This window comes from Silene latifolia, chromosome X (assembly GCF_048544455.1).
Source record: "Silene latifolia isolate original U9 population chromosome X, ASM4854445v1, whole genome shotgun sequence".
Classification (NCBI taxonomy): Eukaryota; Viridiplantae; Streptophyta; class Magnoliopsida; order Caryophyllales; family Caryophyllaceae; genus Silene; species Silene latifolia.
In genome coordinates, this window is record NC_133537.1 from 330302502 (window position 1) to 330374590 (window position 72089).

The 72089-nt window shown below is 40.0% G+C and overlaps 4 protein-coding genes across 9 annotated transcripts; 3 read left to right on the plus strand and 1 right to left on the minus strand.

The window, feature by feature from the left end:
* Positions 1–1460: 1460 nt before the first annotated feature.
* LOC141622176 (ubiquitin-ribosomal protein eL40z fusion protein-like) lies at positions 1461–3031 on the minus strand. The gene is made up of 5 exons (XM_074438234.1): positions 2845–3031; positions 2220–2306; positions 1955–2057; positions 1800–1866; positions 1461–1668 (listed from the first exon to the last, which is right to left on the minus strand). The coding sequence occupies exons 1-5, from the start codon at positions 2945–2947 to the stop codon at positions 1639–1641; spliced, it is 390 nt and encodes a 129-aa protein (XP_074294335.1). The 5' UTR covers positions 2948–3031; the 3' UTR covers positions 1461–1638.
* A 9765-nt stretch (positions 3032–12796) lies between these two features.
* On the plus strand, positions 12797–20324 carry LOC141618587 (G-type lectin S-receptor-like serine/threonine-protein kinase At1g67520). Of its 6 annotated transcripts, none has more exons than XM_074435687.1 (10): positions 12819–13003; positions 13645–13768; positions 13918–15165; positions 16418–17615; positions 18024–18311; positions 18420–18631; positions 18768–18978; positions 19054–19291; positions 19405–19555; positions 19737–20324. In XM_074435687.1, exons 3-10 carry the CDS (start codon positions 15157–15159, stop codon positions 20046–20048), a joined length of 2619 nt encoding a protein of 872 aa, XP_074291788.1. In that variant the 5' UTR covers positions 12819–13003; positions 13645–13768; positions 13918–15156; the 3' UTR covers positions 20049–20324. The 6 variants fall into 6 exon arrangements, with proteins under 6 accessions (XP_074291791.1, XP_074291788.1, XP_074291787.1 ...); XM_074435686.1 differs by having other exon boundaries at positions 13650–13768; XM_074435688.1 differs by having other exon boundaries at positions 13650–13738; positions 13864–15165.
* A 3447-nt stretch (positions 20325–23771) lies between these two features.
* Positions 23772–26174, plus strand: LOC141618589 (uncharacterized). The gene is made up of 2 exons (XM_074435692.1): positions 23772–25557; positions 26078–26174. Exon 1 carries the CDS (start codon positions 24074–24076, stop codon positions 25262–25264), a length of 1191 nt encoding a protein of 396 aa, XP_074291793.1. The 5' UTR covers positions 23772–24073; the 3' UTR covers positions 25265–25557; positions 26078–26174.
* LOC141618588 (G-type lectin S-receptor-like serine/threonine-protein kinase CES101) lies at positions 25581–30084 on the plus strand. The gene is made up of 7 exons (XM_074435691.1): positions 25581–27275; positions 27661–27873; positions 27992–28203; positions 28330–28540; positions 28651–28888; positions 29100–29250; positions 29459–30084. Exons 1-7 carry the CDS (start codon positions 26045–26047, stop codon positions 29768–29770), a joined length of 2568 nt encoding a protein of 855 aa, XP_074291792.1. The 5' UTR covers positions 25581–26044; the 3' UTR covers positions 29771–30084.
* The last annotated feature ends 42005 nt before the right edge of the window (positions 30085–72089 follow it).

Consider the following 72089-nt stretch of genomic DNA (forward strand, 5'->3'; position numbering starts at 1 on the left):
ACTTATAATCAGTGTATATAATCTTCTATATCATGAATAACGTAATGACATGTGACATGAAATAATTTTTTTAAACTTTGATTTTGTTATATTTGAGAGTCAAAATTGTAATAATTAAATTGAAAATTTGAAACTTTTCCTCAATTTATATTGATTTTTTTATTTAAACCAACCGGTATGGTTAGTATAGATCTCTTATTTGAGATGTAGTTTAGTCAAATGATGAATTTTTTACCAAATTGGAATTGGATATGATAGACGAGATATTGTTAGCCCAGGATCCAATAAGATATGGAGTAGAATTTTTAATGCAACAAAATTCATTCAAAGCTGAAATTTAAATTAGTAAGTTACAACTAGGGATGGCAGTGGGTCGGGGACCCGACCCAGACCCTGAGGGTCGGACCCTAATGGGTCGGGTATGGGTCTCATTTTTTCAGACCCAATAGGTATGGGTCGGGTATGGGTCTTAAGAAAATATTTCGGGTCCGGGTCCGGGTCTAAGTTATGAGACCCATACCCGACCCTTAGACCCTTTATTAAAGAAAAAAAAATCAAAATTACAACTTTTTTGAATTCATACTGACAGACTGTAGAAACTCAACTAAAGTATATTTATCTTCCCTCATCCCATAAAGTGATAAAACCCAACCACTGACAATACCACCACTAACACAAGAAAACCAGCACCACAGCATTGATACGCGACTGGCAACCACCTCTCTAATAACCGGCGACCGACAACCACCATTAACGGCAGATTAATAAACTCATAATGTTAAAGTAGTATAATTTTTTTATTTAATATTATAGACCCATATACCGTTAATCTTGTTATTAAAGTCATTTAAAACTCGGACCATGGTAGACCCTGCAGACCCTACCCTTACCCATAGGGTCCGGGTATGGGTCCTCAAATTTTAGACCCTTGCGGGCCTGGGTCGGGTATGGGTCCAAAGGGAAAATCTCGGGTCGGGTCCGGGTCTAGGCGGACCCTACCCAGACCCTACCCATTGCCATCCCTAGTTACAACCCGATTCACCTCTAATAAAATTTGACTTTTTAGGAAGGCCCAAAAACAGCTCGGTCAATGTTTGCTAGAACTAAATCCGAGATAAGCTTAATAAAATTCAAGCAAATTTCATACTCCAACTTTTGAGGCTCAGTGATTTAAATTGAACACGAGCTCGGACTCAAATCTCATAGCATCATAGATTCAATCGCGCGCATACACCACATCCAGTACCGACACAACCCAGTACCTTGTCGTACTGGGTTGTCAATATTATTAAAGATGGCCTATACTATATGTCAATCTGTTCCCTCGCGTTGAGTTCAAGTTTTTATGAATTAAAGCTTAATTCTTTACTGATTTATTGTTAGTTAAAATGAGGTTAGGATTGTTATGACAAGACAACCAATAATTGTGATTATTCTTGTTAAATTTTCCGATAGAGAAATAGAGAAAGACAAGATATCACCACACATTAATAATTTATTACGAGTCACAAAATCTAAGTTCATCAAACCAATTCATACGTAAATAATGTTCCAAATAATAATAATGCAGAAAACAGTAAGCTAATAGGGACGCCGATGCATATCCCTGTAACAAGATCCAATTCCAGGACACTGGCTTTAGGCTTTAATCTTCTTCTTTGGCCTTACCTGCAAGACATTCAAGTTAAACAACAGCTTATTAGTACGTTACTATCTAAGACCGAAAGACAATCCAAGGTAAACATAATCGGGTTAATAATGAAAATTAAAAACGAGTGAACATATATATATATATATACCTGATTGCTGTGGCCACATTTCTTCTTTCTACAGTTTGTAGCGCGAACGTGGAGACGAGCATAGCACCTGAATACGATCAAGATGAGTAAATCTTATACACATGAATACTTTCAAACATCGACAGTTGTAAAATTGATAAAGGTGGGAGACTTACTTGCGGCAGACCAACTTGTCTTGGTTATACTTCCTAGCCAAGGCCTGGAGAGAGGGTTCGATAATTCCACCACGCAGCCTTAGAACTAGATGAAGCGTCGACTCTACAGTAAAAAAACGCATAACAATTTACAGTTCAGCATGGGTCGAAAAAGAGGAGTGGGATATATACCAGACATGAAATTAGGCCATAGAAATGCGATATAGGATCTCAAATCGATAATATACATGATAAATGAAATAAGCAGGATGTCGAAAGAACAAACCCTTCTGAATGTTGTAATCAGCAAGTGTGCGACCATCCTCGAGCTGCTTTCCGGCAAATATTAGCCTTTGCTGGTCTGGTGGAATTCCTATTTCAAAATTAACCCGTACAAAAGTCAGCTTTGCTTAAAGCGTGTAATGATGCCTCAACATAAAAAAATTGAAACTTATTGTAAGACCGTATATTTAAATGAGACCGTTTTAATTAATATGGGTCGAATAGAGGAGCAATTGGTAAGACCGTATTCTTATATGAGACGTTAAAAGTAATTATGTTCAAAACTTCATAGGTACAATTTAAGAAAAATGGTACTAAAGATAATAAAACAATACAAATCTTGATTAAAGATACATACGAAATTACTATATCACGATCAACAATAAAAGAGTCAGGAAATACAAATAAAAGGATACGGAAAACGGGTCTCTCAATAACTTATTGAAAGACCGTCTCTCCAAAGTTTTAGTGTAAAAATATTATACAGAGTAGTTACATTTCACGGTATAGAACAGTTATTTTTAACGATCTTATACGAATAGACTATCTTATCATACAATTTATTCGAATGAAAATTGTATTGCAACTAATATACGTAAATAACAGAGGAAAAAGAATTGAAGAAATACCTTCTTTGTCTTGAATCTTAGTCTTAACATTGTCAATGGTATCACTGGACTCGACTTCGAGAGTAATGGTCTTCCCGGTTAAGGTTTTCACGAATATCTGCATCTTCGTTCACGAATTAGGTTTTTCTCTCCTGCGAATTACGGCACAAACCAATGTAATTGTGATATTTCTCTTTTCCTATGTTTTTGGTTTATATTTATAACTTGGGTTATCGTATGCTTAGGGTTTCATGACCTTGTTAGAGAATATTCCTATTGGAATAAATAAATAATATGGTAATATTATTAAAATAAAATAATATCATGATAAAATATTTAGAGATATAAAATATAAAGAGGAAATATTACGAGATATTCGTAATAAATATGATTATGCTTTCTAGTTTAGTTGTTTAATTTAGGTAGAGGTAAACCTTTTGTATTAAGACTGAGCGTTTGTTTGGTGCACGGGTATGAGTTTGGAATCAGGAATCATACCCGGTGGTAGACCTGTATTCGGGCCGGGCTGGCCAGGGAGCGGGCCAGACTCTTCTGGTCAGACCCGGGCCAGGCCAGGGGAAAGAGCGGGCTTGACCGGACCGGGCCGGGTAGGGATATGCTTGACCTGGGCCAGGACCCGAGGCGGGTCAAGGGCGGGCCGGGCTGACGGGCCTTACTAATTTATTTATTTATTTTTATTATTTTTGCTAAAATGGCGGGCCAAGGGCGGGTCAGGCTGGAATTTTAAGACCCGGGCCAGGCCAGAGCCAACGGCGGGCCAAGGCCGGGTCAGGCCAGGTTGCATAAAATGACAGGCCAAGGCGGGCCGGGTCCGGGTCGGGGTCGGGCCAGCCCGTGCTGATGGCCAGCTCTACCCGGTGGTATGGGTTTGGAACTTTACTCATACCTTGTATTTGTTTCATTTTTTTAGTGGTATGGGTTTGAACCTCAATTAAGGTTAAAATGCGTAAATTAAAAACTTAAAGTATTGTAAATAATAATTTTCAATATTATAAAATCATGAAAATGATTATTTAATCAAATAAGTATATAAAAATTTAGATTTACAATATGCTATAATTTGTTTTTTCATATTTTTGTTCATTTTAGTTTGATACCCTTGGTATCAATCTCATACCCACCCCGTCCTTGGGTATGAGAAACCCATATCTAATGGGTTTGAGATATGGGTATGAAGCTCAAAAATTGTATAATAAATAGCAGCATGATGATTGACTGGTGATATAATCTACCTACGATCTATGTTTTTGTCATGATACGTATCATGTCCCTAAAACCCATCATTATGCCCTTAATGATGCTTAAAGTTTAGTCACCAAAAAACAAAAAATTCTTAAAGTTGTAGAATGTTGGTACACAATCACTCAATCAGAAGTTGTGATATACAGTATATTCAACGTGATGACTACTCTCGCTAATGCATGCATGTATGTATTAGAGTTTTACTAAAACTTGAAAAGATAGTCTTTTAGTAATAAATTATTAAGAGACTAGTTCTTCAGATTTAGAACAAGTTTTTCAGGATTATCTTTGGTTGTATGTTCTGCTTGAATCAAAATTGGATATTTTCATCTCATGATTACTCGAATTTGGCTTAGTTGTACTTTTGCCTTTGCAAGGAATTAAACGTATTGATATTATTTTGTCATAATCTATAAAAAAATACTTGGTGAAATTCTAAGGATCTCAGGTTTAAGAGCGATCATGCAGGGTTATATATATATGGCCTTGGATTATTTTTTCTAAATTTCAAGCATATCACCTCCTAAAAAGGATGGTTAACCTGATATGCATGATTTGCGACTATCACATATACTCGGGATTGACGCAGTGTACACTAAAAATACAGCTACATGTTCTCTTATCATCCCAAAAAAAGTTATACAATGTATGATGACTTAGCTCCGTACAACCGACATGTGTATTTAGAGACTTCTTCATTGTTTCAATGCCTAGAAATTGTGCATTCAACTGGATTAGCTATTGATATTAGTGCAAAAAAATAAGTCATACAAGCAATGGTGGATTTGGGGTTGTAGAAGCGTTCGTCTCTGCTGATAATTGAAAATTTTAGTCTTTTGTTATAAAAATTCAACTTTTTAAAATTTTCCTTAAATCGTTAAAGCTTTCGTTCCGCTGGATCAGTTTCTAGCTCCGCCCCTATATATACATAAAGTTCTCTTTTAAGTCTTAAATCAAAAGAAAATAGTGCAGTGGACTGTGAAACCACACCAAGGAAAACGTTGCCAATAATTTGTAGTGGAAATTAATTAGTGAGAGTACAATGGTAGTGGATAAAGTAATATGAAAGGCCTACCACAAATGTCAACTATCGATTGAGAAAATGGTGGACAGTTGACACACACAATAATCGAAATAACAATGGCCCGTTAAATAGTTGAGATAATCCTTCGCAATCTATTACTATATGTGGATGGTCCATAGCTAAATTGAGTGGAGGACTCAAGAAGTCAAAGTTCATAACCCATGGACATGGCTTATAAAACATGCTATGATAAAGATGGAAACTCTTAAGATAAACATAATCTAGAATTTTCCATGAATGAAGATGTTTGACTATGTTCGATTTCCGATTCATTTATGTAATATATATATAGGACCGTATTACAAAAAAAAATCTAATATAATGTAAAAGATATATTGTATTGATGATAATATAAGTCATCACGATAAATATGCAATTACGGTAATCATCACAATCAAATAAAACCATGAGCTCGATCTTCCCAAAATCTGTTTTAAACATTTGTGCATTTTCATAGTCAAATAAAACCAATTTTGATTTATCAGAATATAATTTTTCCATATAGAGTAAACTAAATTTGTCCTATGATACACTCTACGTCTCTACTCTGTCATCGATTTTAACTTATTTTACTTTGTTGACATGGCATTTGTGCTATTTGCCACATCTGTAACCATAAGATGAGTTTCTAAAGTTTTCGAAGAGCAAGTTGATAAATTTAAGGGCTGTATTAAGTTAAAAATTCAACTCAACAATTTAACATGCATCACATATGGAGCCTTCTAGGTATCCGCTCCTCTCATATCCCTTTTTATAATGTCCCTTTTTCGGATTGGCTAGTCAAGAATGCCGGGAATGATGCTGCAATTTCCGTCACCGATTGGCCGATTCATTTTACTATTACCTGTTGGTGGATATGGCGATGGAGAAACAACATCGTGTTTGGCCGAGCAAATGAAAACCCAATCAACCCTAAGGAGTTTCTTATCAGACAGTTTGAAGTAACGAAGCTAGCGTTTGATAAGTTCGACATATTCGTTCCCGCAGTAGGTCTAGCTAGTAAGGAGATATTTGTTCGTTGGTTACCACCACCGCATGGGTGGCTCCAATTAAATACCGATGGCGCCTCAAAGGGAAATCCAGGGATGGCAGGAGGTGGTGGCATCTTTCGAGACGAAACGGGTAATTTCCAACACGCATTTTATTTCTCCTGTGGATTTTGCACTGCACCTCCATAAAAGCAGAGCTCTTAGCTCTAATGAAGGGTTTGGAATGGGCGCGAAAATTGAGAATCACCAAGCTTATCATTCACATGGACAATAAGCCTTGTATTAAGCTTGTTTTGGAGGATCAATTGGTGAGCAATGGCCTCAAATTTATAGTGATGCGATGCAAAGAACTTATTGCCGCTACCTCTTGGACTGTCAGACTTGAGCATTGCTATCGTGAGGCGAATAGAGCCAGTGATTGGCTCGCAAATCAAGGCATCAACTCCAGCACTTCGGGCACATATCTCGATTCTCCACCTGATGCTCTGCGTTCTATCCTACGGGAGGACATTTTTGGGGTCGCTTTTCCCCGTGTAATAGTTTCTAGTTAGTTTCGGGGTTCGCCCCTCTTTAGCACCAAAAAAAAAAAAAAAACAATAATAACTCTAATAAGATATACAAGTGGAAATAACAAATCAAATTGAGCCTTGAAATTGCATTGATGACGAACAAAGGCACGACGTTAAAGCCACAATAATCATAAGATACGTATCCCTCAATCAAACAAATATTATTATTCAGTGGTCAACTCCCATAAACAAACAAACACATAATTTCTTCCTAAAGCTTCCATAAATTTTGAAGGGTGAAAGTGATTTTAATTTTTATTTTGGAACACTAGCCTTGATTCGTCCGTGATTCACAAGTAAATAAACCTAGACTAATCTAGTTTCATTTATCTATTATTGTTAGAATATTAGTTATAAAAAGTCAAATAGGACTTAAAATTGTATTGTTCGTGGACAATGTAAATAAAATGATGAGTATTTTATTAATATATTTCAACGAATTTTATCGTTCATTGATAATTGTAAAGCTGTTTATCTTATATTGAAATTAAAACATCTCATAATAAAAAGGAATAAAAGAGATAAATCAATAATTAGACACATAAATGATATAGAAATACTAGGACGGTAAAACTCTTTCTCATGAATTTTAACATTACTGCTTCTCTAAAGTTTTAACATTACCGTATCTCTAAAATTTGAACCTAAGACTTCTGATTTAGCTAGAAGTCTAGAACAGTTTAGCTCTTTTACTTAATCTAAGTGCTATGGTTGCGTCTTAATTTAGTTGATAAAATAAATTTTACTTTAATAATAAAATAAAATATTAAGAAGAACCTTAGAAAGTCACATGAAATCTACTCCTAGATTCCATAATAATAATATAATATTATTGTAATAAAAGCCGTATATACGAAATCATCTTTGTAGACGGCAAAAATATTTTACCCCTTCCAACTTTCCAAATTCCACACTCAACTAGAATTATAATACGCATAATACGCCCATTAATATTGATCCTACACGGGTTATTCTATTTCACCCAAACCACTTTTCACCTCCCCTAAGAGAACTTGACCTTTCCAAAACTTTAGTCAAACATACAATATTATATTATTAAACATTATTATTTAAAAACCCTAAAAAATATTATTTTTACTAAATTGCCCTTAAACGTCTAACATCTCAGTATAAATACCCAGCCTTAATCATCCTTCCCCTCTCAACCTCCACAAAAAATCACATACAATTTCACAAAAAGAATTATCATGAGCAATATACCAAGTTCATTAATCAATTTCTCTCTTACCCTATTTCGTCTCACCATCTCCTCATCCGACCCTTGGCCTTTTTCTTTCTTATAACACGAGCCTGAAATAACCCGTTAATTCAACAACCAATTACCAATCAAGAATTCTTTCAGTAAGTCTTTCAACAGTCTTTAACTTAAAACCTCTCACAATTCCCTTTTCCATCTTTAACCTTTTTTAGATCGGTTGTGAGTATACGTCTGAAATAAGAATTTGTGAATCGCAATGGGTAATGGTGAAAAGCACAACACGGTCAACTTATATCATCTCCTACATCACAAGAACAAGGATGAAACAAAGAACGTGCCAAAAGGGTGCATGGCAATTATGGTAGGACGTGAAGAAGAGGAGCAATTACAAAGATTTGTAATTCCAATTATGTATGTTAATCATCCTTTGTTCATTAATCTTTTGAAAGAAGCTGAAGAAGAGTATGGTTTTAAACACAAGGGGCCGATTACTATACCGTGCCACGTGGAGGAATTTAAGCATGTTCAAGGTTTGATTGATCAAGAACAAAACAATCATCATCATCATCTTAGGCATAATCATCATCAACATCATAATTTCTTGTGTTTTAAGGCTTGATTAATGAGGATTTATGTATATTTGTCGCTTGGGATTGTGAATGGCCTTAACCATCAGCGTTGAACTTTTGGTTGAGATGATGTTCTGAAGTATTCGTTTTTTTTGGTTGAGATGATGTTATGAAGTATTCGTTTGCAACTTGTAAATAGTCATTAGGGTTTTATTTCTTTGATTTTTGTGTTAAATTTTTTGGGTGGGTTTGTTATCTTTGTGAGGAGATAGTATACTTGCTATATTAGCTTGACAATGATGAAAAATTTGAGTTATTAATGAGATTTTCTTTTCTATTATTACTTGAAGATTGTTTCCGAATTTTTAGTTTTGTTATTCCTTTGCATTCGATCTTATTGTATGAATTAGTCAAATATTTTACTTTCAAATTAGTACGAATAAGATTTTTGCAGTCGCTCAAAAATATGGAACGATATTAATTTTCCGAATGAATTTCCATTATGTAGACCAACCGAAATATGTATGTATGATTCATCTTACAAATAATTTGGTTGGTTTCGGGGTTCGGATTGACTCATATTAACTTGTATATAAGGGTAAGAACTAAATCATACTCCCTCCTATTCACCATTTTCCTCCCGAAGGAAAGATCAATCAACCAAAACTGGAATAATTAGTCTTGCTTATAAACGTTGGGATGAATTTATACTCCGTTGTAAATTATTCTTGGATTTATACCTCCGTTGTAATTTATTCTTGTTTACAACGGATGTAAACAAGAAATTGTGAAATTGGAAAGAGAAAAGAAAATCCTGAATAAGAGGGACTCGAGGGAGTATTAACTAAGATTGATTAATCCTTGGCCTTTATTACTATCTCACAAGGGCATTATAACATACTATTCTAAACTTTTTTTTTTGTGTCAAATGAGCCACAAGGCAATACAATATCGAAAGTTGGGGATTTCGTCTTAACCACTTTGATTAAGATATCTTCGGGAGTCGGGACAATACTCTCAACTATAGAATATGGTTTTTGTCACTTGTGCTAATATCTTTGGCACATCAATTGATCTACATAATACTTGCTCAAAATTACTCACAAATAACTCGATAAGGAAAGGGAAATTATCAATAGACATGCATTGAATAAAGTTAAACGAGTATACAAATTGCTATTGCTAAAGTCAACAAAATTGAACTCCGGTTAAAGATCGAGAGCATGATGACCTTGTAAAACATTCAGAAGAATCTTTCAATATTTGTTCAAGTGGTTGATGTTTGGTGACATGTTGTAGTAATAGATTGCGTTCCACTATGAATATCGTGGGGTCGTGGCTTTGTGACTAATCGTTTGTAGTTTGGGACAGATTGGAGCTATCCTTGATGGATCCATACATCTTTGATTATCCTAGGCATCAAATTGGATAATGTATTGTTTTGTGTATGTTTTATGACGGATTTTTTTTGAAATTGTTATTTCGTATATTTTCGCAAATTGAATGTGATATGTGTAAATTTGTTTAGTTAATAAAGTCATGAGAGGTGGGGTTCTTGACTAATGTTTGAATTCTATTAACATGTTGAGTTAATCTCCCCAAACTCCTAAAATAAATGAGGAAATAAAGCTTGGATGTTTCAAATGCAAATTACGTAAATTGTCTACGTTTTTTGAGAGTGATAACATTCATCCCTAGGAAGTTATGTAATTGTTTTAATTAAAACAATTAATGGATTATTAGAAGTTTTTAGGAACTTCTTAGTATAAATAGGTGATGGTGCTAATTGTTTTAGTACACACAAAATATATAGAGACAAATTAATATAAGTTGGTGAGAATATTTCTTGTTCTAGAAGAGAGAAAAGAGAGTGTTCAACATCCTTTAAAAATAATAAGAGTGAGCCAAAGTTTGAGATAAAGTGACAATACTAGTGTGAGTGATTGTAATTTACTAACTTTGTAATATCTTATTAGTGAATTAATTTGTCGAGAGAGCCGTGATTTTTCCCTTAGTTGAGAAGGGTTTCCACGTGAGAAATTGTGTTGTCACTTTATTTGCTCTTACTTACGTTCGTTGTGTGTGTTCCGTCGTAGTATCGTTGTTGGGTGAGATTCTTCCCGCACCGGGTTTACAAGACGCTTCCCCAACACAACATTAGACCAAAACCTTACACAACCCGACGAATCTATTAAAATGACCTGACCGATAATGACTCAAATCTAAGCTAAAAATTGACCGGACTAATTCGACCAATAAACGACACAAATCCGACCAAAAACCGAATATGCCGTAGTCATGACCCGAATCAGACATGACTTGACCCAAACAAACCCAATCCGGATGGCCCGATTGTCACTTCTAGTCTCTAGGTATGCGGTATGCCATGCGCTGATGCACATGCACATACGGAAACGGGCCAAAAAAAACTTAGCTACACAAATAACACAGCCTAAACCAACAAAAGTCCACCTTACATGTTCAATGTTCTCCTAGTTCTTTGTCTAGTCCACCAACGGTTTGAGTTGGGCCTCCCATACGAATACTAGTCCAGACCCGTTTCCAGGATCATTAGCAAAAGGTCACGGGTTCAAATCCCACTCGCCTTATTTCTAAAGTGGAATAAAGAATATTAGCACCAGGTATAAGCAGGCCTGCAATTGCATCAACGCTTTAAGCCCAAAAGACATTTCTTACCATCAGCTTAACCTTTTGGTTGTGATGATTTCTTGACACCAACACCCTTTCGTGTCTAGTACACATGGCCGTCTATAAGGGAGTTCAACCCGTTCATTTGAACAGAGCCCCCGAATTTTTCGGCGCCAATTTTTTGGAAATCCAGTAGTTATATAACTTATATAAAAGTCAGCCCACCATAATATTATTTGATCCATTTATCTCAACCGGTAGCAGCGCTGGCTCATGACAATCTTCACTCTTGCGTAAGTTGATATTTTCTTCTTTCTCCTTTTGTTTAATTTATAGAATTGACATACTATACAAGGTTTTAACTTAATTAATTGGCCAATAGTATATTTATCATATCGATATTAACAAAAAAACAAAATTAAGACATCGTAGTGTGGGACAATCTTGCACGGTAACACGATCAATTTATATAAGAATCACTTTTTCTATTGATACAGCAAATGAATGGTTTTATTTTAAAAGTAATGGATTGTCACACGTTATAAGCGTTCCATAGTTTGTGAGGCGAATTAACATAAAGTAAGGCCCTCCAAATTTTGTTATCTTCTAAAATTTAGATTAATATAATGCATACAACAACTCTCCTATAGGACCGTCCTATAGCATAGGACTGACCCAAAAGGAGAGAAGCCCAAAGATAAAATTTAATTTAAATTATATTTTAACAACACGACATTTTATGATAAAAACTAACATATTTAAATATACAAGTTATTAATATAAAACTTTAGGTTATCAAATAAAATATTTTTTTTACAAGTTTATTAACTATTTTTTTTTTGGGCTTTTGGTTATTTGATTAAAAAGGTGAGTTATAAGTTAATTGTTTGGGCTTTTAGATTATGGGCTGGTCTTATCCTATAAGACAGTCCTATATAACAATTTATGTAATGCATATCAAATAAATTTTTTAAATAAATGTTACGAATTTAAAAATGAAAAATAAATATTTGATTCCAATTAGTAATACGGAGTTTGCATAATAGATAAAGACATGTTTTTTAAAACTTACTCCCTTTTATATACAACTTTTTATAAATTACTCCCTTTTATAAATATTTTTAAAACTTACTACCTTTAAGATGACAACTTTTAAATTTTGATACTAGCGACATTTTCTGGTGAAATATAATGTTAATGGACCGGTTTGCCCTTCAGTTATTATTTCCCCATATACTTACCTACCTACCCATTTAGCCCAATTTCTCACCATTTCCTAAAAAGAAATTGAGAGGCAAGTTCATATTAATGGTCCGGATCGCATTTTGGCAACATCTAACGGTTCTCAATTTACCCATAAAAGTAAAGGAAAAATAGGAGTGTAAGGGATAATTATTATTAAAAAAAATTGTGAGAGGAAATGGGGAGAAAGAAAATGGAGAGGATCCAAATCCCTACCCAATGTACAACTCACTCATCATTTACTGCGGAGTAAGGATCTTCTCCATTTATCAAAAAGAAATGGAGGTCCATTACTTTTCAATGGTCCGGATTAATTCTTGGCTCGATCGGATGGTTGTAGATTTATTTGAGAAAGAAAAAGTAAATGGATGGAATGGAATATATAATAGAATAATCTTTGTGAGGAAAAATGGACCAAAATGTAATGGAGAGGATCCTTCCATTTACTGCGTTACTTTCCAATATGAAACCCCCCTTTTTTTTCTTCCCCTTTTTACGTTTTACGCATAATTTTTTTTTTTAATTAAAATCTTTTCATAATCTTGTCTCATCCTCACCAAGTTCAACTCACTCATCAATGTCATCATCAATTGCAGGTTTGTATACTTTTCCCTAATTTTTCATTAATCTTACTATTAATTATCCATGTTTCCTTCAATTTATAGGGTTTCCTTCGTTTTACCCATAATTCGTTTGTGTACAGATTATTGCCAACTAGTTAATTGCCCATATCTGATTTGTTATTTGCATAATAATTAGAATTTATGGTTTATTTACATAATATTTGAGTATGAAATTTAAAATTTAAAATTGCATAATTTAACCCCTAATCTGTTGAAATTATAATCAATGAAAGTTTATTGTTTTCATTTTTAAACTGTAGGAATGTCATCTTCATGTTCATGTTCATCTTTTTTAGTTGATATTCGTGTAAATTATGGAGGTCAATTTGAGTTCAATAAAGGGAAAACAGAATTTGTCTTTTCTAAGAAAGATCATGGTGGAGTTCATTTGCTTTGTGGGATTTGGAGTGATAGTGTTACTGTGCCTTTCTTGAAGACTCTTGGAGAGAAACTAATGGGTCATGATAACTTTGAAATGTGGTTTAGGAGACCTGGTAGAAACCTCACTGTTGGGAAAGCTTTACTTGTCTCTGATTTTGATGTTGTGCAGTTAATAAAGGGTAGAGATGGAATGAATGTAGTAACCCTTTATCTAACTACTCCTCTTAATCTAGTGCAGGGGCGGAACCAGGAATTGTTTCCATCTAGAGCTAATTTTTTTACTTTCGAGATTTAAAATACGTCAAGAGGCTTTAGAAGTCAATAAGTGTACCTGCATTTACCCGATGTTATTATAGAGTATATTCCTTGTCACTTTCGTAATATTTTATTCAAACATGACAACTTAAGGTTTTTTTTTTTTTTTTTTTTTTTTTTTTTTTTTTTTTTTTTAGGAAAACACCCCGAAGGGTATTAATATATTAACGATAAATCATATGCCACCGCAGAGTTCGCAACAGGAGGTAAGCATGTCATTTTTGGGTTGCTTTGGAGGACCCTTCCTCTTCTTCTTTGCCTTTTTTTTCCCTTGGTTGTTCATCATTTTTCTCTTCGTGCACCTCTTCTTTAGTAGCAGGCTCTTCATCATTTTTCTCTTCTTGAACCTCTTCATTAGTAGCAGGCTCTTCATCAGTAGGCTTCGTAACCATCACATTTAACAAAGCCCAAGCCCAATCCTCATTTTCAATCTCGTCATTTCCTAGGAAATACTCTTTCATGGAATGCATAATTTCGTTTGTACTTTCTTTCAACCCCAACTCTTTCTTTCGTAGATTGCATGACATAATCCAAGCAAATCTCCAACATCTGAACACCAACGGTTCGGTGAACAACATGAGATTCATCCGGAAGAGAAAGTATGCGACTTGCATCCGTTTTTTTTTGTACAACCCCTCTTCTTTAGCTTTATTGGTCAAACTCTCTTCCTTATCTACGCAATGAAGGCACATGCTCTTCACTTCAGACATCATAGAGAGAGTTATTGATGAACTGATTTCGCAAAGTCCAGCTGTGGCGACATGTGAGTGAGGATTCGCTGTTCCATGGCGAATGTTCTATAATAAACCCATGCCTACATAGATCATTTGATTATAAAACCAACAAATTGCCTTGGGTTGACATTTAGTTTGTTTCTATAACTCTCTCCATGATGTCTTCAGTGAAGAGCATGTGCCCTCATTGCGTAGATAAGGAAGAGAGTTTGAACAATAAAGCTAAAGAAGAGGGGTTGTACAAAAAAACTGTTGCAAGTCGCATACTTTCTCTTCCGGATGAATCTCATGTTGTTCGCCGAACCGTTGGTGTTCAGATGTTGGAGATTTGCTTGGATTATGTCATGCAATCTACGAAAGAGTTGGGGTTGAAAGAAAGTACTGACGAAATTATGCATTCCATGAAAGAGTATTTCCTAGGAAGTGACGATATTGAAAATGAGGCTTGGGCTTTGTTAAATGTGTTGGCTACGAAGCCTACTGATTAAGAGCCTGCTACTAATGAAGAGGTCCAAGAAGAGAAAAATGATGAAGAGTCTGCTACTAATGAAGAGGTGCACGAAGAGAAAAATGAAGAAGAACCAAGGGGAAAAAAAGGCGGAGAAGAAGAGGAAGGGTCCTCCAAAGCAACCCAAAAATGACATGCTTCCGGGTAATATTCGATGAACAAGAACACGATCGAAGAGAGGCGTATAAATGAATAAGGTAAGATGTCTGATCATCTTTTTTCCCCGCTCATGAAAACAACATGCTTAGTATTAGCCTTAGCTAAAGACTCCATATAGACCTCATGCTCATGGATCGAATTTTCAGAAATTAGAGCAAGTTCACACAACTCCTCAAATGAACTAGTTTGCTCAATTTTAATTCAAGTCTGAATGCTGAGGATCTGGTCACGTATGATAGTCTATGTAAGAAAGCTGAATCGAGGCTACATGGGACGAGATTTTAAAAAGTTGAAGGGAGGTGGTGTTGGTGACAAAAGGCTACTCCTATGTTGATGTTGAACAATTGCTAATTCTATTGTACTGTTACTAGCGTATTTTGAATTTTCTTGTAGGGACTTGTTTTCCTTTTTCTAATGCAGCTGGTCTCTAAGAACTGTTTTTTCGAAATCTGGGGTGTTAGCTTTGAATGTTTGAACTTCCTTCTTTTTGTGTTGGTCAGTGTCAATTGTGGTATTATATCAATTATCAGTTACCAGTTACGTTTGTACTTTGGAATTATTCGGTCGTATTTTATCCAAATTCATTACAATATTTAGCATTTTATAACTGCAATTTGTTCCACTTCTAAAATTTTGTACAGGACCTCTAAAATAAAATGTCCAGACGGCCTGAAGTCGACTAAGAGTAACGTAGATTTATAAATAACTGCATTTTGTGCCGGTCTATTATCCATAATTCCATATATTCTTGTATTCAATCTAACCCAACTAAAATTTGATACATAGGTGACTATAAGATGGATAATCGTTATGAAAATCTACTTCACTTAAGTTACGTCATTATAAATGAAATTTATTTTGAGGCTGAAGTGGAAAAATCATGGGAGGGATTGCAGAAAATGATCAATCGTATTGTCGCAAAGAAGGTGTTCGATGAAATGTCAGAACCAATTGAGGAACATGTTGGGAAACTTCTTAACCTTACAATCCCTCTGCATAATTGTATTTTTCGTAGGATAAACAGTCTCGTTGTGTTGCTAACACAAGGGTAAGACCACCGAATTTATAATTTTCATTCAAAGAAGGCAGTAGGAAGGCATAACACACTTTCATGAAGTAGACTTTGACTAATAAGTCTTCTAACTACTAACTACGACTTTGAACTGTTCTTGCATGGATAAATGTGTATATCTTTCAGGCTTAATACATGAGGTTATATAGTACATGATAATTAAGACTTAATTTTGTCCACTAATAATGAAGCTAAGAAAACCAAACATCATCTTGCAGCTTTGTTTCTGCATAGTTTCGTGTTATTCAGAATCCGATACCTTGAAGCAAGGACAACAGCTACAGGATGGTGAGTTCTTAGTTTCAGCTGGCAAAGTCTTTACATTAGGATTCTTCAGTCTAGAAGAGGAAAAGAGTATTGGCTACTTCAACCCGGAAAGCGTTCAGAAACGCTTCATTGGCATCTGGTACACTGATGGTCCTGGTCGGAGACCTGTTTGGATAGCCAATCGGAACAATCCCGTCTACAGAGCCACTGGAGTCCTCGAAATTGATACAAGTGGTGATTTGAAGATATCAGATAGTAATGGTCAAACCTCAGTTATGCTGAGTTCAAAAACTCAAGGGACTGTCAGAACAGTTGCTGCTACTCTAACTGATGCAGGCAATTTTGTGTTACGAGAGGTGTTGTCGGATGGGCTGGCAGTGTCGAAAATTTTATGGCAGAGCTTTGATTATCCAACAGACACTCTTCTTCCAGGGATGAGACTCGGGTTCGACAATAAGACCGGGAAACACTGGTCTTTGACTTCATGGGTAAGTTCTAAAGTTCCTGCATTTGGGCCTTATACTCTCGGTTTAGACCGCAATGGTACTAATCAGCTGATTCTATGGAGAAGAGGTGAAATTCAGTGGAAAAGTGGATCATTGAATGACGGAAAATTCTTGAATCTTGAAGATTATCTTTACAGTTTCGAGTTTGTTTCAAATGAGAATGAGAGTTACTATTTGTTATCTGCAATGAACACTTGGTACGTTAATTTTCCAATGTATCAAATTAATCAATTGGGTTCAATCAATAGTGTAAACATTGCACAACCCGATTCATACCAAGAAAGTCAAAGAGACGGAGATAGTCCCTCTTTGTCCAAAGTTGTCAACTGTAAAAAAAGCAGGACAGCGCCAGGGTGCGTGGAGCACAAGTTGCCGGAGTGTAGAAACAAGGGTTGGTTCGATAGCACCAAGGGTTACGTGAAGTCTGACGGTTTTAGGTACGAGAAGAGTAGAGGTAGAGACATGTTGGGTTTGGATGATTGTGAAGCGATGTGTTTGAAAAATTGCTCTTGTGTTGCTTATGCCTCCATCTACCCGAATGGAACCGGGTGTGAGCTTTGGAGTAATACGACGCAGTTAGTAGAAGACGGGTACAATGGCTATCGGGACTTTTATCTTCAAAGGTATCAACCAACTATGTATGGTAAGTAAGCCTGTCGGTACCATGAAAATCTAATTTTTAATAATGCAATCTTAACTCTGCTGCAATTGTTTCTGAATGTATGGCTGTCAGCTATCGGAAGGACGAAAGTAATTTGTTTTGGGTTAATTCTTCCTAAATAGCAAACACATAAGACCTCTTGTTGTAAATACGAGCAAGTAGGAGTCTAGTATTTATTTCGGTTAGAAAATGAATGTTCATTGATTTTTGGTGACAAATACAAAAGGGTGATTTGGTCCAATCAACTCGAAACCGGTCTAGCTCAAAGGCGGTTCAAGCTACATCAACATTGTGGTGTTGATTGTTCTTCTAGTTTACTTGCACTTATAGTTACTTTGTTGGTGTCCCCCTATTTATTGTGGTTGTGTGTGTTGTTTTTGCTTGTTGTAGAGTATCTCGACGAGAAAGAACCCCCAGCAATTTGGATATGGGTTATAGTATCCACATCGATCTTTATAGTCGTTCTAGCACTAGCATGGTTAGGCTATCGGATGAAGAGTATGCTGCTGTCAGTAGGCTATGGGATGATGAGAATGCTGCTGTCAGTAGGCTATGGGATGATGAGGATGCTGCTGTCAGCAGCTCGATTCATTGGTTTGCTAGGTTGTTTCTTGCGACACAGAGTCGCATCAAAACTTTCGAGGTCTTATGATCACATCCGACAGAAAGTCGAGACAGGTAGAATTTAAAGTAAATGCATTGAATCTTTTAATCTCCAAACTGCATAGAAAGATTTTGTATGGAGTAGTATTTTGCTGACGCGGGTGTATTTGTTTTTCTGTGTAGTAAATATGCAAACAGGAGAGAAGACGCTCGCTGATCTGGAATCTAAAGCAGGATATTCAGGAAAGTCGCGGAAGAAAAGAACGCTCACGCTCGCCTTTGGAAAGAAGGGTCGAGGAATTCGAGTGTTTAGTTTTCAAAGTGTGGCTCGAGCAACAAATAACTTCAATCTCTCAAACGTGCTTGGACAAGGAGGATATGGGACGGTTTACAAGGTACTGTGTAAATCACCGCCACAATAATATTACTCCAGCAACTTAAATAGCAATAAAGCGGCTTTCAGCTGTAATTCACAATATATAAGAAGCAGAGATGGTTAATGAGCAATTTGTTTTCCTCCATCAAAATTAGGGGTTGCTAGAGGATGGACAGGAAATAGCGATAAAGCGGCTTTCAAAAACGTCAAAACAAGGCACGTCGGAGTTCATGAATGAGCTGAAGCTGGTTGCGACGCTGCAGCATACCAATCTAGTTAAGCTTATTGGATGTTGCATCGAGCTAGGAGAGAAAATAGTTGTGTATGAGTTCATGCCGAATAAAAGCCTGGATTTTTTCATTTTCGGTTAGTATTCTTCAACTAAATGTTCTGTATCCTTAGCAACTATTAAAGTATTTCATCGAAAATCCATAATTTCAGATGAAAGTAGAAGATTACTTCTTGATTGGACGCAACGGTTCAATATTATAGAAGGGATAGCTCAAGGACTCCTCTATCTTCACAAATACTCTAGGTTGAAGATAATTCACAGAGACTTGAAAAGCGGAAACATATTACTAGATGAAGAAATGAACCCCAAGATATCGGATTTTGGTATGGCTAAACTCTTTGAGCAAAATGAATCAAGAGCTAATACCAAGAGAGTTGCAGGCACGCCGTAAGTAAACTACTCCTTCTGTTTCTAATAGTGCACTGTTTCATACGAGTTCAAAAGGGAAGTGAAATATTTCATCTGATGATGAATTTACTGTCTGTAACTTCGTATTGCAGTGGTTATATGCCGCCAGAATATGCACTGGATGGATATTTTTCAGTCAAGACGGACGTCTTTAGCTTTGGTGTGTTACTGCTAGAGATTATCAGTAGCAAGAAAAACAATGGAACTTACAGCCCCGACCGACATCTTAACCTGATTGGATATGTAAGTTCACCGCAATGCTATGCATCTCGATTTGTTCTCATAATAACTTTTATCTCAATAAATTCTTAAATGAGACGGTTTCATGATATATAAAACAATCACGAGACTAATCCATATTACAAGGTATTATGAGACCGTATTTCAAGAGGCTGACTTTATATCAACCGGTCCTTGTTTTTAGGCATGGGAACTATGGAGAGAAAATAGAGGGTTGGAGTTTATCGACAATACCTTGATTCTAAATGACCGGGAACAACAGGATGCAATGAAGTGCATCAATTTGGGGCTCCTATGCGTGCAAGAGAATGCATCAGACAGGCCAACCATGTCGACAGTAGTAACCATGATCAATAATGAAGCTAGTCAACTGCCCATTCCTAAGAAACCGGCATTTTTCTTTGGGAATTACGCGTCTCAAGCTGAGCGTTTGCAATGTGATCTAGAGCAAGGCTCTTTGAATGAAGCATCAGTTACAGAAATGGAAGCCAGATGAAGCTGACTTCTCTTATTAGTCTTGGTTACACTCCTGTTTGAAAGGATACTCGCTATACAATACTTTAGGACGGTCGAGTACGGTTATACATAACTCTACTCGTGAAACGTTTGTGCCACTCTATTTCTTCCTCATATACATTGGGTGGCGTAATTGATTTTCGAGTGGCGTATCAGTCCACTAAAATAAAGTGGCAGCCTTTCGAACAAATTATACGGAGAAAGATTTTTTGGGCTCATGTCCTAGGTAAATGACTATATATGCTATGATATTCACTATGGTTTGATTTCTCCGAAACCATAAGATAAGAGGCCATGTCTTGTGGATTGACAGGATATACTCGTACCATCCAGGGATCGAGTATATGTATAATAGTTTTAACAACGGGTTTCTTAAGAAAATCAACCGTTGTTAAAACCTTTTACAACGGACGCTTTAACAACGTCCGTCTTTTTATAAAAACCGTTGTTATAGCCTGTATCTGTAGTAGTGTTGAGTATCATTAATATCGTTGCAATGGACTCGTCGCCTCCGTCATCGTACCACCATTACTCCTAGTTTTCTGGGACTAGTAAAAAATTGAATTTTGGAGGTTAGAGAAACCTTAAAATTTAATTAAGGGTTTAGATAATTTGGGTGATGTTAAAGCAATTGAATTAGGGATTTAGGGGTTTTGGATGATATGGGTGATGTTAAAACCATGGAAGTAAGATATGGAGGGATGAGGATGGTGGACAAGTGAGCGAAGAATCACAGTATTGAATATTGATGATGAAAGTGATACGATTCCGCATGATGACATATTTTAAAATTAATTAGTTTATTTTCTAATTTAGTTATCTCCTTATCTCAATTTTAGAAAGTTTAATTATCTATTATATCTTTTAGGTAATTTATTATTTAGCAAGAATAAGAAAGATCTCATCAGAGATACTAGGTCGTTATTAGGTTATTTTTGAAGCCTATATAAGGCGTGTAATTGCGGTCACAATAGATTATGATATTGAATTAAAATTAAAGCTGCTGCTTTGTTTGTGTTTGCAAGTTCTGTAAACATAGGATCGACACGTTTTCGTTCCGAATCTGTTATTGTTTGACGCGTTTCAAACTCTAACCCGATTGATAGCAATAGGTCTTGTGATTCAATCTCCATTGTTCGATCTATAGGTCTAGATCGCGCAAATATCCCATTGTTTCGATTTCAAGACAGATTTCGAAGCAAATATCCTTATTTCATTATTGTTCGCTTTCTGTTAAACCGCTTCCGCGCAATTTTCGTATCATAAGACTTATGATACGAAAGTTGAGCGGAAGCGGTTTAAAGAATAACGAACAATAATGAAAAAGAGATATTTGCTTCGAAAACCTGTCAAGATCTTGAAACAATGAGATATTTGTGCGATCTAAACCTATAGATCGAACAATGGTGACCGATGTAGCAAAGCGCGTGCTAGTCGATCTAGTTTAAGCCTGTAAACGCGTCAGACAGAAACCGTTTTGGAACGAAACGCGTCGATCGTATGTTTACAGAACTTGCAAACACAAACAAAGCAACATCTTTAATTTTAATTCTCAATTGATATCAAAAACGCAGCACACCTTATGCCTTATATAGGCTTACAATCATCTAACCCTAGTATCTTTAGGAGATATTATTCTTGTACAATAAGAAAACTAACTTTGGGAAAGAAATAACAGAAATAAGTAAACTTCCTAAAAACTGAGATAAAGAGATGACTAAACTAGGAAATAAACTAATGAATTTTTATCCACTTCCATTTTTGGATCAGAAAGCCAACAGAGTTAAACGAACAGCAAGAGAACATGGTGGAATGTACTCAATGTAGTATATAAAAACATAAAGAAGGGCAATTTCGTCATAAATTTTGGCTTTAAAACAGAAAAATTGAATTTTGACGGAATAAGTCACCGAAATATGAAAATGGGTGTAATTTTTTTATCTGAGAATATTTTATGAGAGTAAATTATTAAAAAGTTTTCATAAGTAAGTTATTTTAGAAAAGTGATTTATAAAAGGGAATAATTGTTAATTTACTCTAAGCTTTATTGTGAGTTAAATCAAAGTGCAAATTAATATGGAAAGATGACCTATAATTTGAATTATTCCTGTCAATTAACCCTTTATTGTTTTGTATTTTCGATTTATTTGCCATTGCATTATTTGGTAATCAGAACACTCGTTCCTCTCGACCTGTGACATCAAAAATGAAAAAAATGTAGGTTTTCTACCAGAATCTACGCCATGATGACCCAATTGTGTACATCAAATTCTCGAAGCACATAGGAGTGGTATAGTCAAATCCTATTTCTAATTTCCTTAGTCCTTAGTCCTTACCATAGGCAGATTCTCTTTCGGCGAAGACGATGGCAGTATGGCTTTCGTAAAAGTCACAAAAGAGGAACTCATCCCAATGCAGACAATACGCTTGACGTGACCATTCATATATTGACGACGATGTGCGGGGATTAGCAGACTTCATTTTAGAAATGGCTAAAGGTAGCAAAAACTACACAGGAAGAAAATGAAGACATGCCCACCAACTGTTCGATACAATTCCTGAACCAACTGAACAAGCTAATGCGAGGAGCCAAACCATATGTCAAGCTGAGGTGATCAACAACGAGGTAAACAAATCGGAACAAAACATGGGTCCGGTTAATAATATTTTTGATGAGTTTGAGTCTCATACTGAATGTGATTGGGTAAAAGAGTCTCAATTATCAACTGCACAAAAGGTGCTCGATGAATTCCCGCTTCCATTATGTTGGGAAATTAACGCCAATCTCCCACGTGCAACGGAAGCAACCAATCGACAAGTAAACCGTAAAAGTAAATAAATGTAAGCAATAATAAGATGAGACAGTATTTAGGGTCAAACCCAGGGCAAAACCTTCCAAACCGGAAGTAAAACCCACTAGCCAAATCGACTAGAATCCACTATAATAATATAGTACCAGTACAACGTAACCGTTCCGAATTAATACCAATTCGAAACCCACAATAAAATAAGATAACAACCTCTAGCCCTCCAGTAATATTAGTCAATGCCACTAATATCACCCCTAGAGTAACCTCCTAAATTATTGTATTATAACACCCGTTATACTGCCTCTCACCCTCAAACCCCGACTGTTATTTTATTTACTAGTCACCTTGTTTGATTATAATTTGTGAGATACTTTTCCAAAGGATTTCCCATCCTTTATATAGCATGTGAAAAGACGTTAGATTTTATAATAATAAAATCACTTCTCACGTTACCCATGAATAAATTAATCACATTCATATGTTTTTACGTAATTGTAAAAAACAAATGAATTCATATTCATTTAACTCCAAAATGTTAATTGTGCATCTTGAACGCATATAACATTTCTAATTAAAACCTTGTGTAACTTGTGTTGGATTATTAATTGGGTGTTACCCAACACATTATTTATTAAAGAGATAGCTCAAGTTGCTTCTGTTCAGGGGCGGCTATGACCAAGTGCGGGATGAGCGCGCGAACTGGGCCTCTAAATTTTTGGGCCTCATGTTCGTATAAATTATGAAAACATTAGTCATATATACATAATAATCTCCATGTATATTAACAGAAGTGTGATAGCACATTGGTGAAAACATGTTTTAATTGCTCTTTTTTCCATGTTCTGGTCATCATAGGGAATTTGTGCCTGGAATGCCCATATTTACAGGTAAGCATCGAGTCTTTTATCCTGCTGAATATTGTTGATATTGTTCAACCCGTGAACTTTACTAAATATGTATAGCGGGATGATGTTGATTGGTTCTTAGGCTCAAGGTTGTCAATGGTTTTAGATATCAAAATCTCCAAACCTAAGGTATTTGAGCTAGAAAATGATTGGAGACCCATTTTAAATTTCAAGGAGGCGGAGAGTTGGGGTATACGTTCATCTTACTGGGATCGTTCATTGTTGGGCTCATCGCTGGGCAAGCTAAATTCTGAAACTCGTCTTGAACATATACGTAATGATATGGCCGAATGTACTTGGTCACTGCAAACATGCTAAATAAGAGTTCATTACTTGCTTATTTTTTTTATTCGAGTGGTTCTTGCTGGGACTCTCAGAAGTCAGACGGATGTATGACTGAGTTTAATATTCTGAGTTCTGCATTACTAGTGGATAGCTTGTTACTACCCTTACTGGTTGTGCTAGTTAAATCATACACTACACCGTTGACACTAGTTCTCTTCAAACCATGCTCTGTACTTGCAAATTTGATCTTGGCCTCGATATCTTGTCTCGCCCTTGAGGAGAAGGGTGATATTGAGGAGGTGACAAATGACATGGGTTCAGCTCTATGGTGGAGAATGTCTGCTTTGATATGTATCAGGGATCATCTCGCGACTAATGGCAGCATCCTCATGACTATGACGTGTAGCTGTCTTTGTCTTTGTTTTGAACCGGGTGGGTTGTATAACAAATTTTGTGTTAAGATCTTAATTGGCCTGGTGAGAGTTGCTACTTGTATAGAATCTACTAGTGTTTGGATTTTCGACACGGGTGATATTGGCGATTTGTCAGGATCAACTAGTGTTATGAGCACATTATACCCGGTGTACGGTACAAGTATCCTTAGTTTCACAGCAACTAATGACAATGCAATTTGGCCAAAGGAGTATATGAAGACAAAGCGTCATATTAGGCTAGAAAAGAGCCCCTTATTGTGCAATGCCTTCTTCTCAGATTGCAAGTCACGACGAGGTGAGATCATACAAGTTTTCATTTGGGACGCTGGCAATATAATTATGATTGTATTAGAATTGTTAACAAAATCAAACAAAAATGTTGGATCACCAAGGTGTTGGGGTGCAAGCTCGGGGGCTAGAGCAAATGGATGTTTGCTTGCAATTGTTAAACAAATTGGGTGCTCCACTCCGCTGGTTTTGTTAGAGAATGCAAGTGAAGGGGCTGTAAAATTCACTTTTTATCAAAGATTATCCAATTATGTCAAGCTTGTTCTGATAACTTTTGACTTACGGAGGACAACCTGCTGTAATGAATATGGATGGAGATATTTTACTCTGAATAGCGACATGCCGATTATTGGACAAATTAGTTCCCTTGTTTTTGATCCGGGTGGGCAGAAATATAACCTTTCTCTTGTTGAGAGCTTTCGAGATTTGTGCAGACCACTGCAATTTCCCTGTCATGTTGTCTGGCACAATTGAACTTGCTGCAGTCCAGTGATTGTGCGGATCATGAGGGGGCTATCTTGGTCTTTGACCCTGGTGGTTGTGGTAATGGGCAGAAGGTGATGGAACAGCCTAAAGCATGTCAATATGGTGGTGGTAAGCTATTGAAAGACGAGACCATCAGATTTACGTGTTTGATCCAGGAGGGCCGTTTGGGAAGCTGGTAATTGATTCTTTGGTGACAAACAACAACTTGGAATGTGTTATGCTATGCCTTGCTTCAGGTATCACTTGTCTTTGATCCTTGAGGACAAGGATCATTTCAAAAGGTGGGTATTGATACTGATGATACACACCAAAAATATGAGAGAGGGTAGTTTAGTAATTTTCACTATTTATTGTACTTAAACCCATCCCTTAGTCACTATATAAATATGAACTTGTGAGATTTATCTCATTTATTATAATGGAATCTAGGTGATTAATTCACCACAATTCTATTGTTGGGGTAGCCTATCGATCCTTGCGGTCGAACAACTGAATTTTTATCCTTTTTAATTTCCGTCTTAATTTTGATCGCATCGGTAAGCGATTGAAAGACAAGCGGAGTGAAGGCCACAGGATTTATATCATCCCTTATTCCCTTTCAAAGAAGGCAGTAGGAAGATATAACAAACTTTTATCAAGTAGACTTTGACTAATAAGTCTACTAACTACGACTTTGAATTATTCTTGCTTAGTTAATGTGTATATCTTTCAGGCTTAATATATGAAATTATATACATGATAATTAAGAATTAATTTTGTCCACTAATAATGAAGCTAAGAAAACTAAACATCATCTTGCAGCTTTGTTTCGGCATAGTTTCGTGTTATTCAGATTCCGATACCTTGAAGCAAGGACAACAGCTACAGGATGGTGAGTTCTTAGTTTCAGCTGGCAAAGTCTTTACATTAGGATTCTTCAGTCTAGAAGAGGAAAGGACTATTGGCTACTTCAACCCGGAAAGCGCTCAGAAACGCTTCATTGGCATCTGGTACACTGATAGTCCTGGTCGGAGACCTGTTTGGATTGCCAATCGGAACAATCCCGTCTACAGAGCCACTGGAGTCCTCGAAATTGATAAAAGTGGTGATTTGAAGATATCAGATAGTAATGGTCAAACCTCAGTTATGCTGTGTTCGAAAACTCAAGGGACTGTCAGAACAGTTGCTGCTACTCTAACTGATGCAGGCAATTTTCTGTTACGAGAGGTGTTGTCGGATGGGCTGGCAGGGTCGAAAATTTTATGGCAGAGCTTTGATCATCCAACAGACACTCTTCTTCCTGGGATGAGACTCGGGTTCGACTTTAAGACCGGGAAAAATTGGTCTTTGACTTCATGGGTAAGTTCCAAAGTTCCTGCACTTGGGCCTTATACTCTCGGTTTAGACCGCAATGGTACTAATCAGCTGATTCTATGGAGAAGAGGTGAAATTCAGTGGAAAAGTGGATCATTGAATGAAGGGAAATTCTTGAATCTTGAAGATTATCTTTACAGTTTCGAGATTGTTTCAAATGAGAATGAGAGGTACTATGTGTTATCTGCAATGAAAACTTGGTACGTTAATTTTCCAATGTATCAAATCGGTGAATTGGGCTCAATTAATAGTGTGAACATTGCACAATCAGATCCATACCAAGAAAGTCAAAGAAGCAGGGGTAGTCCTTTATCCGGAGTTGTTGACTGTAAAAGAATCAGGACAGCGACAGGGTGCGTGGAGCACAAGTTGCCGGAGTGTAGAAGCAAGGTTTGGTTTGATAGCACCAAGGGTTATGTGAAGTCTGACGGTATTAGGTACGAGAAGGGTAGAGGTGGAGATATCTTGGGTTTGGATGATTGTGAAGCGATGTGTTTGAAAAAATGTTCTTGTGTTGCTTATGCCTCTATCTACTCGAATGGAACAGGGTGCGAGTTTTGGAGTAATATGACCCAGTTAGTAGAAGACAGGTACGACCATGACTATAGGGACTTTTATCTTCAAAGGAATAAACCAAGTATGACTGGTAAGTAACATTTATTGTTAAGAGGATAACGGTATATTATTAGACAATATACCGGCAATATCCTCTTACCATTTGTTCATTCATTTTGCTGCCCTAGCTGTTGGTAGAGTGTTGAAAAGAATAAACCTAAATACTAGGACCGAGAGTATAAATAAAACTTGTATAAGACGGTCTCATGATAAGGTTGTGGACTTGTGGTTAGATGTATGAGATTTTACAATCACGGGGTAAGTTATTAATATCAAAAGATGGGATTTTTCGACAACTCTTTTGTTGGAAGTACCACATGATAAGTATCAGAGTTGTGTTTATAATGAAAATCTAATGTTCTTTAATAATGTACTGGTAACACTGCTTTACGTGTTTCTGAATGTATGGTTGTCAGATATCAGAAGGAAGAATGTAATTTGGATATGGCTTATAGTATCAACATCGATCTTTATAGTCGTTCTAGTAGTAGCATGGTTAGGCTATCGGATGAAGAGGATGCTGCTGGCAGCAGCTCGATTCCTTGGTTTGCTAGGTTGTTTCTTACGACACAGACTCAGATCAAATCTTTCTAAGTATTATGATCACATTCAACAGAAAGTCGAGACAGGTAAAATTTAGAGAAAATGCATTGAATCTTTTAATCTCTGTTCTGCATAGATTTTTGTAATACCTTGCTAATGCAGTGTATTTGTTTTTCTGTATCTGTATCGTATTCTTCTGTGTAGTTAATATGCAAACAGGAGGGAAGACACACTCTGATATGGATTCTAGAGCGGGATATTCAGGAAAATCTCGGAAGAAAAGAACACTCACGCTTGCCTTTGGAAAGAAGACTCAAGGAATTCGAGTGTTTAGGTTTGAAAGTGTGGCTCGAGCAACCAATAACTTCGCTCTCTCAAACGTGCTTGGACAAGGAGGATATGGGACAGTTTACAAGGTAATTTTGTAAATCACTGCAACAATAATATTACTCCAGTGCCTTAAAGCGATAAAGCGGCTTTCAACTGTAATTCAAAGCAGAGACAGTTGCTAATGAGTAATATTTTATTCTCCATCATATTAGGGGTTGCTAGCGGATGGGCAAGAAATAGCAATAAAGCGGCTTTCAAAAACGTCAAAACAAGGCAAGTCGGAGTTCATGAATGAGTTGAAGCTGGTGGCGAAGCTACAGCATACCAATCTAGTTAAACTTATTGGATGTTGCATTGAGCAAGAAGAGAAGATAGTCGTGTATGAGTTCATGCCGAATAAAAGCCTGGATTTTTTCATTTTCGGTCAGTATTCTTCAACTAAATGTTTCATTTAAAAGTATTTCATTTAAAAGTATTTCATCTCCTTCAAAAAATAAAAAAATAAGTATTTCATCGAAAATCCATAATTTCAGATGAAAGTAGAAGATTACTTCTTGATTGGACGCAACGCGTCAATATTATAGAAGGGATAGCTCAAGGACTCCTTTATCTTCACAAATACTCAAGGTTGAAGATAATTCACAGAGACTTAAAAAGCGGAAACATATTACTAGATGAAGAAATGAACCCCAAGATATCGGATTTTGGTATGGCTAAACTCTTTGAGCAAAATGAATCAAGAGCTAATACCAAGATAGTTGTAGGCACACCGTAAGTAAACTACCCTCTCTGTTTCTAATATTTCTATTCTAGTGCAACGACGACTGTTCACATGTGAGAAAAAAACCAGTAATGTCTTTCTCACTTAGTTTTTTGGGTAGTGAGTTGGTCTTATAAACCGTCTCATACGAGTTTTAAAGGAAAGTGAAATATCTTATCTGATGACTGATGATGAATTTATTGTCTTTAACTTCTATTGTAGTGGTTATATGCCTCCGGAATATGCACTGGATGGATATTTTTCAGTCAAGACGGACGTCTTTAGCTTTGGAGTGTTACTGCTAGAGATTATCAGTAGCAAGAAAAACAACGGAACTTACAGCCCAGACCGACATCTTAACCTGATTGGATATGTAAGTTCACCGCAATGCTATGCATCTCGATTTCTTCTCATACTAACTTTTATCTCAACAAATTCTTGTACGAGATGGTTTCATGATAAAACAATCACGACACTGATCCATATTACAAGGTATTATGGGCTATACTTTAAGTTGAACTAGGTATTATGAGACCGTCTTTCAAGAGGCTGACTTTATATCAACTGGTCCTTGTTTTTAGGCATGGGAACTATGGAGAGAAAATAGAGGGTTGGAGTTTATCGACAATACCTTGATTCTAAATGACCGGGAACAACAGGACGCAATGAAGTGCATCAATTTGGGGCTCCTGTGCGTGCAAGAGAATGCATCAGACAGGCCAACCATGTCGACAGTAGTAACCATGATCAATAATGAAGCTAGTCAACTGCCTATTCCTAAGAAACCGGCATTTTTCTTTGGGAATTATGCGTCTCAAGCTGAGCGTTTGCAATGTGATCTAGAGCAAGGCTCTTTGAATGAAGCATCAGTTTCAGAAATGGAAGCCAGATGAAGCTGACTTCTCTTATTAGTCTTGGTTACACACCATTTGTTTGAAAGGATACTGGCTATACAATACTTTAGGACGGTCGAGTAAGGTTATACATTACTCTACTCGTGAAACGTTTGCGTCACTCTATTTCTTCCTCACAAATCTAAGTTATTATAATCCTTCTCTCATATACATTGGGTGGCGTAATTGATTTTCGAGTGGCGTATCAGTCCGCTAAAATAAAGTGGCAGCCTTTCGAACAAATTATAGGGAGTAAGATTTTTTGGGCTCGTGTCCTAGGTAAATGACTATATATGCTATGATATTCACTATGGTTTAATTTTTCCGGAACCATAAGATAAGAGGCCATGTCTTGTGGATTGACAGGATATACTCGTACCATCCAGGGATCGAGTATATCATACTTAAAAAGTTGCTCCCTAAAAGTATGGCTCTCAATCAAGACGAATAAGTTAGGGCGGGTCAAAGAGCGGGAGAGAGCAGGCCTGGTGGAGATGGATCTAGAACCGGTCAGGGGAAAAGTCCAGGGGCGGGCTTTGGATGGGTTGAGGGCGGGCCTAGTTTGGGTCAGATTTGGGGTGGGTTGAGGGCGCGGCGGGTAAGTGATTGATGGACCCGGGCACGGCCCAGGTGGGCGAGTCAGGTCGGACTGTGTAAGGGACAACTAGGCCGGGTGAAAAGTGGCCCGACTGACGGGCCAGGCCGGCGCTTATCTTTGACCACCTCTAGTTTGTAGTTGAATATTCAAAATGACTCGAGATATAGGTGAAAAGAATGATATAAATTTGTGCGAAATTCAAAATTAAATCATATTTAACCTAAGATATGTACTTACGTAGGAGGTGATAAGGAGACGAGACAAATTGCGAACAACTTGAGCTCAGCTTGTGTTTCAAACCGATTTATTTTACAAATAAACCAAAATCCAGAACCGATCTTATTATAACATATACTCCGTATGTTTCAAACCCGAATCCCATCATGTTCAAGGCGCTTGAGATATCTATTATATATCATAATAAAACGGAAAATTTTAGCCTTATACACTTAAATCAAATATTAAAAGTACAATTCGCTTGTATACTTTTTTCTTTTGAGGAAAAAGGGAGGCTGGAGCCAGGTTACATAGCTATACATCGAGCTATACTAAAAGCTTTGTGCATCATGGAACATTATAGGCTGAACTCTATGAGGAGGAGCATGAAGCTCATGGTCACCAAGAAGAAACTCAAGTGCTAAATTTGAGAACTTATCAGCACAAAAATTTGCTTCCCTATACACATGCCGAAGTACAAATTCCTCACCATCAACTAGTAATCACTTGCAATCTTTTATAAGGGACCCATAGGTAAGGTTGTCGTTAGTATTACCATTAACAAGTTTCCTACCAATCTTTGAATCCGACTCCACTATGAGTTGTCTTACTCTCACTCTTCTAGCCAATTTACAGCCAAACCATAAACCGCGAAACTTAGCGAGAGTCACGTGATTGAAAAACAAGGAGGAAAAGAAACAGGGTCCGGTACGACCTTCCGAACGGCTGAAATTGAAGTGTATAATACACGGTTTTTCGGGATTCCGGGGTCCCGGAACAAAATTCTCCGGAAATCACATAGAAAGTTCCTCTGGTCAGATAAAGCGGCCACGCAAAGTTTGAGCACCAACGGAAGACATTTGGGGGTGCAGGTGTGCCACAAACCAGCATTCGCTGAAACTCGGATTATCCTGAAAAATATGTTAAAGCTCGTTATTTGAGGCTGAAATCGAACAGGTTGATTCGTGAAATGAGCTCGGACGCGTGATTGAAAAACAGGGAGAAAAAGAAACAGGGTCCGGTACGACCTTCCGAACGGCTGAAATTGAAGTGTATAATACACGGTTTTTCGGGATTCCGGGGTTTCGGAAGAAAATTTTCCGGAAATCACATAGAAAGTTCCTCGGATCAGATAAAGCGGCCACGCAAAGTTTGAGCACCAACGAAAGACATTTGGGGGTGCCGGTGTGCCACAAACCAACATTCGTCGAAACTCGGATTATCGTGAAAAATGTGTAAAAGCTCGTTATTTGAGGCTGAAATCGAACAGGTTGATTCCTGAAATCGAACAGGTTAATTCCTGAAATAAGCTGGGACACGTGATTCAAAAACAGGGAGAAAAAGAAACAGAGTTCGGTACGACCTTCCGAACGGCTGAAATTGAAGTGTATAATACACGGTTTTTCGGGATTCTAGGTCCCAGAACAAAATTCTCCGGAAATCACATAGAATGTTCCTCGGGTTAGATAAAGCGGCCACGCAAAGTTTGAGCACCAACGGAAGACATTTGGGGGTGCCGATGTGCCACAAACAAGCATTCGCCGAAACTGGGATTATCGTGAAAAATGTGTTAAAGCTCGTTATTTGAGGCTGAAATCGAACAGATTGATTCCTGTAATCGAACAGGTTGATTCCTGAAATGAGCTCGGATACATGATTGAAAAACAAGGAGAAAAAGAAACAGGGTCCGGTACGACCTTCCGAACGGCTTAAATTGAAGTGTATAATACAAGGTTTTTCGGGATTCCGGGGTCCCGGAACAAAATTCTCCGGAAATCACATATAAAGTTCCTCGGGTCAGGTAAAGCGGCCACGCAAAGTTTGAGCACCAACGGAAGACATTTGGGGGTGCCGGTGTGCCAAAAACCAGCGTTCGCCGAAACTCGTATTATCGTGAAAAATGTGTTAAAGCTCGTTATTTGAGGCTGAAATCGAACAGGTTGATTCCTGAAACCAAACAGGTTGATTCCTGAAATTAGCTCGGACGCGTGATTGAAAAACAGGGAGAAAAAGACACAGGGTCCGGTACGACCTTCCGAACGGCTGAAATTGAAGTGTATAATACACGGGTTTTTTGGGATTCCGGGGTCCCGGAACAAAATTCTCCGGAAATCACATAGAAAGTTCCTCGGGTCAGATAAAGCGGCCACACAAAGTTTAAGCACCAACGGAAGACATTTGGGGGAGCTAGTGTGCCACAAACCAACATTCGCCGAAACTCGGATTATCGTGAAAAATGTGTTAAATCTCGTTATTTGAGGCTGAAATCGAACAGATTGATTCCTGAAATGAGATCGGACACGTGATTGAAAAACAGGGAGAAAAAGAAACAGGGTCGGTACGACCTTCCGAACGGCTAAAACTGAAGTGTATAATACACGGTTTTTCGGGATTCCGGGGTCCCGGATCAAAATTCTCCGGAAATCACATAAAACGTTCCTCGGCTTAGATAAAGCGGCCACGCAAAGTTTGAGCACCAACGGAAGACATTTGGGGGTGCCGGTGTGCCACAAACAAGCATTCGCCGAAACTCGGATTATCGTGAAAAATGTGTTAAAGCTCGTTATTTAATGCTGAAATCGAACAGGTTGATTCCTGAAATGAGCTCAGACGTGTGATTGAAAAACAGGGAAAAAAAGAAACAGGGTCGGTACGACCTTCCGAATGGCTGAAATTGAAGTGTATAATACACGGTTTTTCGGGATTAGGGGTCCGGATCAAAATTCTCCGGAAATCACATAGAAAGTTCCTCGGGTCAGATAAAGCGGCCACGCAAAGTTTGAGCACCAACGGAAGACATTTGGGGGTGCGGTGTGCACAAACCAAAGATTCGCCGAAACTCGATTATCGTGAAAAATGTGTTAAAGCTCGTTATTTGAGGTGAAATCGAACAGGTTGATTCCTGAAATGAGCTCGGACGCGTGATTGAAAAACAGGAGAAAAAGAAACAGTGGTCGATGCACGACCTTCCGAGCATTTGAAATTGAAGTGTATAATACACGGTTTTCGGGATCAGGGTCCGGAACAAAATTCTCCGGAAATCACATACAAAGTTCTCGGGTCAGATAAAGCGGCCACGCAAAGTTTGAGCATCAACGGAAGACATTTGGGGGTGCCGGTGTTGGAATATGTGTCCTCCGACAATAATGCGATCACGACTGTTGATCATGATGATCACATGTTTAAGTCTCATTAAAATGAATACAATTGGGAAGTAATTTTGTTACTGTCAACTGGTCAACATATATCGGTAATGATTGGTTGACTAGAGTTTGACATTACTGTCGTGTGACGGTGGTGATCAGTTGACCCCCTAGGTCATACCTAAAGGGCAATACTCTTAATTGATTATTTAATTAATCGTATAATGTTACGAGTTAATTAAATTACTAGAAAATTGACGGACGATTTTGGAAGTAAAATTTACGTATCATATTGAAATGTGATTAAATAAGATACGGTCTGAGTGATTAAATTGTATAATTACTCGGATGAAATAAATTGTTTAATGTAACAATTAAATTTGAATGAATTGTTATAAATACAATCTGTTGTGATTTATAAATGGTAAAATATTTTTGGTACAAGTAATTATGATATTACTAAGTCGATTTTGTATATGACGTGTTTTTATTAATACGTTGATTTTTAATAAGTTAAAAATACATAACAAATATATGTGACATGTGACATGTAACATATAGACAATTGACAAAAATAATATGGACACCATATTATGTAAAGTGCCGAAAATAAAGGGGAGGAATAGACTTAATATTGTGTTTGTATTTTAATAAGAAAACATAATGATTAACTAGAGGTCTAGCCATGCAAGCCTATGAACATTGTTAAGAGCAACAAGTCCATGCATTGGCTTCCCTTTCCTTCTCCTCTTACACGGTTTTGGGAAGAAAAATGTGATCATTGTTTTCTTTTATTTTGCCTAATAATATACTAAAGGTAGTGTATTATTTTCATTCTCAATCTATCATCCAAAATATTGTTTTAGAGAGAAGAAAAAACCTCCTAATTATCTCTCTAAAAACCGAAATACATAAGAAGTTTATAAATATTTTGGTTCCATTTTCTACCTTGATTAATATTATAACTAGTACTTGTAATATTAATTTTAATTAAGAGGAGCCTTGGGTATAATACATAGGGAGAGATCTTACACTTAGATCTTTGTTCTTCCATTGGAAAAGCTCAAGAACAAGAAGAGAAAGGAGATCTCTCTTGTGCCCTAATAGCCGAAATTTACAATGTATGGACATGATTTCTCCTCTATTTATATTATTGTTTGCATGCATAAGATCCGTAATTAATTTTATGACAAATTATTTAGACATATAAGAATATGTTAAACATGTATATGAATCTACATTTCCTTCAATCGGTATCAGAGCCACGGTTGTTTGCATGCAAATTGGTTAAAAGTTTTTCCGAGTTATATGAATAACAAAATAAAACTTGTAAAATTTGTATTATTATGATATATCACGAAATAATTACATGCATGTTAATATTTCTGGTCCAAAAGTGTTTTAGGATATTTTGGTTAATTTTTCGGATTTTTATTGTTCATATTTAATAATAATGACATTTAAATGTGATTTTATGAGTAAAAATGTCATTTTTGGTCGAAAATTAGCTATACTTCGAATTTTCACTTGGTTTTTGGATATGTTGTCACACATATTATTTTGAGATAACCTGTAATTTTTCATAATTTTTGCACTTGTTATGCTCGAAAAATGAATTTTTCATTATTAAATATGGATTTAAGATAAAAATAGGTTAATATGAGTTAAATTTCGAATCTGGTCATAGAAAATTTATATGTTGTCACATGCAATTTTACAAGATGTGTGTAAAATAATTGGCTATAAAGAAGTCTTTTAGCATGATTTATGAATTTTTGAAGAAAAATGACATAAATAGTGACATTATTAGTGAAAATTAATAAAATATATTCTATGACTTAGGAAAAACGTCTAATGTTGCATTTTAGTCACTTTTTTTCAGATCTAAAATTGAAAAGTTAGTGAAAATAATTTTTCCATGTTTTTATGATTATTTTATTAAATATCGATAAACCGCAACATTGTTTTTCCGGAAAATTTTCGAAATTTTTAACCTAAGATTTTGAACATTATGAGTGTCATGGAATTTTTCCAGAATGTTCATGAATTTAAATTTCAAATTTTGAATTTATTTGAAATTTTGTGATTTATTTGAAGTTTAATAGCTTATTTTTGTAATTTTGGTCCATTTATGAACAATTTTGTAAACAAAAGTTAATTATGGTCAAAATTATTAGTGAAGACTATATTTTGAGTCCTAAGAGGTTAGGGTAATTAACTTATGCATAAATATGAATTTATGTATTTTTGTGATTATAAAATGTTGAAATCACGCAAATCCGTAAAAACCGAGTAATATATGATATTGGCTAATTAAAGGCGATTTAGCATAAAAATTGAGCATGTTCATACATATTATAATGCTGCATTTTTCTTTATGATTGTCATAATTTTAATTTATGTAATTTTGAATTATGTAATTTTCTTAGTATGGCCTTAGATTTTTAATTGGTATTTCCCGAAATGTATGGGAATATCGATTCCGTTGTAATCTTTTATTGTGATCTCGTATCACCGTTTTGTAATTTAATAGATTTATTTTATTTTAGTTACAAATGTATAATAGGAAATTATGTAATTTATTATGTAATTTTATTCATTAGGAGTTCCAAAAGACGGATTTCTTCAAGAATGGCGATACATAAAGACGGTGTTACCTCGAGATGTGTGCCACAACCGAAGTTCAAGGGACCAATGGAGTTGGTTTCCGAATATGTAATAGATTAATAGTTTTTCTATTTTAGGAAAGGCCATACTAGGATTCATTTACTTTTATGCTTGCATTTTATTTTATGTCACATGCATCGCTAAATCGCCATAACTAAACATGCATTGTCTTTTTTATCGAGTTTATCGACCGTGTCAATTAGAATTATCGTAGTTCACCGCTTTAGTTCACTTAAAACGTGATAGATAATAAATTGACATGACCTCTCGCTAAAACTATCAATTGAGACATAGCCTTACCAAATAGTAGAAACCATGAAAACCTATTTCGCGAGGGAGTGCACTCGGCTACCCCGGGGTACAAACCTTGTTACGTAGGGGAAGTGGGTGATAAATGTCTAATCCACCGAATTCATGTTGATGAGGGTTTCATCGGCTACCCCGTGCCTAAGTTAATGTGGGTTTGGATAATGGACACATTTATTCGAAATTTGGATTGAACTCAACAAAAGTAATTGATAAGGGTTTCATCGGCTACCCCGTGCCCTTATTGATGTGTTTTGGGCTATAGATAAATATTAGAGTAATTTTATCGACCAAGAGTTCTAAAAGTAGAATCGATTAAAAGGTTAATCCACCGAGTTATATTGATGAGGGTTTCATCGGCTACCCCATGCCTAAGTCGATATGAATTTGGGTCTTGGAATCATTTATTCTAGTTGGGTAGAGGTCACTAGAAAAATGCATAAAACTTGTTTAAATCATTCATTTTTACGAGTATAATTAAAACGACAATTGTTTTACTCCTTATATTTTGTTTTGTAGACCACTTCTTATTCATAACAAATGGCAACACCAACTCCTAATGCTACACCACTCGCTACTTCATCTTGGCTCCGATCCTTTATGGATCGATGTAAACTTGAAAAGAATGGGTCAAATTTCTCCGAGTGGGATGCCCAACTCAAATTAGCCGAGGGTGACGACAAGCTTCGTTACCTTACCGAGGCCTCTCCACCCGAGCCCTCCACTAGGTCCACCGCGGCCACTAGGGAAGCCTATGAGGCTTACCAAAAGGAGTCCGCCGCAATGAAAAATGTCTTAATATTTGCGATGGAGGCGGAACTCCAAAGGAGAGCCTTCAAAATGGGTAATGCTAATGAGATTTACTCCAAACTTGTGACCATGTTTTCACAAACTCCGCGGATCGTCCAATATGAGGCGGCCGCGGCATTCTTTGATCTCGACTTCAAAGGGGCCAAAAGGTTAGCCCTCATGTGCTCAAACTCATGGAGCTTGTCGAGACCTTGAAAATTCAAAAGGTTGAAATCCCCAAAGAACTCATCGTAGATAGGATTCTACACTCCTTGTCTAAGGTCAAGGCATATGTGCAATTCCGGGTGAATTTCAATATGCAAGACAAGGATGTGTCTCTTGAGGAGTTGCACAAGTTACTTGTGCAAGCCGAAAGGGACATGGGGTTAAATGTGAACCCTCCCAAGGATGTGCTTAACATAAGCACAAAGAGTAAGGGAAGTTCAAGAAGAATGGGAGAAAGGGTAAAAAGCAAGCTCCCACATTCACCAAAGCTAAGTCTTGTGAAGCTAGCACCTCCAAAGTCAAGAAGGGTCCTCTTGACAAATGCCATTATTGTAATGGCATGGGACATTGGAAGAGGAATTGTTCCAAATACCTTGGTGATATCAAAGCTGGAAAGATCACTCCAGTAGGTAAATGACTAACCTTCTTTTATGTTTCTAAATTCAACTATGGTATTATGATGCAAAGTTGTGATAATGTATCTCCCTTTTTATTGTAAATAGGGCCTCCACCAAGCAAAGACAAAGGAAAAGAAAAACAAACATGATAAACCATGGAGAAGCTAAGGATAGCTCTTGTGGAGCTTTGTTTTTCATTGTCTTATTTTAAGTTATGCTTTGAATTTTTAGAACTTTAGTTTCCGTGTTCGACATGGAAAGGTATTTTGGATGATGATTTGTATTTTGGATGATAGTGACTTGGTTTGCAACCCAAGTCACCCGTTTTATCATTTATCCTTTTAATGTTCTAAATTTCATCTTTAAAATGCTTGCGTTTTGAAACATAAGATTATTCACTTAAAGTGATCTAATAGACAAATATAATGACCAGTTTCATTATATGTCCACATACTTAAGGCGTGTGTATGATCACTTATAAAGTGATTTTGAGTCTATGAACTCTCCTAAAGGTATGTCAATCACCAAGTATACATATGAATACAATAACTATTAGTCTAATCTATGAGATAGTTCTCCTTATACTTCAACATCATTAATTTGTGTCTCATATGCTATCTTTGAATGTTTAGTGTATTCATTCTAAAGATAGAGTGGGAGAAAAATGAGGACACAACACACAAGGCAAGATATAATTGTGTACTTGTGTAAAAGAGAATGATTTGAATGAAGATATATCTATTTACATAGTATACCAAATAGATGATTTGAATGAAGGTATATCTATTTACATAGTATACCAAATAGATGAGATCTATAGTCTCAAGTTAGTTCTAAATGACTTAAGAGACCAAGTGAAGTAATCATAAAAGTTTTTTCTCAAGATTACTACACGAGGAGACCAAAAGAAGTTTTGGAAGAAAAATGACTAATGTAAAGTCTTAACAAGCTTTTGACTTAGGTTATGAATCAATTGACCAATAGTTTCAATCATGAGTTTTACTTAAGAGCCTAAATGAATCATAGTAACATACTAGTTATGATCAAGTTGCAAAGATTGATATTCCGATATCTTCAATAGCCAACGTTTTAACCACGCAAATGTCATTGTTTAACCTCGCTATGAAATGGTTAAACCTCCTTCCGAAAGGGTATTCCAAAGGACCTATTCTAAATATTATTTGTATTTGAATAATGACATTGCTACACATCATTATGACATGAGTGAGTTAGAGATTTAAAATCTCTTTTCGTAAGGTTGAGATGAGACCACTTCAAAATAGGCATTTTGAAAGGATATGATGGGAACATATATGGTTTTATCCTAGTAACTTGGCAAAGCGATTTATATTTATATTCTTGACAAATTTCGATTGAGAAGTCAATTTTGAAATATGTAGAATTGAGTGGGAGTCAGGAAATTCTCATGTGAAGACATGGAATTTAGTGGGAGCTATCATCCTTGAATGTATAAAACTCATTACTCATTAAAGAATGACGAGCTAATACCTTCTTTCATAAAGAAGCTTTTGAGTTTTCAATTCTGGATGAAAATGGACAATGATGAATCCAATTACATCATGAGATGTTGGATTAGTATTAAAGAGATACACATCGTATCAACATTTACATAGGTTATTCATATGAATGAAAAATGGGATTACCATTAGCAGTCATGGTAGTTCATTGAACCTGAGAACGGTTGATCTCATGATTATTAGTAACTAATGTTTCCGCCATTAGAATAATCATGTACATGTCCAATTATGAATCATATGCATAAGAGCATGATGATTGACTTGGTGAGCCATAATAAAACGTCATGAATTCTCGAGTAGAATCCGATGAGCGATTTCGGTGTTTGACGGAATGTTCTATTATGTTTCAAGAAGTTGCACATATTATAGAAAATCCGAGAACAATATGAGGATTTATGAGAATCCCAATTCTTTCAAGCCTAGAAAGAGAAATGAGAAGTTTTGGAAAGATGCTTGGTTGAATAAGAGGTTATTCAATAACAATCTTTCCTAGTAAAAGCTAGGACTTATGAGAAGTGCTATGCTAAATAATCTTGTCAATTGTTACAAGATTCTACAAAACATATACCTAGTGCATTGTGTGTGGATGAAATACTTGATCGGTGCAAGTTGTATTATTCATAGCAAATTCGTTCGTTATGAGATGATCGATAAGAAAGTTCTTTCAAGTTAAAGAACCGAAACCAAGGTTGGGAACCTTGATGTGTGCTTGGTAAGATTCATGTTATGAGAGAGAACATGAATGTAAAGGAAGAAGCAAGTGTAAGAAGTTTGAACACATGGACACATGGGATGTTAAACTTCTATTGCAATCAATGAGTGTTTACACTTATGATAAACATCACAAGGTTGTAATATGATATTGACTACCCGACTGTGATGTCGACATTTGTCGTTTGAGTTATTATTAACTCACCTTGTACATTGTTACATCCAAACGGGTTGTGGAGACAATTGAACCCCGTTAAAGTGAACATGGATTAACATTGTTTTGCCCATAGTTACTTATATGAGGTGACGTCTCGAAGTGACTAGAGTGTGAGGCGATTGATGGCAAGTTCAAGTGCCATACAGTCATGTGAGATGACTAGTCGATCACATAGGCAGATTGTTAGGAACTTTCCGTCGGGCCTTATGACCGCTTATAGAGTTCTGGCAAATTTATATAGCCTGGTCGTGGCGAGAGCTACTATAGTATTCGAATGAGTCGATTCTTTTGACTAAAGACTATTCTCCTAAGATGGCACGATTTGATTAACTTTGATTTGTGTTACTACGACCTTCGTAAATGGGGTCAAATGGGCATATTTTGGGTTATGATGGCTGTGGCTAGTCGAAGGGAATGAGTGCGATAGGAATTGTCCACCCCTAGTCAGGGTTATAACAATATCTCAGGGCCACTCGAGGAGTAATAAACTGGAAATGCGTGGCCACGCTCGGAAGGTATCCAGAGTGGATAAATCCGGTCAATCGTTATTCTCCGGATCGAGGAAACCACTCGATATGATCACTTGCAAGTACGATCTGAAAGACACCTTGCATTGAGTGGGAGATAGTAATAGGACAAGAGAATTGGTGACGCACAATTGTCGAGGACAAGTGGGAGATTGTTGGAATATGTGTCCTCCGACAATAATGCGATCACGATTGTTGATCATGATGATCACATGTTTAAGTCTCATTAAAATGAATACAATTGGGAAGTAATTTTTTATTCGTCAACTGGTCAACATATATCGGTAATGATTGGTGACTAGAGTTTGACATTACTGTCGTGTGACGGTGGTGATGATCGATTGACCCCTAGGTCATACCTAAAGGGCAATACTCTTAATTGATTATTTAATTAATCGTATAATGTTACGAGTTAATTAAATTACTAGAAAATTGACGGACGATTTTGGAAGTAAAATTTACGTATCATATTGAAATGTGATTAAATAAGATACTGATCGAGTGATTAAATTGTATAATTACTCGGATGAAATAAATTGTTTAATGTAACAATTAAATTTGAATGAATTGTTATAAATACAATCTGTTGTGATTTATAAATGGTAAAATATTTTTGGTACAAGTAATTATGATATTACTAAGTCGATTTTGTATATGACGTGTTTTTATTAATACGTTGATTTTTAATAAGTTAAAAATACATAACAAATATATGTGACATGTGACATGTAACATATAGACAATTGACAAAAATAATATGGACACCATATTATGTAAAGTGCCGAAAATAAAGGGGAGGAATAGACTTAATATTGTGTTTGTATTTTAATAAGAAAACATAATGATTAACTAGAGGTCTAGCCATGCAAGCCTATGAACATTGTTAAGAGCAACAAGTCCATGCATTGGCTTCCCTTTCCTTCTCCTCTTACACGGTTTTGGGAAGAAAAATGTGATCATTGTTTTCTTTTATTTTGCCTAATAATATACTAAAGGTAGTGTATTAATTTCATTCTCAATCTATCATCCAAAATATTGTTTTAGAGAGAAGAAAAAACCTCCTAATTATCTCTCTAAAAACCGAAATACATAAGAAGTTTATAAATATTTTGGTTCCATTTTCTACCTTGATTAATATTATAACTAGTACTTGTAATATTAATTTTAATTAAGAGGAGCCTTGGGTATAATACATAGGGAGAGATCTTACACTTAGATCTTTGTTCTTCCATTGGAAAAGCTCAAGAACAAGAAGAGAAAGGAGATCTCTCTTGTGCCCTAATAGCCGAAATTTACAATGTATGGACATGATTTCTCCTCTATTTATATTATTGTTTGCATGCATAAGATCCGTAATTAATTTTATGACAAATTATTTAGACATATAAGAATATGTTAAACATGTATATGAATCTACATTTCCTTCAGCCGGTGTGCCACAAACCAGCATTCGCCGAAACTCCGATTATCGTGAAAAATGTATTAAAGCTCGTTATTTGAGGCTGAAATCGAACAGGTTGATTCCTGAAATGGAACAGGTTGATTCCTAAAATGAGCTCGGACGCGTGATTGAAAAACAGGAAGAAAAAGAAACAGAGTTCGGTACGACCTTCCGAACGGCTGAAATCGGGGTCCTGGAACAAAATTCTCCGGAAATCATATAGAAAGTTCCTCGGGTCAGATAAAGCGGCCACGCAAAGTTTGAGCACCAACGGAAGACATTTGGGGGTGTCGGTGTGCCACAAACCAGCATTCGCCGAAACTCGGATTATCGGGAAAAATGTGTTAAAGCTCGTTATTTGAGGTGAAATCGAAACAGTTGATTTTCGAAATCGCACAGTTGATTCCGAAATGAGCTCGGACGCGTGATTGAAAAACAGGGAGAAAAATAAACAGGGTCCGGTACGACCTTCCGAACGGGTGATATTGAAGTGTATAATACACGGTTTTTCGGGATTCCGGGGTCCCGGAACAAAATTCTCCGGAAATCACATAGAATGTTTCACGGGTAAGATAAAGAGGGCACGCAAAGTTTGAGCACCAACGGAAGACATTTGGGGGTGCCGGTGTGCCACAAACCAGCATTCGCCGAAACTCGGATTATCGTGAAAAATGTGTTAAAACTCGTTATTTGAGGCTGAAATCGAAAAGGTTGATTTCTGAAATGAGCTCGGACGCGTGATTGAAAAACAGGAAGAAAAAGAAACAGGGTCCGGTACGACATTCCGAACGGCTGAAATTGAAGTGTATAATACAAGGTTTTTCGGGATTCCGGGGTCTCGGAACAAAATTCTCCGGAAGTCACATAGAAAGTTTCTCGGGTCAGATAAAGCGGCCACGCAAAGTTTGAGCACCAACGGAAGACATTTTGGGGTGCCGGTGTGCCACAAACCAGCATTCGCCGAAACTCGGATTATCGTGAAAAATGTGTTAAAGCTCGTTATTTGAGGCTGAAATCGAACAGGTTGATTCCTGAAATCGAACTGGTTGATTCCTAAAATGAGCTCGGACGCGTGATTGAAAAACAGGGAGAAAAATAAACAGGGTCCTGTACGACCTTCCGAACGGGTGAAATTGAAGTGTATAATACACGGTTTTTCGGGATTCCGGGGTCCCGGAACAAAATTCTCCGGAAGTCACATAGAAAGTTTCACGGGTCAGATAAATCGGGCACGCAAAGTTTGAGCACCAACGGAAGACATTTGGGGGTGCCGGTGTGCTACAAACCAGCATTCGCCGAAACTCGGATTATCGTGAAAAATGTGTTAAAACTCGTTATTTGGTGAAATCGCACAAAGTTGATTTCGAAATGAGCTTGGACGCGTGATTGAAAAACAGGGAGAAAAAAAACAGGGTCGGCACGACCTTCCGGTTTTTCGGGATTCGGGGTCCCGGATCAAAATTCTCGAAAATCACATAGAAATTGAAGTGTATAATACACGGTTTTTCGGGATTCGGGGTCCCGGAACAAAATTCTCCGAAAATCACATAGAAAGTTCCTCGGGTCGATAAAGCGGCCACGCAAAGTTTGAGCACCAACGGAAGACATTTGGGGGTGCCGGTGTGCCACAAACCAAAATTCGCCGAAACTCGGATTATCGTGAAAAATGTGTTAAAGCTCGTTATTTGAGGTGAAATCGAACAGGTTGATTCCTGAAATGAGCTCGGACGCGTGATTGAAAAACAGGGAGAAAAAGAAACAGGGTCCGCACGACCTTCCGAACGGTGAAATTGAAGTGTATAATACACGGTTTTTCGGGATTCCGGGGTTCCGGATCAAAATTCTCCGAAAATCACATAGAAAATTCCTCGAGTCAGATAAAGCGGCCACGCAAAATTTGAGCACCAACGGAAGACATTTGGGGGTGCCGGTGTGCCACAAACCAGTATTCGCCGAAACTCGGATTATCGTGAAAAATGAGTTAAAGCTTGTTATTTGAGGCTGAAATCGAACAGGTTGATTTCTGAAATCGAACAGATTGATTCATGAAATGAGCTCGGACGCGTGATTGAAAAACAGGAGAAAAATAAAAGGGTCCGCATACGACCTTCCGAACGGGTGAAATTGAAGTGTATAATACACGGTTTTTCGGGATTCTGGGGTCCGGAACAAAATTCTCCGGAAATCACATAGAAAGTTTCACGGGTCAGATAAAGCGGGCACGCAAAGTTTGAGCACCAACGAAAGACATTTGGGGGTGCCGATGTGCCCAAACCAAAGATTCGCCGAAACTCGGATTATCGTGAAAAATGTGTTAAAACTCGTTATTTGAGGTGAAATCGCACGGGTTGATTTCGAAATGAGCTCGGACGCATGATTGAAAAACAGGAGAAAAAGAAACAGGGTCGGTACGACCTTCCGAACGGTTGAAATTGAAGTGTATAATACAAGGTTTTTCGGGATTCAGGGGTCCCGGAACAAAATTCTCCTAAGTCACATAGAAAGTTTCTCGGGTCGATAAAGCGGCCACGCAAAGTTTGAGCACCAACGGAAGACATTTGGGGGTGCGGTGTGCCACAAACCGAAGTCGCGAAACTCGGATTATCGTCAAAAATGTGTTAAAGCTCGTTATTTGAGGCTGAAATCGAACAGGTTGATTCGAAATCGCACGGGTTGATTCTGAAATGAGCTCGGACGCGTGATTTAAAAACAGGAGAAAAATAAACTCGGGTCCGCATTTACGACCTTCCGAACGGGTGAAATTGAAGTGTATAATAAACGGTTTTTCGGGATTCCGCGGTCCCGGAACAAAATTCTCCGGAAATCACATAGAAAGTTTCACGGGTCAGATAAAGCGGGCACGCAAAGTTTGAGCACCAACGGAAGACATTTGGGGGTGCCGGTGTGCCACAAACCAGCATTCGCCGAAACTCGGATTATCGTGAAAATTGTGTTAAAACTCGTTATTTGAGGCTGAAATCGCACAGGTTGATTTTTGAAATGAGCTCGGACGCATGATTGAAAAACAGGAGAAAAAGAAAGGGGTCGGTACGACCTTCCGAACGGTGAAATTGAAGTGTATAATACACGGTTTTTGAGATTAAGGGTCCGGATCAAAATTCTCGAAAAACACATAGAAAGTTCCTCGAGTCGGATAAAGCGGCCACGCAAAGTTTGAGCACCAACGGAAGACATTTGGGGGTGCCGGTGTGCCTACAAACCAAAGATTCGCCGAAACTAGGATTATCGTGAAAAATGAGTTAAAGCTCGTTATTTGAGGTGAAATCGAACAGTTGATTTACGAAATCGAACAGATTGATTCATGAAATGAGCTCGGACGCGTGATTGAAAAACAAGGAGAAAAAGAAACAGAGTCCGATACGACCTTCCGAACGGCTGAAATTGAAGTGTATAATACACGGTTTTTCGGGATTAAGGGTCCGGAACAAAATTCTCGGAACTCACATAGAAAGTTTCTCGGGTCGATAAAGCGGCCACGAATAGTTTGAGCACCAACGGAAGACATTTGGGGTTGCCGGTGTGCCACAAACCAAAGATTCGCGAAACTCGGATTATCGTGAAAAATGTGTTAAAGCTCGTTATTTGAGGCTGAAATCGAACAGGTTGATTCCTGAAATGAGCTCGGATGCGTGATTGAAAAACAGGGAGAAAAAGAAACAGGGTCCGGTACGACCTTCCGAACGGCTGAAATTGAAGTTGTATAATACACGGTTTTTCGGGATTCCGGGGTCCCGGAACAAAATTCTCCGGAAATCACATACAAAGTTCCTCGGGTTAGATAAAGCGGCCACGCAAAGTTTGAGCAGCAACGGAAGACATTTGGGGGTGCCGGTGTGCCACAAACCAGCATTCGCCGAAACTCGGATTATCGTGAAAAATGTGTTAAAGCTCGTTATTTGAGGCTGAAATCGAACCGGTTGATTCCTGAAATCGAACAGGTTGATTCCTAAAATGAGCTCGGACGCGTGATTGAAAAACAGGGAGAAAAAGAAACAGGGTTCGGTACGACCTTCCGAACGGCTGAAATCGGGGTCCCGGAACATAATTCTCCGGAAGTCACATAGAAAGTTTCTCGGGTCAGATAAAGCGGCCGCGCAAAGTTTGAGCACCAACGGAAGACATTTGGGGTGCCGGTGTGCCACAAACCAGTATTCGCCGAAACTCGGATTATCGTGAAAAATGAGTTAAAGCTCGTTATTTGATTTGAAATCGAACAGGTTGATTTCGAAATGAGCTCGGACGCGTGATTGAAAAACGGGGAGAAAAAGAAACAGGGTCCGTACGACCTTCCGGTTTTTCGGGATTCGGGGTCCGGATCAAAATTCTCGAAAATCACATAGAAATTGAAGTGTATAATACACGGTTTTCGGGATTCCGGGGTCCCGGATCAAAATTCTCCGAAAATCACATAGAAAGTTCCTCGGGTCAGATAAAGCGGCCACGCAAAGTTTGAGCACCAACGGAAGACATTTGAGGGTGTCGGTGTGCCACAAACCAGCATTCGCCGAAACTCGGATTTTCGTGAAAAATGTGTTAAAGCTCGTTATTTGAGGCTGAAATCGAATAGGTTGATTTCTGAAATGAGCTCGGACGCGTGATTGAAAAACAGGAAGAAAAAGAAACAGGGTCCGGTACGACCTTCCGAACGGCTGAAATTGAAGTGTATAATACACGGTTTTTCGGGATTCCGGGGTCCCGGATCAAAATTCTCCGAAAATCACATAGAAAATTCCTCGAGTCAGATAAAGCGGCCACGCAAAATTTGAGCACCAACGGAAGACATTTGGGGTGCCGGTGTGCCACAAACCAGTATTCGCCGAAACTCGGATTATCGTGAAAAATGAGTTAAAGCTCGTTATTTGAGGCTGAAATCGAACAGGTTGATTTCTGAAATGAGCTCGGACGCGTGATTGAAAAACAGGGAGAAAAAGAAACAGGGTCCGGTACGACCTTCCGGTTTTTCGGGATTCCGGGGTCCCGGATCAAAATTCTCCGAAAATCACATAGAAATTGAAGTGTATAATACACGGTTTTTCGGGATTCCAGGGTCCCGGATCAAAATTCTCCGAAAATCACATAGAAAGTTCCTCGGGTCAGATAAAGCGGCCACGCAAAGTTTGAGCACCAACGGAAGACATTTGGGGGTGTCGGTGTGCCACAAACCAGCATTCGCCGAAACTCGGATTATCGTGAAAAATGTGTTAAAGCTCGTTATTTGAGGCTGAAATCGAACAGGTTGATTTCTGAAATGAGCTCGGACGCGTGATTGAAAAACAGGAAGAAAAAGAAACAGGGTCCGGTACGACCTTCCGAACGGCTGAAATTGAAGTGTATAATACACGGTTTTTCGGGATTCCGGGGTCCCGGATCAAAATTCTCCGAAAATCACATAGAAAATTCCTCGAGTCAGATAAAGCGGCCACGCAAAGTTTGAGCACCAACGGAAGACATTTGGGGGTGTCGGTGTGCCACAAACCAGCATTCGCCGAAACTCGGATTTTCGTGAAAAATGTGTTAAAGCTCGTTATTTGAGGCTGAAATCGAACAGGTTGATTTCCGAAATGAGTTCGGACGCGTGATTGAAAAACAGGAAGAAAAAGAAACAGGGTCCGGTACGACATTCCGAACGGCTGAAATTGAAGTGTATAATACAAGGTTTTTCGGGATTCCGGGGTCCAGGAACAAAATTCTCCGGAAGTCACATAGAAAGTTTCTCGGGTCAGATAAAGCGGCCTTGCAAAGTTTGAGCACCAACGGAAGACATTTTGGGGTGCCGGTGTGCCACAAACCAGAATTCGCCGAAACTCGGATTATCGTCAAAAATGTGTTAAAACTCGTTATTTGAGGCTGAAATCGAACAGGTTGATTCCTCAAATCGCACAGGTTGATTCCTGAAATGAGCTCGGACGCGTGATTGAAAAACAGGGAGAAAAATAAACAGGGTCCGGTACGACCTTCCGAACGGGTGAAATTGAAGTGTATAATACACGGTTTTTCGGGATTCCGGGGTCCCGGAACAAAATTCTCCGGAAATCACATAGAAAGTTTCACGGGTCAGATAAAGCGGGCACGCAAAGTTTGAGCACCAACGGAAGACATTTGGGGTGCCGGTGTGCCACAAACCAGCATTCGCCGAAACTCTGATTATCGTGAAAAATGTGTTAAAGCTCGTTATTTGAGGCTGAAATCGAACAGGTTGATTCCTGAAATGAGCTCGGACGCGTGATTGAAAAACAGGGAGAAAAAGAAACAGGGTCGGTACGACCTTCCGAACGGCTGAAATTGAAGTGTATAATACACGGTTTTTCGGGATTCCGGGGTCCCGGATCAAAATTCTCCGGAAATCAAATAGAAAGTTCCTCGTGTCAGATAAAGCGGCCACGCAAAGTTTGAGCACCAACGGAAGACATTTGGGGGTGTCGGTGTGCCACAAACCAGCATTCGCCGAAACTCGGATTTTCGTAAAAAATGTGTTAAAGCTCGTTATTTGAGGCTGAAATCGAATAGGTTGATTTCTGAAATGAGCTCGGACGCGTGATTGAAAAACAGGAAGAAAAAGAAACAGGTCCGAGACGACCTTCCGAACTATTTGAAATTGAAGTGTATAATACACGGTTTTTCGGGATTCCGGGGTTCCGGATCAAAATTCTCCGAAAATCACATAGAAAATTCCTCGAGTCAGATAAAGCGGCCACGCAAAATTTGAGCACCAACGGAAGACATTTGGGGGTGCCGGTGTGCCACAAACCAGTATTCGCCGAAACTCGGATTATCGTGAAAAATGAGTTAAAGCTCGTTATTTGAGGTGAAATCGCACAGTTGATTTCTCGAAATGAGCTCGGACGCGTGATTGAAAAACAGGGAGAAAAAGAAACAGGGTCCGTACGACCTTCCGGTTTCGGGATTCGGGGTCCCGGATCAAAATTCTCGAAAATCACATAGAAATTGAAGTGTATAATACACGGTTTTTCGGGATTCCGGGGTCCCGGATCAAAATTCTCCGAAAATCACATAGAAAGTTACTCGGGTCAGATAAAGCGGCCACGCAAAGTTTGAGCACCAACGGAAGACATTTGGGGGTGTCGGTGTGCCACAAACCAGCATTCGCCGAAACTCGGATTATCGTGAAAAATGAGTTAAAGCTCGTTATTTGAGGCTGAAATCGAACAGGTTGATTTCTGAAATCGAACAGATTGATTCATGAAATGAGCTCGGACGCGTGATTGAAAAACAGGGAGAAAAATAAACAGGGTCCGGTACGACTTTCCGAACGGGTGAAATTGAAGTGTATAATACACGGTTTTTCGGGATTCCGGGGTCCCGGAACAAATTCTCCGGAAATCACATAGAAAGTTTCACGGGTCAGATAAAGCGGGCACGCAAAGTTTGAGCACCAACAGAAGACATTTGGGGGTGCCGGTGTGCCACAAACCAGCATTCGCCGAAACTCGGATTATCGTGAAAAATGTGTTAAAACTCGTTATTTGAGGCTGAAATCGCACAGGTTGATTTCTGAAATGAGCTCGGACGCATGATTGAAAAACAGGGAGAAAAAGAAACAGGGTCGGTACGACCTTCCGAACGGCTGAAATTGAAGTGTATAATACACGGTTTTTCGGGATTCCGGGGTCCCGGATCAAAATTCTCCGAAAATCACATAGAAAGTTCCTCGAGTCAGATAAAGCGGCCACGCAAAGTTTGAGCACCAACGGAAGACATTTGGGGGTGTCGGTGTGCCACAAACCAGCATTCGCCGAAACTCGGATTTTCGTGAAAAATGTGTTAAAGCTCGTTATTTGAGGCTGAAATCGAACAGGTTGATTTCCGAAATGAGTTCGGACGCGTGATTGAAAAACAGGAAGAAAAAGAAACAGTGGTCCGTACGACATTCGAACGGTGAAATTGAAGTGTATAATACAAGGTTTTTCGGGATTCGGGGTCCGGAACAAAATTCTCCGGAAGTCACATAGAAAGTTTCTCGGGTCGATAAAGCGGCGCGCAAAGTTTGAGCACCAACGGAAGACATTTTGGGGTGCCGGTGTGCCCACAAACTAAGTCGCGAAACTCGGATTATCGTCAAAAATGTGTTAAAGCTCGTTATTTGAGGTTGAAATCGAACAGTTGATTCTGAAATCGCACAGGTTGATTCTGAAATGAGCTCGGACGCGTGATTGAAAAACAGGGAGAAAAATAAAAGGTCCGTGACGACCTTCCGAACGGGTGAAATTGAAGTGTATAATACACGGTTTTTCGGGATTCCGGGGTCCCGGAACAAAATTCTCCGGAAATCACATAGAAAGTTTCACGGGTCAGATAAAGCGGGCACGCAAAGTTTGAGCACCAACGGAAGACATTTGGGGGTGCTGGTGTGCTACAAACCAAAGATTCGCGAAACTCGGATTATCGTGAAAAATGTGTTAAAACTCGTTATTTGAGGCTGAAATCGCACAGGTTGATTTCTGAAATGAGCTCGGACGCATGATTGAAAAACAGGGAGAAAAAGAAACAGGGTCGGTACGACCTTCCGAACGGCTGAAATTGAAGTGTATAATACACGGTTTTTCGGGATTAGGGGTCCGGATCAAAATTCTCCGAAAATCACATAGAAAGTTCCTCGAGTCAGATAAAGCGGCCACGCAAAGTTTGAGCACCAACGGAAGACATTTGGGGGTGCCGGTGTGCCACAAACCAGCATTCGCCGAAACTCGGATTATCGTGAAAAATGAGTTAAAGCTCGTTATTTGAGGCTGAAATCGAACAGGTTGATTTCTGAAATCGAACAGATTGATTCATGAAATGAGCTCGGATGCGTGATTTAAAAACAGGGAGAAAAAGAAACAGAGTCCGGTACGACCTTCCGAACGGCTGAAATTGAAGTGTATAATACACGGTTTTTCGGGATTTTGGGGTCCCAGAACAAAATTCTCCGGAAATCACATAGAAAGTTTCTCGGGTCAGATAAAGCGGCCACGAATAGTTTGAGCACCAACGGAAGACATTTGGGGGTGCCGGTGTGCCACAAACCAGCATTCGCCGAAACTCGGATTATCGTGAAAAATGTGTTAAAGCTCGTTATTTGAGGCTGAAATCGAACAGGTTGATTCCTGAAATAAGCTCGGATGCGTGATTGAAAAACAGGAGAAAAAGAAACAGTGGTCCGAGATTACCTTCCGAACGGCTGAAATTGAAGTGTATAATACACGGTTTTTCGGGATTCCGGGGTCCCGGAACAAAATTCTCCGGAAATCACATACAAAGTTCCTCGGGTCAGATAAAGCGGCCACGCAAAGTTTGAGCATCAACGGAAGACATTTGGGGGTGCCGGTGTGCCACAAACCAGCATTCGCCGAAACTCGGATTATCGTGAAAAATGTGTTAAAGCTCGTTATTTGAGGCTGAAATCGAACAGGTTGATTCCTGAAATCGAACAGGTTGATTCCTAAAATGAGCTCGGACGCGTGATTGAAAAACAGGGAGAAAAAGAAACAAGGTTCGGTACGACCTTCCGAACGGCTGAAATCGGGGTCCTGGAACAAAATTCTCTGAAAATCACATAGAAAGTTCCTCGGGTCAGATAAAGCGGCCACGCAAAGTTTGAGCACCAACGGAAGACATTTGGGGGTGTCGGTGTGCCACAAACCAGCATTCGCCGAAACTCGGATTATCGTGAAAAATGTGTTAAAGCTCGTTTTTTGAGGCTGAAATCGAACAGGTTGATTCCTGAAATAAGCTCGGACGCGTGATTGAAAAAAAGGGAAAAAAAAAAACAGGGTCCGGTACGACCTTCCGAACGGCTGAAATTGAAGTGTATATAATACACGGTTTTTCGGGATTCCGGGGTCCCGGAACAAAATTCTCCGGAAATCACATAGAAAGTTCCTCGGGTCGATAAAGCGGCCACGCAAAGTTTGAGCACCAACGGAAGACATTTGGGGGTGCGGTGTGCCACAAACCAAAGATTCGCCGAAACTCGATTATCGTGAAAAATGTGTTAAAGCTCGTTATTTGAGGCTGAAATCGAACAGGTTGATTCCAGAAATGAGCTCGGACGCGTGATTGAAAAACAGGGAGAAAAAGAAACAGGGTCGGTACGACCTTCCGAACGGCTGAAACTGGCGAAGTGTATAATACACGGTTTTCGAGATTCCGGGTCCGGATCAAAATTCTCCGAAAAACACATAGAAAGTTCCTCGAGTCAGATAAAGCGGCCACGCAAAGTTTGAGCACCAACGGAAGACATTTGGGGGTGCCGGTGTGCCACAAACCAGCATTCGCCGAAACTAGGATTATCGTGAAAAATGAGTTAAAGCTCGTTATTTGAGGCTGAAATCGAACAGGTTGATTTCTGAAATCGAACAGATTGATTCATGAAATGAGCTCGGACGCGTGATTGAAAAACAGGGAGAAAAAGAAACAGAGTCCGGTACGACCTTCCGAACGGCTGAAATTGAAATGTATAATACACGGTTTTTCGGGATTCTGGGGTCCCGGAACAAAATTCTCCGGAACTCACATAGAAAGTTTCTCGGGTCAGATAAAGCGGCCACGAATAGTTTGAGCACCAACGGAAGACATTTGGGGTTGCCGGTGTGCCACAAACCAGCATTCGCCGAAACTCGGATTATCGTGAAAAATGTGTTAAAGCTCGTTATTTGAGGCTGAAATCGAACAGGTTGATTCCTGAAATGAGCTCGGATGCGTGATTGAAAAACAGGAGAAAAAAAACAGTGGTCATACGACCTTCCGAACGGCTGAAATTGAAGTTGTATAATACACGGTTTTTCGGGATTCCGGAGTCCCGGAACAAAATTCTCCGGAAATCACATACAAAGTTCCTCGGGTTAGATAAAGCGGCCACGCAAAGTTTGAGCAGCAACGGAAGACATTTGGGGGTGCCGGTGTGCCACAAACCAGCATTCGCCGAAACTCGGATTATCGTGAAAAATGTGTTAAAGCTCGTTATTTGAGGCTGAAATCGAACCGGTTGATTCCTGAAATCGAACAGGTTGATTCCTAAAATGAGCTCGGACGCGTGATTGAAAAACAGGGAGAAAAAGAAACAGGGTTCGGTACGACCTTCCGAACGGCTGAAATCGGGGTCCCGGAACATAATTCTCCGGAAGTCACATCGAAAGTTTCTCGGGTCAGATAAAGCGGCCGCGCAAAGTTTGAGCACCAACGGAAGACATTTGGGGTGCCGGTGTGCCACAAACCAGTATTCGCCGAAACTCGGATTATCGTGAAAAATGAGTTAAAGCTCGTTATTTGAGGCTGAAATCGAACAGTTGATTTCGAAATGAGCTCGGACGCGTGATTGAAAAACAGGAGAAAAAGAAACAGGGTCCGGTACGACCTTCCGGTTTTTCGGGATTCGGGTCCGGATCAAAATTCTCCGAAAATCACATAGAAATTGAAGTGTATAATACACGGTTTTTCGGGATTCCGGGGTCCCGGATCAAAATTCTCCGAAAATCACATAGAAAGTTCCTCGGGTCAGATAAAGCGGCCACGCAAAGTTTGAGCACCAACGGAAGACATTTGGGGGTGTCGGTGTGCCACAAACCAGCATTCGCCGAAACTCGGATTTTCGTGAAAAATGTGTTAAAGCTCGTTATTTGAGGTTTAAATCGAATAGGTTGATTCTTGAAATGAGCTCGGACGCGTGATTGAAAAACAGGAAGAAAAAGAAACAGGGTCCGGTACGACCTTCCGAACGGCTGAAATTGAAGTGTATAATACACGGTTTTTCGGGATTCCGGGGTTCCGGATCAAAATTCTCCGAAAATCACATAGAAAATTCCTCGAGTCAGATAAAGCGGCCACGCAAAATTTGAGCACCAACGGAAGACATTTGGGGTGCCGGTGTGCCACAAACCAGTATTCGCCGAAACTCGGATTATCGTGAAAAATGAGTTAAAGCTCGTTATTTGAGGCTGAAATCGAACAGGTTGATTTCTGAAATGAGCTCGGACGCGTGATTGAAAAACAGGGAGAAAAAGAAACAGGGTCCGGTACGACCTTCCGGTTTTTCGGGATTCCGGGGTCCCGGATCAAAATTCTCCGAAAATCACATAGAAATTGAAGTGTATAATACACGGTTTTTCGGGATTCCGGGGTCCCGGATCAAAATTCTCCGAAAATCACATAGAAAGTTCCTCGGGTCAGATAAAGCGGCCACGCAAAGTTTGAGCACCAACGGAAGACATTTGGGGGTGTCGGTGTGCCACAAACCAGCATTCGCCGAAACTCGGATTTTCGTGAAAAATGTGTTAAAGCTCGTTATTTGAGGCTGAAATCGAATAGGTTGATTTCTGAAATGAGCTCGGACGCGTGATTGAAAAACAGGAAGAAAAAGAAACAGGGTCCGGTACGACCTTCCGAACGGCTGAAATTGAAGTGTATAATACACGGTTTTTCGGGATTCCGGGTCCGGATCAAAATTCTCCGAAAATCAAATAGAAAATTCCTCGAGTCAGATAAAGCGGCCACGCAAAGTTTGAGCACCAACGGAAGACATTTGGGGGTGTCGGTGTGCCACAAACCAGCATTCGCCGAAACTCGGATTTTCGTGAAAAATGTGTTAAAGCTCGTTATTTGAGGTTGAAATCGAACAGTTGATTTCGAAATGAGTTCGGACGCGTGATTGAAAAACAGGGAGAAAAAGAAACAGGTCCGTACGACATTCGAACGGTGAAATTGAAGTGTATAATACAAGGTTTTTCGGGATTAGGGGTCCGGGAACAAAATTCTCCGGAAGTCACATAGAAAGTTTCTCGGGTCAGATAAAGCGGCCTTGCAAAGTTTGAGCACCAACGGAAGACATTTTGGGGTGCCGGTGTGCCACAAACTGAGTCGCGAAACTCGGATTATCGTCAAAAATGTGTTAAAGCTCGTTATTTGAGGTTGAAATCGAACAAGGTTGATTCCTCAAATCGCAAGTTGATTCCGAAATGAGCTCGGACGCGTGATTGAAAAACAGGGAGAAAAATAAACAGGGTCCGGTACGACCTTCCGAACGGGTGAAATTGAAGTGTATAATACACGGTTTTTCGGGATTCCGGGGTCCCGGAACAAAATTCTCCGGAAATCACATAGAAAGTTTCACGGGTCAGATAAAGCGGGCACGCAAAGTTTGAGCACCAACGGAAGACATTTGGGGGTGCCGGTGTGCCACAAACCAGCATTCGCCGAAACTCGGATTATCGTGAAAAATGTGTTAAAGCTCGTTATTTGAGGCTGAAATCGAACAGGTTGATTCTGAAATGAGCTCGGACGCGTGATTGAAAAACAGGGAGAAAAAGAAACAGGGTTCGGTACGACCTTCCGAACGGCTGAAATTGAAGTGTATAATACACGGTTTTCGGGATTCGGGGTCCCGGATCAAAATTCTCGGAAATCAAATAGAAAGTTCCTCGTGTCGAGATAAAGCGGCCACGCAAAGTTTGAGCACCAACGGAAGACATTTGGGGGTGTCGGTGTGTACAAACCAAAGATTCGCCGAAACCTCGGATTTTCGTAAAAAATGTGTTAAAGCTCGTTATTTGAGGCTGAAATCGAATAGGTTGATTTCTGAAATGAGCTCGGACGCGTGATTGAAAAACAGGAAGAAAAAGAAACATGGTCCGTGACGACCTTCCGAAACTTGAAATTGAAGTGTATAATACACGGTTTTTCGGGATTAGGGGTTAGGATCAAAATTCTCCGAAAATCACATAGAAAATTCCTCGAGTCAGATAAAGCGGCCACGCAAAATTTGAGCACCAACGGAAGACATTTGGGGGTGCCGGTGTGCCACAAACCAGTATTCGCCGAAACTCGGATTATCGTGAAAAATGAGTTAAAGCTCGTTATTTGAGGCTGAAATCGCACAGGTTGATTTCTGAAATGAGCTCGGACGCGTGATTGAAAAACAGGGAGAAAAAGAAACAGGGTCCGGTACGACCTTCCGGTTTTTCGGGATTCCGGGGTCCCGGATCAAAATTCTCCGAAAATCACATAGAAATTGAAGTGTATAATACACGGTTTTTCGGGATTCCGGGGTCCCGGATCAAAATTCTCCGAAAATCACATAGAAAGTTACTCGGGTCAGATAAAGCGGCCACGCAAAGTTTGAGCACCAACGGAAGACATTTGGGGGTGTCGGTGTGCCACAAACCAGCATTCGCCGAAACTCGGATTATCGTGAAAAATGAGTTAAAGCTCGTTATTTGAGGCTGAAATCGAACAGGTTGATTTCTGAAATCGAACAGATTGATTCATGAAATGAGCTCGGACGCGTGATTGAAAAACAGGGAGAAAAATAAACAGGGTCCGGTACGACTTTCCGAACGGGTGAAATTGAAGTGTATAATACACGGTTTTTCGGGATTCCGGGGTCCCGGAACAAATTCTCCGGAAATCACATAGAAAGTTTCACGGGTCAGATAAAGCGGGCACGCAAAGTTTGAGCACCAACAGAAGACATTTGGGGGTGCCGGTGTGCCACAAACCAGCATTCGCCGAAACTCGGATTATCGTGAAAAATGTGTTAAAACTCGTTATTTGAGGTTGAAATCGCACAAAGTTGATTTGAAATGAGCTCGGACGCGTGATTGAAAAACAGGAGAAAAAGAAACAGGTCGGTACGACCTTCCGAACGGCTGAAATTGAAGTGTATAATACACGGTTTTTCGGGATTCCGGGGTCCCGGATCAAAATTCTCCGAAAATCACATAGAAAGTTCCTCGAGTCAGATAAAGCGGCCACGCAAAGTTTGAGCACCAACGGAAGACATTTGGGGGTGTCGGTGTGCCACAAACCAAAGATTCGCCTAAAACTCGGATTTTCGTGAAAAATGTGTTAAAGCTCGTTATTTGAGGTTTAAATCGAACAGGTTGATTTCGAAATGAGTTCGGACGCGTGATTGAAAAACAGGGAGAAAAAGAAACAGTGGTCGGTCGACGACATTCCGAACGGCTGAAATTGAAGTGTATAATACAAGGTTTTTCGGGATTCCGGGGTCCCGGAACAAAATTCTCCGGAAGTCACATAGAAAGTTTCTCGGGTCAGATAAAGCGGCCGCGCAAAGTTTGAGCACCAACGGAAGACATTTTGGGGTGCGGTGTGCCCAAACCGAGTCGCCGAAACTCGGATTATCGTCAAAAATGTGTTAAAGCTCGTTATTTGAGGCTGAAATCGAACAGGTTGATTCCTGAAATCGCACAGGTTGATTCCTGAAATGAGCTCGGACGCGTGATTGAAAAACAGGGAGAAAAATAAACAGTGGTCCGTACGACCTTCCGAACAGGTGAAATTGAAGTGTATAATACACGGTTTTTCGGGATTCGGGGTCCCGGAACAAAATTCTCCGGAAATCACATAGAAAGTTTCACGGGTCAGATAAAGCGGGCACGCAAAGTTTGAGCACCAACGGAAGACATTTGGGGTGCCGGTTTGCCACAAACCAAAGATTCGCCGAAACTCGGATTATCGTGAAAAATGTGTTAAAACTCGTTATTTGAGGTGAAATCGCACAAAGGTTGATTTTCGAAATGAGCTCGGACGCATGATTGAAAAACAGGGAGAAAAAGAAACAGGGTCGGTACGACCTTCCGAACAGTTGAAATTGAAGTGTATAATACACGGTTTTTCGGGATTCCGGTCCGGATCAAAATTCTCGAAAATCACATAGAAAGTTCCTCGAGTCGGATAAAGCGGCCACGCAAAGTTTGAGCACCAACGGAAGACATTTGGGGGTGCCGGTGTGCCACAAACCAAAATTCGCCGAAACTCGGATTATCGTGAAAAATGTGTTAAAGCTCGTTATTTGAGGTGAAATCGAACAGTTGATTTCGAAATCGACAGATTGATTCATGAAATGAGCTCGGATGCGTGATTTAAAAACAGGGAGAAAAAGAAAAGAGTCCTGACGACCTTCCGAACTACCGAAATTGAAGTGTATAATACACGGTTTTTTGGGATTTCGGGGTCCCGGAACAAAATTCTCGGGAAATCACATAGAAAGTTTCTCGGGTCAGATAAAGCGGCCACGAATAGTTTGAGCACCAACGGAAGACATTTGGGGTTGCCGGTGTGCCACAAACCAAAGATTCGCCGAAACTCAGATTATCGTGAAAAATGTGTTAAAGCTCGTTATTTGAGGTGGAAATCGAACAGGTTGATTCCTGAAATCAGCTCGGATGTGTGATTGAAAAACAGGGAGAAAAAGAAACAGGTCCGGTACGACCTTCCGAACTACGAAATTGAAGTGTATAATACACGGTTTTTCGGGATTCCGGTCCCGGAACAAAATTCTCCGGAAATCACATAGAAAGTTCCTCGGGTCGAATAAAGCGGCCACGCAAAGTTTGAGCATCAACGGAAGACATTTGGGGGTGCCGGTGTGCCACAAACCAAAATTCGCCGAAACTCGGATTATCGTGAAAAATGTGTTAAAGCTCGTTATTTGAGGTGAAATCGAACAGGTTGATTCCTGAAATCGAACAGGTTGATTCCTAAAATGAGCTCGGACGCGTGATTGAAAAACAGGGAGAAAAAGAAACAAGGTTCGGTACGACCTTCCGAACATTTGAAATCGGGGTCCTGGAACAAAATTCTCTGAAAATCACATAGAAAGTTCCTCGGGTCAGATAAAGCGGCCACGCAAAGTTTGAGCACCAACGGAAGACATTTGGGGGTGCCGGTGTGCCACAAACCAAAATTCGCCGAAACTCGGATTATCGTGAAAAATGTGTTAAAGCTCGTTATTTGAGGTGAAATCGAACAGTTGATTCTGAAATAAGCTCGGACGCGTGATTGAAAAAAAGGGAAAAAAAAACAGGTCCGTGCACGACCTTCCGAACGGTGAAATTGAAGTGTATATAATAATACACGGTTTTTCGGGATTCCGGGGTCCCGGAACAAAATTCTCCGGAAATCACATAGAAAGTTCCTCGGGTCGATAAAGCGGCCACGCAAAGTTTGAGCACCAACGGAAGACATTTGGGGGTGCTTAGGTGTACAAACCAAAGATTCGCCGAAACTCGATTATCGTGAAAAATGTGTTAAAGCTCGTTATTTGAGGTGAAATCGAACAGGTTGATTCCAGAAATGAGCTCGGACGCGTGATTGAAAAACAGGGAGAAAAAGAAACAGGGTCGGTACGACCTTCCGAACGGCTGAAATTGAAGTGTATAATACACGGTTTTTCGGGATTCCGGGGTCCCGGGTCAAAATTCTCCGGAAATCAAATAGAAATTTCTCGGGTCAGATAAAGCGTGCACGCAAAGTTTGAGCACCAACGGAAGACATTTGGGGGTGCCGGTGTGCTACAAACCAGCATTCGCCGAAACTCGGATTATCGTGAAAAATGTGTTAAAACTCGTTATTTGAGGCTGAAATCGCACAGGTTGATTTCTGAAATCGCACAGGTTGATTCCTGAAATGAGCTCGGACGCGTGATTGAAAAACAGGGAGAAAAATAAACAGGGTCCGGTACGACCTTCCGAACGGGTGATATTGAAGTGTATAATACACGGTTTTTCGGGATTCCGGGGTCCCGGATCAAAATTCTCCGAAAATCACATAAAAAGTTCATCGAGTCAGATAAAGCGGCCACGCAAAGGTTGAGCACCAACGGAAGACATTTGGGGGTGCCGGTGTGCCACAAACCAGCATTCGCCAAAACTCGGATTTTCGTGAAAAATGTGTTAAAGCTCGTTATTTGAGGCTGAAATCGAACAGGTTGATTTCTGAAATGAGTTCGGACGCGTGATTGAAAAACAGGAAAAAAAAGAAACAGGGTCCGGTACGACATTCCGAACGGCTGAAATTGAAGTGTATAATACACGGTTTTTCGGGATTCCGGGGTCCCGGAACAAAATTCTCCGAAAGTCACATAGAAAGTTTCTCGGGTCAGATAAAGCGGCCACGCAAAGTTTGAGCACCAACGGAAGACATTTTGGGGTGCCGGTGTGCCACAAACCAGCATTCGCCGAAACTCGGATTATCGTCAAAAATGTGTTAAAGCTCGTTATTTGAGGCTGAAATCGAACAGGTTGATTCCTGAAATCGAAAGGTTGATTCCTAAAATGAACTCGGACGCGTGATTGAAAACAGGGAGAAAAATAAACAAGGTCCGGTACGACCTTCCGAACGGGTGAAATTGAAGTGTATAATACACGGTTTTTCGGGATTCCGGAGTCCCGGAACAAAATTCTCCGGAAGTCACATAGAAAGTTTCACGGGTCAGATAAAGCGGGCACGCAAAGTTTGAGCACCAACGGAAGACATTTGGGGGTGCCGTGTGCCCAAACCAAAGATTCGCCGAAACTCGGATTATCGTGAAAAATGTGTTAAAACTCGTTATTTGAGGTGAAATCGCACAGGTTGATTTTCGAAATGAGCTCGGACGCATGATTGAAAAACAGGAGAAAAAGAAACAGGGTCGGTACGACCTTCCGAACGGCTGAAATTGAAGTGTATAATACACGGTTTTTCGGGATTCCGGGGTCTCGGATCAAAATTCTCCGAAAATCACATAGAAAGTTCCTCGAGTCAGATAAAGCGGCCACGCAAAGTTTGAGCACCAACGGAAGACATTTGGGGGTGTCGGTGTGCCACAAACCAGCATTCGCCGAAACTCGGATTTTCGTGAAAAATGTGTTAAAGCTCGTTATTTGAGGCTGAAATCGAATAGGTTGATTTCTGAAATGAGCTCGGACGCGTGATTGAAAAACAGGAAGAAAAAGAAACAGGTCCGTGACGACATTCGAACGGTGAAATTGAAGTGTATAATACACGGTTTTCCGGATTCCGAACAAAATTCTCCGGAAGTCACATAGAAAGTTTCTCGGGTCGATAAAGCGGCGCGCAAAGTTTGAGCACCAACGGAAGACATTTTGGGGTGCGGTGTGCCACAAACAGAAGTCGCGAAACTCGGATTATCGTCAAAAATGTGTTAAAGCTCGTTATTTGAGGCTGAAATCGAACAGGTTGATTCTGAAATCGCACAAAGTTGATTCTGAAATGAGCTCGGACGCGTGATTGAAAAACAGGGATAAAAAAATAAACAGGTCCAAGCACGACCTTCCGAACGGGTGAAATTGAAGTGTATAATACACGGTTTTTCGGGATTCCGGGGTCCCGGAACAAAATTCTCCGGAAATCACATAGAAAGTTTCACGGGTCAGATAAAGCAGGCACGTGTGGACAGCGGGCCGCCCACGGGGGCGCTTGGGAGTGAAGGGGCTCGAAAACAAGCGTTTGCATTTTGTATGGAGTCGCCACCAATTTTTATGGGAAATTGGAACCGTTCGAATACCTCGTGTCATGTCAGGACACAAAGTAGTGACATGAACACTAAGCAATCGTTACCCTTAGCATTCTATGTCTAGAATGACTCTCGCGGATGCCAATGAACACGGGTGCTCACGGAGATCTGGAGTAAGGGGTGAGGGTACGTATTAGGAAGCTCTTTTGATCGAACACCTAATCCCGCCCGCCTCGATAGCGGCCTCTACTAATGATTAGGGAGTTTATTCGTACTTGATATATCGTCGGCTATATGCATGCAATGCAACATCCATAGATTAATCCTAACATGTGAGAATTAGACTAAGTCGGTTGACATGTAATTAGGCAAACAATTGGGGTCGAAGTAGGATTTAATATTGATTTACATCTGGGAGCATACAAATGATAAATGAAAGGAATACAATAAATTAGTATAACTACAATAAAAAGAATTACATTAATTACAACGGATTAGGCGATTTATGTCGAAAATACCTTTAAAACGGATGATTTGAGAAAAAAGGAATAAAGGAATAAAACAACAAATTAACGAACGGGAATTAGCGATATTACGAATATTAGTTAATTGATACGTAAACTAATTAATCTAGGTCAAGGCGGAAAAGGAGTTCAGGGACGAAAGTCGTCCTGGAACAAGCAGAAGAGACATCGCGCCCTTTGGAAGAGAGCGCGGCGATTGCCGCGTCTGTTCCAAGGACGAACTGGGTCGTGAAGCCAAAACGCAATTGTTAACGTTAATTGGTGAATTTAATGGACTGATTTGGATTGTGTACTCGGATGAAAGCGATTCTGATTATTTAACATGTGATTGAGGTCATAAAACAATAAACATAGATGAAACGGAGACGAAGACAGATTAAACATGTGAAGGGTCGATGTTAATGAATGAACCAAACAAGCGAATAATTAACTAAACATGACGAATGACGACGGATTAATGACGAACAATAAATAAACAGATGCAAATTTATCAACAACGAATTTAAACTCAATATGAACGAATTGAATCCCTAAAACCCGAATTGAATATTAGTGACGAAAACCCGCAAATATGAATTACTTGGGATTTAAGTCGGATTAGATGAATTAAACATGTGAATGAATGATGAAATATATGATACAATATACATGCTAATTATTATGATTTTATGACGGAGAATTAATGAGACGAACAAACAAAACAAATAAACTTGATACGAATTGCAGAGGACGGAGGAAGAAGAAAAGAAGCGAGAAGCTGGCGGCCCTCACAAAGAGCGCGCAGCAGTGCTGCGCTCCTTTGAAGAGCGCAGCGATTGCTGCGTCTTTTCTCGATCTGTCATCTCTTTGGAAATCCGCAAAAACAGTTTTAAAGACGGTTTTAGAAATCGGTTTTAATGAGATGCTTTCGACATAAACCTTACAATTGTTATACAATAATTAAATGCAATAAATAAAAGGAATTATACACCCTCAGACTTACATGTTGACGGAACGAGAAGAACTAAGAAGATCGATTAGTGATGCTCGACGCGAATGCAAGGAAAGAGTGCCCTCGAAAGAGGAAAACGATTTAACAAGTTTGATTAGATTGATTGAGTGTAGTGGTCAAATTGGTCGGTCATGCAACGGAGAGGCTGGTACCCGGAAAGATCCGAGCTTACGTGGTCGGAAGTCCAAGCACGTAGGCGCCAATTAGTAAGAACGAAGTCTAGAATGCAAAGGGAGAAGAGAAGGGCGGACACTCGCGTGAGAAATATGAGGAGCGAAGGCTCCTATTTATACTAATCACGTGAAGGAATAGGGTTTCGGAGACCCTTTGGAAGTGAATCTCCGAAAGATATAAAAAAGATACGTAAATCATGCAAAGAAGGGCCTGGGAAGAGGCGCAGCAGCCACTGCGTCTCTTGGAAGAGGCGCAAAGACTGCCTTCGTCGTCTGTTCCCGGAGGTTTCCTCCGCTTAAGAAAGAATCTCCGCGTTTAAGTTATGGTAGGACGGACTTATTTGATTATCTTTTAAATATTACGGGATATTATTTGCCAAAAGATAAAATTTGATGAATATGGAATAGAAATATCCGGAACATTCCAGAACATTCCGACTCGGGATTTAACAGCTATCAGAAAATGGAGACGGTTTTTGACCGGACTCGAATGTACTCTAATTATCGCCAAAACGACCGTATCGGCACGTAGATGACAACTAAGAGGTTGACATTTATTTTTGAGCAATCACTTGACGATAATCTTACGAACTGTCACTAATCGTTCCGCGAATCAAACATGCGGCCCAATCATCACCGGGTGGTTTGCGAGGGGTGCAGAAACGAGGTGTCTACAGAGCCCCCACTTTGACTGAGGCTTGGACAAGGCGAAAGTCAAGTATAGCCATCAGGTCAATCGAAGATTACAACCTGACGACTATGGCGACGCGAGGCGGTTCAAGGGGTCGAACCAAGGACTGTCGTCGGGAACATTTTAGAGTCCGTCGACTATCGGGGAGGGTCGTTTAAAGTCCATTAGACTACGTAAGGAGGCTCGCCTTGACCATAAGAAGAGATCATACCGAGACTTAATCGAACTTCGTGGGGAAATAAGAGATATTGAAAGCGGCGGGACGTCGGTAGAAAGCTGCCGGGGAAAATCCGCTTGCGTCAGTCTCGAGCGAACTCTTGCGAAATTTGGAAGTTGAATCTGCTTGCGTCGGTCTCAAGCGAACTCTTGTTGGGGACCTATCGACGACGAGGAACATCTTGATCGTCGTGGGAGAAACTTCGAATGAGCAGTACTGCAAAATACTACTGCGCCGGATAAAATGATTTGACGACTAGGAACATCATGAATCGTCATGAAAGAAAGTCTCGAGCGCAAGCGATCGCAAAAATACTCTGCGCCGGACAAAATGGTTGAGCAATCTTTGCGAAATCTGCTGTGCGGGATAAAATGAACTCGGACAATACTGCGAAATATTGTCGCCTTTGGATAAAATGCGGGCGGAACGAAAGGAAATCGTCGAAACGGACCAAAGTGATAAAATGTCATCGAGGAAGAGGCGCACCAAAGATGGGCCCACGAGTAACGAACTCATAACGGATTTTTGAAAATCCATCAGGAGGGAAGCAAAGGAAGAGGCGCAGCAAGAGCTGCGTCTCTTGGAAGAGGCGCAGCGCCCTTTGCGCCTGCTCATTCCCAATTCAAAGAATTCGCGTAAAAACGCGAAATCGAAAGGTTTAATTTCATTTCATTCGAAACATAAATCCTTCAATTTCTCTCTCAAATCTTCACCATTTCTATCAAGGTTGGATTCAAAAGCTTGCTTAAAATATGACTAATCGAGGTATGTGCTTTAATCTTGCATTAATCTTTCTCATTTGTCGAATTTTGAGCCGCGAACATTAGGGTTTTCGACCCAAATGATCGAAAATTTGGGGTTTTTCCCCCAAATGAATTTTTCATGCCAAATTGATACTAGAAACGAGTAGTAGGCAATGTTGGGAACATAACCATGTATTTACTTCGAATTTTCATCAAGTTTTGAGCCCTTGAGCGAATTTTGAGACGGTTTCACAGCTAGATCGAAAATTGCTTCGAAAATGGCCTTAGGATTGCCCATTTGTGATGAAATTTGATAGTAGGGACCCTTGGATGATGGGTAAACTTCCTGTCATCTCGGAAGTTTGGTTTGTGACAACTTTTGCAGGACACTTTTTAGGGCATAATCGTCGTTATAGCGAAATGCTGCCGAATTTTCGACTCGAACTCGGAACTAGGCTTTGACTTTGACTTGACTTGACCCTATTCATCACATGAGTGATCGAATTGGCGGGAACATGGCCAAGGATGGCGGAAAGGGCGATTTCGGGCCTTCAAGGCTCGAAAACTACTTAACAAGGGCTTGTCGTCATGTGACGCGGCCTGGATTTGCCTTACTGGTTGCAGGTGACGATGCTTCTACTTCTGGGAGAGACCTCATGGACGTAGACGCCGCTGTTGTTGAGGAGGCTTTAGAGCAGGCCTTCACCGCCGCGGTGATGGCTGCTGCAGAGGAGGTCCCCGAGGAGGAGGCTGCTGACGAGGAGGAGATTCCGAGACGGGCCCACCTCGGACGAGGGGTCGCCACCGGTGAGAGGTGCTCTGCGTGGCTGAGACTTGGGAGAGTAGGCACCTTGTGTGGGCTGCAGAGGGTCACTTGTCCTACAGGACGGTGAAGAGCTTGGTAAATAGGAATTCCCTAACTCATTACCTATCCTTTTCCATTTTTGTTCAAATCTCTTCTAAACTTATTCCAAAACTAAAGATAGTTTTGTTTCAAATTTTAATAGGAGGCCGGGAACATCCGGTCGTTCTCGGGGTATACGACGGCGATGGAGCACTACGAGCGGCTGTCGGAGGAGGAGAGGGCCATGATTGAGCGCGGCGCGTTTGGTCCTCTGGTTCAGGTTTGGAGGGATATCGTGAAGAGGAAGTTGCGGGCCAACCTTAGCCTGGTCCGTGCTTTCTTGGATCGATTCTGGGATACGACTTCCACCTTTCACCTGCCTTTTGGTGAGGTGGGAGTCACCTTGGAGGACTACGGCATGATTTGTCGGTCCAGCCGTGCGGGGATCGAGGAGATGGTGTGGCGGAGGCTGGCATGAGGGCGGACTCGGCCGAGGCGAGGAGATTGATCGGTGGAACCTCGTCGCCGAAGGCTGTCGCGGTGCCGGGTTTGGTACCCAGTACCTATGTTCGAGATTACTTTGCGGGGAAGACCCCGGCATCGGTGGTGATCGATGGGAGGGAGACGGCTCCTCCTCCTTGTCTGGCCGAGCAGAGGGCTCGTCGTGGCTTTGGTGGTTCTTGTCTTCGATTTACCTCGGAGACAAGGGTGAGAGGTTGTCGACGAAGCTTCTCCCCTTTCTTTTCGACCGAGTTCCTTAGGGCGTTGGGGGGGTCCTTTCTTTGGTTTTGCGGTCCTCATCCGCTTTATGAGGGCCATGGTTCGCCCAGGCGATGGAGAAGGGGACTTCTCCGGCGCCGTCGGACCGGACTCTTGTTGGAGGTATGAACCTACCTTTAGATCAACGTAAATTCTTTTCTTTTATCAAAGATCGTCATTGACCATTTTGCTTTACAGGCGTGGGTGTACTCCTACTTTCCGGACCTCGCGCCCAAGAGGACGGAGCCGTTGGAGAGGGCCTATCCCGTGGTGAGGGATTGGGTCATGTGCCGGACGAAGAGCAAGCGTTCTTCTCACAACGTCTACCGGCGGGACGTGAACGCCCTTCACCGAGCGAGCGTGAGTATCCCATTTGTATTCATTCACATCTTCTCATATTTTGTTTTCAATTGATCATAGGAATGACCTTTGCCTTCATATTGTCACGGTGGGTGCCAGACCTTGGGCGGAGTACTGGAGCGCCTCCCTTTGTTCTTTGAGACCCTTCGTCCTAGGAGCTCGAGTCGGCTCTTTGTTGTGGACGTCGATGGGTCTGTATGGTATCGGGCGAGCGGTTAGCTCGTCGGTGCCTTCGGGGTGCGTTGACGGTTCCGTCGATCCTCCCGGGACGATGTTTAGGAGCCTTCTGAGGCTGAGAGGGAGGCGGACTTGGCCGGCGTCGGTGGCGACGACCTTCTTCTCCCTGAGGAGGATTACTCAGCGTTCCTTTACGGGAGGTTGGCTTATTGGCCGGTAGTGGTGAGTATCCTTTGTTTTCTTGTTGATTTGATTTTGAAAATTACGACGAAGGATCATCGATTAACGAGAGTTGTTTTGTCCTTGTAGGAGGTTGAGGCGGCGGGCATCGAGCCCCCAGAGTACCCTGAGACCCTCGAGTACACTGACGCTACTGGGAGGACGACGATCTCCGAGCTGCGTGATTTTGACGTAGCTGTGACGGATGCTGGCCTAGATGATTGGCAAAGATCGATTCGGAGGGTGAGCTCCCATTTTGCATGGTTTTCGTGTAAGAACACGTTTGACTGAATTTGTTTAATTTGTTGAGAGTTTCCCTTTTGAAATGCAGGTCGCGCCATCTCGGTTCGTGGCACTATGGAGGGTGGCCAACCGGCTACGAGCTACGGCCATTGAGGCACTCGTCGGCGGTCGAGGTCGTCAGGTATGAACCTTTATGCCCATTTTTCGATCTTCTTTTTTTTTTTGATTTTTGGTTTTCCAATTGAGTTGATTGACATGAGCCAATTCGCTGTTGTTTGCAGGGTGACAGCGAGTCAGGACGAGAGTTGGCCCAGGCTCGGGAGGAGACGGCTCGCTTGTCGAGGGAGCTCGAGTTTCGGGATGCCGAGATCGCCGCTCTGATGGCGAGAGTTCTTGAGTTGGAGGAGCCCAAGCAGTAGAGCTTGTGTAGTTTTGTAGATTTGATTTTGAAACATTTTTGGACTCGGTTTGGGCGCAAGCCCCGATTTTCTTGGATTTTGGATTTGGTGGGCGCAAGCCCCGGTTGCTGTGCATCCGGACTTGTTCGGGGCGCAAGCCCCCTTGATTTGCTCGTAGATTTACTTTTTGTTGTATATATGATGGCACGAGTGCCTTTTCTTTGCCGGGTTGTGTTGCTTGTACCGCAGTTAGTTCTTGAACAGGTTTGGTAGATAACGGTTTATGCCGTTATCTTTGCCGAAATTTACATGGAAAATCACGCGATTCATACATTTTATATACATATAAGGCCTTAATTAGCGCACAATGAGACTCAAAAGAAACGCAAAAATGCAAAAATTTTGCCGGAAATGACCGGAAAAGACCGGACGGTAGGGAGGGTTACCCCCGAAAAAAAAGAAAAAGAGAAATTTATAAGTTAGAAAATGTAGAAAAAGAAATTAAGAAAATGAAATAAATATATAAATGTTGGGAAAAAAAATGAAAAGAATTAAATGGACAATTAAGTACACAAATGTGATAAAATGTCAATGTCGCCTCGAAATGCGTGCCCGCGAAATTAGGAAATCCCAAAACATGGTAAACTTCCGTAGTTTACCAAAATAAAATCCTATAGGAATAGGAAAGCACGCGTGTTATAGAATTAGGAAAGATCCAAACGCGGAAATCACAGGAGTGAGCCTGGGGAAGAGGCGCAGCATGAGCTGCGTCCCTTTGAAGAGGCGCAGCAGGTGCCGCGCCTGTTCCCGAGAGGGGTTTATTCGACGGATTTTGGAAACAAGCAAATTAGTATAAATAGAAAGCGCTGCCGAAGCTTTGAATCATATAATTCTTCCGTCTTTTCTTCGTCGCTTCTCCTAAAACTCCTAAAATAAATTTTCAAGAGAAAATTATCATCATGAATACCTTGGAGGTTCGCTTGAAGGAATGGACTAATGAGTTTTCGGACACGGAAAAGCACGACATGGGTGCTTATAATCTTGGGTCTTTATTGAGTTTGAAACTCATCAAGGTGGTGAAACCGTTCTTGGATGCTTGCCTTGATTATTGGGATCCAAATTATCATGTATTCGCCTTTCCAGGAGGTGATATTTGTCCTTTTCCGGAGGAAATTGCTGCTATTGGCGGGTGGGACCCCGAACACTTACCTGCCATCCCTTCTACTGCTCAAGGGTATAAGAGTAAGCTTAGAGATTTGCTTGGACTTACCAGACTCGAGGTGGATCGTCTTGTTACCCCGAAAGGCGTGCGGATGTTGGATTTTATAGACCGATTCATCAACGGGGCCGACCCTCTTTGTCTCTTATGTTGCTAGAAGGAGAGCATTTGGCTTCGTTTGTTGCATGTATATGTCTTTCGGGGACATGTTGATGAGGACTTGAGAGGTGATCCTCGCCTTTTGAGCCTTATTGAGCAAATGGAGTCGCGCAGAGCCCACTTATGCGTGCTTAGGAGATCATTTTGGGTTTGGATAATAGGAAATCCAACCGCGATCTACCGTTCTTGGGAAGTCCGTTATCCTACGGGTAAAAGACACCTTCTTCTCTTTTTTTCGTTTTTTTTTTTTTTTTGTTTCTTTTTTTTTTTTTTTTTTTTTTTTTTTTTTTTTTTTGTTTTTCTTTTGGTGTCTAATACCTGTCTTGGTAGGTTTGGCTCATGGAACGGCTCCGATTGCTTGAGCCCCGGTTCATGCACTTTCCTATCATGCCCGTATGATTTCGATGAGGACACGGCTGTACATGGTGGACTTCACCCGGGTCTGTGACTATTGGAAGAACAAGTCAAGACGATGACGGCCCTTTGATCAGGTGGGTTGTACCGTGGTGGCACCTCAAGTCCATCACTTTGGGGTGTCTTCTTTAGATCCCACTAGGTCCGTGCGCATCCCCGGATTGGAGTTTATGGTGTGCATCTTCCCGAGAGATTGATGAGGCAAGTTGGGTTGAAGCGAGATGATTCCTAGGCTTGACACCGTCCCCATGATCTGCTATGGCGTTGACTACCGAGAGCCGAAGAGAGTGGGCTATGAAATGGGCCCAGAGAAACATGTGGTTTCTGAGCTTCACCTCCAATGCCTTGTGGGTGTCGGACTCTTATCTGAGGTGGAGGAAGGCTGCAACTTCGGAAGAGCGCGAAGAGGCGAGGAAGCGCGAGCCCGTTGATTACAAGGTGCGCGAGGGAGAGAAAGAGAAAGAGAAGCATCTGACCGAAGGAGAAGAAGAAGCCGGCTTTCAAGTCATTCATCCTTCGAAGAAATCAAAGACTACTCTGCCGCGAGAGATGGTGGTTGACAAGAACGGGAGAGTCAGGCCTCGAGAAAGACCGTTGGTGATTAGGTCTGAAGTGGTGCAAGAGCGCCTGGCTCGAGGTTGTGACAAGAAATATGACAAGAACGACAAGGGCAAGGGAAAGATGGAGGAATAGCCCAAGTCTTAGTTATTTTTATTTGATTATTATTATTATTGTTGTAATAAAAAGGAGGGATTTTTAGAATCCTAGCCTATCTATTTTTATTATTTGTCGTACTATTATTATTAGGAATTGAATGAAATAAAAGAGGTTATGGTTATGAAACCGTTGGCGTTTTCTTTAATTATTCTTGTCGAATTTCAGATGCGATGCAAATGTCCTTCTATTTACATTTATTTTATATATAATGGCGGGTTGAATCCCGTGAAGGATTGCCTACGTATTCACTTTAAAGAAAGCGAAATCAAACCCTTGCGCGTAGTTCGAGTAAATGTAAAAGAATAATTGTTCGAAGCAAGAGCTTGTAATGAACATAGAAAATAAGCATGAGCTTTACTTACTCTGGAGGTGCGAATTCAGTTTGTTTGATGATATGAGGATGACAAGTTTGCCAAGATGCAAGAGCATAGTGACATTCAAATAGGCCAGGGGCCGTTTATTTAGTGCCACAAGAGCGACACGTGGGTTTACGCGAGGCGCGTTTACATTCTATCCTAGGCATAGTATCGTTTGAGTTGGTCGAGATTTGTGGGGTTTGAAAACTCATTCCCATCTAGGTCAGTGATTCTAACCGCACCCCCGGGAGTATGGATTTGACTAGATATGGTCCGGCCCAATTAGGTTTGAATTTCCCTCTCGGGTCGACGGTGTAAAAGAGCTCTAACCGATTTGAGAACTAAATCTCCTTCTTTGATGTTTCTTGGCCTAACTCTTTTGTTGAAAGCTCGTTTGATACGTGCTTGATATGTTTGGACATTATGTAAGGCACGTAGCCTACGTTCATCCAAGAGGATGAGTTCTTCGTATCTATCCCTTTTCCAATCGGCCTCCGGGATTTGACTTTCAAGTAGAATACGCAAGGATGGTATTTCTAGCTCAACTGGTTGTACGGCTTCCATGCCGTAGGTCAAATAGAAAGGAGTAGCCCGGTGGGCGTCCGATGATGTACGATACCCCCACAAAGCGAAGGGTATTTTGCTTGGCCAATCTCTATAATTGTCAGTCATCTTCTTGAGGATTGTGACGACATTTTTGTTAGCCGCCTCTACCGCGCCGTTAGTCTGTGGTCGATAGGGCGAGGAGTGATGATGCTTGATCTTGTACTTGGCTAGCAATTGTTCGGTTTCGGCTTGGAAGTGGGACCCATTATTGCTAATAATCTCATGCGGGCAACCATATCGACAGATGATGTTGTTTTGTATGAACTTTGCCACATTTTTAGCCGTAAGAGCGGTGTAGGAAGCCGCTTCTACCCACTTGGTGAAATAGTCAATCGCTACTAGGATGAAACAGTGACCTCCTGTTCCGGCTGGGGTTATTTTCCCAATTATATCAATTCCCCATGCGGAGAATGGCCAAGGAGATGTCATTGTATAGAGCAACGAAGGAGGGACGTGTTATGCG

What these genes read in the sequence shown, in the direction of transcription:
- LOC141622176 (XM_074438234.1), bottom strand. Translation starts at nt 2,947, where the DNA reads ATGCAGATATTCGTGAAAACCTTAACCGGGAAGACCATTACTCTCGAA. An exon ending in GACAAGTTGGTCTGCCGCAA is followed by an intron (nt 1,867 to 1,954) that starts GTAAGTCTCCCA and finishes GATCGTATTCAG; the next exon opens with GTGCTATGCTCGTCTCCACG. An exon ending in AATGTGGCCACAGCAATCAG is followed by an intron (nt 1,669 to 1,799) that starts GTATATATATAT and finishes AATGTCTTGCAG; the next exon opens with GTAAGGCCAAAGAAGAAGAT.
- LOC141618587 (XM_074435687.1), top strand. An exon ending in GATATGGGACGGTTTACAAG is followed by an intron (nt 18,632 to 18,767) that starts GTACTGTGTAAA and finishes CATCAAAATTAG; the next exon opens with GGGTTGCTAGAGGATGGACA. An exon ending in ATCTTAACCTGATTGGATAT is followed by an intron (nt 19,556 to 19,736) that starts GTAAGTTCACCG and finishes CCTTGTTTTTAG; the next exon opens with GCATGGGAACTATGGAGAGA.
- LOC141618589 (XM_074435692.1), top strand. Translation starts at nt 24,074, where the DNA reads ATGTACTTGGTCACTGCAAACATGCTAAATAAGAGTTCATTACTTGCT.
- LOC141618588 (XM_074435691.1), top strand. Translation starts at nt 26,045, where the DNA reads ATGAAGCTAAGAAAACTAAACATCATCTTGCAGCTTTGTTTCGGCATA. An exon ending in GAATAAACCAAGTATGACTG is followed by an intron (nt 27,276 to 27,660) that starts GTAAGTAACATT and finishes TATGGTTGTCAG; the next exon opens with ATATCAGAAGGAAGAATGTA. An exon ending in CCTGGATTTTTTCATTTTCG is followed by an intron (nt 28,541 to 28,650) that starts GTCAGTATTCTT and finishes CCATAATTTCAG; the next exon opens with ATGAAAGTAGAAGATTACTT.